Source organism: Apium graveolens, chromosome 8 (assembly GCF_009905375.1).
Source record: "Apium graveolens cultivar Ventura chromosome 8, ASM990537v1, whole genome shotgun sequence".
In the NCBI taxonomy this organism is placed as follows: Eukaryota; Viridiplantae; Streptophyta; class Magnoliopsida; order Apiales; family Apiaceae; genus Apium; species Apium graveolens.
Genome location: NC_133654.1, coordinates 182,578,996 through 182,651,084, shown reverse-complemented (window position 1 = coordinate 182,651,084; position 72,089 = coordinate 182,578,996). Strand labels below are relative to the sequence as shown.

At 37.1% G+C, this 72,089-nt stretch overlaps 1 long non-coding RNA gene across 2 annotated transcripts in view; it reads right to left on the bottom strand.

Moving 5' to 3' along the window:
* LOC141681018 (uncharacterized) overlaps positions 1 to 1,667 on the bottom strand; it is a 2,957-nt gene extending 1,290 nt beyond the window's left edge. Inside the window, exons 1-2 of one of the 2 annotated variants that reach the window (XR_012558481.1) lie at positions 1,489 to 1,667; positions 1,308 to 1,387 (exon numbers count right to left, since the gene is read on the bottom strand). This is a non-coding gene — a long non-coding RNA (uncharacterized LOC141681018). Of the gene's footprint in view, positions 1 to 1,307 lie in introns of both variants that reach the window. The other variant, XR_012558479.1, reaches the window with a different exon arrangement.
* Between the last annotated feature and the right edge of the window lie 70,422 nt (positions 1,668 to 72,089).

The window sequence follows — 72,089 nt, the reverse complement described above, 5'->3', positions numbered from 1 at the left end:
TGCAAAGTCTAAATTCACAATCTCATAGTTAACTACTTAATTGTTCTTACCCAGTCCTACCATTCTACTGAAACCTGAACCAGAACTATATATAAAGCTACTTGATTCTATAATTATTTCCGGAGTAATACATTCCAAATCTTTCCAGAAATAGTAGATGCCATTTGACCATTAGAATGAAGAAGGTTGATTGTACTAGCCATCTGTTGGTTCTTCTCCATATATTCTTTCTACTACCTTGTGCCTAGGATTTAGCCAACCTTTAGTCCTGGAGGCCATCTATCAAGGCATTAGTTGTCCGAGTCATTCTTGATCTAAACCAACAACCTTGAGGATGCAAGGACATAAACTAATAACTATGTTAAAGCTATTGTTATTGGCATTAGCGTTGGCTAAGGCTAGCATAGAGGATAATTAGACAAAAGAATTCCCCACTCAGACAACATTCATATGGGACAGAAACAATTATCACATTCGAATACCCCAATCACACTCGGACACATCTCATATTATAAAAGAACACAATTTAACGTGAAAGCAGTAATATATTGAAAAGAAAATGCCTTCAGGAAATAAAAGGTTAAGGTTCTTGCTATAAATTTACCTTTATTGAAAAATGAAAAGTACATGTTTCATATCTTTGACGTATTTTATAATGCAAATGCAGTGAGAGAGTTATTTTAGATCATTTAGAATTAAAGTATAAATTATGATCCTTAAACATTGTATCCTCCGCCTTCATGAATTAATTAAAGATTGCAATATAATTGTATAAACAAGAAACAAATTGGAAGAACTGCTTACTTCTTGATCTGAAAATGCCTGAGACAAGACGCGGAGGGGCAAGTCTTGGTTTACCATTCCCATCATGTTTCAAAAAAAAACTAATTGACTACTCAAAAGATGGGCAGAAATCACAAATGAATAATATCAAGGATTATTCAAAAGATGGGCAGCTCGAGAATGTCTTATGCTCTGTCTGGTGGGAAGGATTAACATATATCAAGGATCAAATAACATTTGTGCTACTTTAAAGGTACTCGTTCCTTTCAACCAACAACATTAGCAAATTCTCGTATAAACTTCAAAATGTAGCAACAACAACAACAAGCAACCTACTCGAAACATCAATAAAACCAATTTCACATAAACAATACCACTCCATCTGCCACACAAAATCAAGCACAAATAAACTCATATAAACCAATTAAGATCCACCAAGAACACCACTTAGGCCAAATAACATTCAATCTCAACAAACCCATCTAAATATACACATATATAGACACAAAAAGAGTTATTCAAACCTCAGTTTCAAGCTTCAACAATCTAGCATTCAAACCCATATTTTCCCCTGTATTTTCGACCCGTCCCATATTTTCCAAACCTGCTGAAAAAAGAAAAAAACAAAATTAAAAATCAAACCCAATAATAATTAGGAACTAAATTAAGATGTAGAATAAATAAAATCCAATTGAACAACTAAACCAAGCCAGTTTCTTCACAAATTAGGTTTCTCGAAGCTTGAGTTTGATTAATCGAAGATGTTCTTTAATTTTGGGTTCAATTAGAACCCTAATTAGAAATAATGTGAGATGGTGACAGATAATGTAAGATGGGTAAACAGTAATATATATGGGGAGAGAGAGGAAGATAGAGAGATGTGAGACAGGGGGAGTCTAGAAAGAGACGGGGAGAGAAAGAGGGAGGTGAGAAAAGGGGGGAAAGGAAGAAGTGATTTTGGAAGGGGGAAATAAACCGGGGAAATATATTTGTTGCTAAGGGGGGGAATTTTTGGGAATTGATGGAAAGTAAGCGCGTCTTTTTTAAAAAAAAAAAAATTAATCATATACAACGATTATGATTTTAAACTGATGTCTAAGAAAATTCGACAACAGTTATTTTATAAACTGATGTCTAATTCATATTTTTTATTTTTTAAAAATAATTATAGACAATGGTTATTTTCTCGACCGATGTTAAATATAAGCGGTAACATCGTTTTAAAAATAACCAATGTCTAAAAGAGCTTTTACATCGGTCGTCTGAGCAACCGATGTCTATTAACAGAATTCTAGTTGTAATACGATTCATAATATACCTGAAATATACTTTTATCATTACCCGTCCAAAGGTAACTTTTAATGTAATCAAAGTACATTAATTCTCGTATAAAAATATAATAATTTCAGGTCTAAGGATAATTACATTATTATCACAGTGTGAATTACTTATGACATAATAGACATATAGAGTCTCACATTGGGTTTATCCAGCACCATGTACATTTACATCTGCCTGTGTTTTTGACTTTAGTATCACTATACTTATGATCAATGAGATGTGATCATGGGTCAACAAACACACCAGTCTTGAGGCATTATTATTGTCCCTTAATAATAATACTCGACAAGGGACCTTTAGAAATATTGATATTATCTTTATAATCTCATTTTTAAGTCATGTACTTAGAGATATAGAATTCATATCATATTCCAAGGATATTTATTAATCTAACATTTATATCATAGTAAATTAAGATATAATAAATTATAAAGGGAATAATCGATAGAACATAAACACTAATAATTTAAATATCTTAAACTAAAATATTATAGTGTTGTGTGTAGGGCACAAATGCTAACAATAAGGTAACTATAATTTTTGATATTTATTAGCTCAAAAAATTGAGAATACATAGGTAAAAAATTGAAGAAAAATTTTAGGGAAATATAATACAGTACGTTGATTTTAGGAGAAAGAGGAGAAATTATATTTAAAAAGAAATTTTGGAGAATATCAATATGAAAAGTTGATTTAAAGAGAAAGAAAAAGTTTTAGGAGAATACTAAGATGATAAGTTTATTTCAAAAAAATTAATGGAAGATCTTGTAGAGATTTTAGGAGAATATTAAAAATAATGATAATATATCCATAAGAATATAAGGTAACTATAATTTTTGATATTTATTCACTCAAAAAATTGAGAAAATTAGAAAAATAAAAAGAAACGATTTGAGATGTGCCACACAAACGCCCCGTCTTATCCTTTATATAAGTATATTGATATTAATTGTGATTATCAGGTCATATTAACTCTTTTAAACTAATTACATACATGATATCAAATATTCTAGGATAGTAAATAACAAAGTTCCGAGTACAAATATATATAAAGAAAGTGAAAATATTCTTGTAAGAACAAAAAACTACAATTTTTTTATATCAAAATGAAATCAAAAACATAAGTTTCAAGTGCTCAATGTCGGGTCAATAAAAAAATATAGCATATTTTAGTACTTATATGTTATATAGAATAAATAATTCATTTTTGGTATTTAGTGTGTATGTGTGTATGTATATTATTTGTAAAATTTTAACTATTTATTTATTCCGTATAACTTGGTTTCATGTCGTGTACCTATATCAAAAACTTAAACTCAACACTAATAATATTCGTGTTTTTTCATGTTCGTGTACTTTCGTGTTCGTGTACCAAAATTTTGAATCTAAACATTAATTTCGCATACCAAAATGTCAGTTCTAGTTTAAACTTGTATCAAAAGCCTCCCTGTTGTGCAAGACATGCTTGTACAATAATAAGACTAAGTCACATTGACAGCCCTAAGATTAAGTTGTATGATAATCTAAATCTGTATTTTGTATAGTATTTCTTGAGTCTGTAAAATGGTTAGAAGATTAGACTGGGGGATTTTTCTGTGAACAGATTCAAGCTAAGGAATAAATCTGGAAGAAGATTAACCCATGATCATGCCTTAGATAAAAGATGTAGAAGCTTGGAGTTGAATAAAACTGTTCTATGAAAAAAAATTCTAATTCAAGATATCGACAAGTCACAGATCAAGTTATAATCATTCGAGAAGTCAAGAATGATTTGTAGAGAAGTCCAAAATGGCTTATAGAGAAGTCTCGGAGATATCGACAAGTCAAATGAAGATGTAGAGAACTGGAGACATCAACAAGTCGTTTCTACATGTAAAGAACTCATTGATATCGATAATTCAAATGAAGATGTGAAGGATTGGAGATATCAACAAGTCAATTTCTCATATAGAGATCTCAGAGATATCGATAAGTCAAATTGTATATATAGAGATCTCAGAGATATCGACAAGTTATTTCTACATGTAGAGATCTCAGACATATCAACAAGTCATTTCACATGCAAGGATCTAGAGACCTCGACAAGTCAAATATACCTATAAAGAACTTAGAAATCTCGATAAGTCATTATACTTATCGAGATGTCACTTCTTTATAGAACAAGCTGGAGATCTCGACATACTCCTCAAATTCAGAATACTGATAAGTTCAAGATTCAAGATTATCAGTCAACAAATAATCTATTCACTAGATAGAAAAGTCTAAAAAGTAGATGGAAAAATACAAGATCAAGGGCCAAGATTAACTGGAGAAAAGGTGGTCACAGACCTGCAAGATTCTGCACAAATTTGCTAAACTAGAAATGGAAATAGAAAAAGGTTTCTTTATAAAGTAGTTTAGTACAATTTAATGCAATTCTTGTAAACCTGTGCTGCTAGTCTATAAAGCATGCACGGGACCTTAGTTTACAAGTAACAAACATATCTAGATTTTCTTGTATTCTCTCGAGATAGAAGCTGAGTTCTTAATTTTGTTAAGAACACAGATTTGTAGCAAGGAAATCTTAGTTAATATAAATTAATTGAGTTTTGAAAATATTGTGCTTGTTGATTAATTTTGTAAACATAATATCTCTATAATATCTTAACTACATTGTTCACCTACAATACAAACAATTTTAAAAAGGCTAAAAATCCAAGAAATACATTCACCCCCTGTGTTGCATTCAATATTTAACAAGGGATATCAGAGAAAAATCTAAAAGTAAACATATAAAGATCTTGGAACAATGAGTGCACAAAAGATAAGCAGTATCAAGATACTGGCCTTTGAAAAAATCAACTATACACTATGGAAGAAAAAGATGATATTGTTCATAAGGATGGCCAACCCTATGTACATTCAGATTCTCAAGAATGGCCCTTTTACTCCTATGAAAAGGGCTGATAAGTATACTTATGGAGACATGGTCATACCAGCTCATTTTTCCCCTAAAGACCCCTCAAAATACATAGATACTGAAAAAGAAAAGATTTCTCTGGACAGTGGCCTGCAACTAATATTGATAGAGTCACTTGACAATGTTATGTACAACAATATTGTCAACTGTGACACAACCAAACAGATTTGGGAGAAAATTAAAATTCTGTGTGAGGGTATAGAGGAAGGAAGATCTAATCAAAGGAGAATTATGCTGTCTCAATATGAGGGTTTCATGGCTAGACCTAAGGAAGGGATTACTGAAGTTTTTGAGAGATTTTATATATTGATAAATGACTTGCAACTTCATGATAAATATTATGAAGCTGAGGAGGTAAACCTGAAGTTTTTTCTCACACTTGCCGACTATCTTGAACACAAAATATCAGTTATTAGAGAAGGAAGAGACTTGAGCAGAATGATACTGAAAGTCTTGTATGGGATTTTGAAAATATATGTGCTTGAGATGTTATAAAGGAAGTCATTGAAGGAAAACCAAGAACACGTGGTTGATGGATCCAGTGCCTTAATGGTCAATGACAGTGCATCAAGTGAAGATGAACAAGATGCTCAAATTCCAGTCATTCATGTTGTTGAGCAAAAGAACAAGAAACCTCATAAACAAGTTATTTTAGAGCTAGAGGAAGATGAACACTACACCCTTGATGAGCTAGATGAGATGTATCAATCAATAGCTTACCTGGCTAGAAAATTCTCTAATATCAGGGTTAAAAAGCCAAGGTTTTTTAAGAACCAGGGACAGTTCTCAAATAGCAACAACTGGAAATCAAAAACTCAGTTCAACTCAGCTAGCAAAGGTGGCTACAAAACTAGATCTGTTGATAGATCAAAAATAAGGCGCTTTAACTGTGATGAGTTGGGCCACTTTGCAACTGAGTGCAAGAAGCCAAATAAAGTGATGAAGGATAAAGCCTATCTGGAATAAGAAGTAAAGTATGAAGCTCTCTTGAAGAAACAACAGGGAAAGACTTATATTGATGAAGACAAGAGTTGGGATGACACTAATGAAGATGATAATAATGAAGAATTTGGGAATTATGCACTTATGGCTCTATAGAAAGGATAGTCATCCTCATCAAAATCAGAGATACCAACTCTAACTACCATTGATATAAATACAAGCCAATATAAAGAAACTGTTGAAAAGATGAGTGTAGAGTTATTTCATATCCACACAAGCATGGTGGCAGCTACTGAGGTAGTAGACTGTCAAAGATTAATGAAAAACTTGATATTGAAAAGCAAGAATTGGAGATGCGGATTGTTGAGCTTGAAACAGTCAAGCAAGAAAATGAATATATGAAAAACAAGCTCAAGTATGCAAGTGAAATTGAAGTTGTGTTGGGGGAAAATTAGAAAAGAATGAGGTGAAATTGAAGTCTTTCAGAAATACATCTCAGTTGGTTAGACAATACCATGAGAAGAACAAACCAAGAGTGCTAATATAGCTATTGGTTTGGACTACGATGCCTTGAACAGTAACAAGAAAAATGAAGGTGAAAAAGTTAAGGCAATTACAGATCAGGATGTCCCAATTATGCTGAGAAAGGTAGATGCACCTTTGTTTAAGGCATGTGAGGTTAATTTTAGTGAGGTTGAGTTGGTCATCAAGAAAGAACTTGTAGATGAAGACAATAAAAAGAAGGATAAAGATACCACTCCTACTGCTAAAACTAAGAAGAAGCACATAGTCAATTAAAATGCAAAGACACCAACCAAGGAAATCAAAACTGAGAATGCTAGTAAAAAGAAGTAGAACAAAAATGGGAAGATAGGTGTGAACAAAAACAACAAGTATGCCTATGTTGCAGATGCTCCAAGGAAAAAGTGTCAAAAATGTGGATCAATCAACCATTTAACTCACCTTTGCAAAAACACAGTTAATGACCCAAAAACTGGAGCATGCAAGTATGATAAGGCTGTTGCTGAAGTTCCATATTCCTTCTGTGAAAAGTTTGATTGCATTCCATACAATATGGAGGTATGACAAGTTGTCATAAGTTGATAAAAGATCTCAAGGAAGCCAACTTTGGTTGTGAGATTTTAAAGAAAAATGATGATCAAACTTTGAATTCTGTTTTTTTTTGAGAAATCAAATTCTACTCGTGCAACTTCTATAAATAAGAAGAAATTACCCAACACTACTTGGGTAGCTAAACACACTTAATCCTCATTGTGTATAGGGTAAGAAGAATAAAGTCATATAAATCATAAACGGTGGATGCTCCAGGCATATGACAGGTAATAAAGCCATGCTAACACAATTTGAGGAGATGGCTGGCCCATTGGTGACTTTTGGAGACAACAACAAAGTATTCACAATGGGATATGGTAAGATAATTTCTGGGAATATTGTCATTAAAGATGTAGCACTGGTATGTGGTCTTGAGTTGAATCTCCTAAGTGTCATTCAATTCACAGATAAAAGATTCAATATTTTATTTGACAAAGGAGACTGCTTAATTATCAATAAAAAGACTATTGAAGTTGAAAGGAGAAAGGAAAGGAAGCTTGTTTGTTGCAGATCTATACTCAGCAAATAAGGATGATATATGTTGCTTCTACACCAAGCTATCCATTAAGCAAGGCAAATTGTAGCACAAGAAACTCTCTCACCTAAATTTTAAGGCAATCAATACCTAGGTGAAAAAGAAATTAGTAAGAGATATGCCAACTCTGGAATTTGCTCAAGATGAAGTCTGTGAAGCTTGTCAAAAAGGAAAAATGAAAAGGTCCAGTCACAAGAGCAAGGCTGCAAATTCAATAAGTGCGCCATTGCAGCTTATTCACATGGATCTGTTTGGACCAGTCAATGTCTTGTCTATTTCAAGGAAGAAATATGATTTGGTAATGGTGGATGAAACTCCACACATTATCATTAAACACGTCAAGAAAATTGAAAAGTAGACTAAAGATCAAAATTATGTGAAAAAATTGAGGAGTGAAAATGGCACAGAATTCAGGAATGCAATTTTTAATGAATTCTGCAAAGACAAGGGTATTGTTCAAGAGTTCTCAGCTGCAAGGACACCTCAGCAAAATGGGGTAGTTGAAAGGAAGAACAAAACTCTAGTTGAGGCTTCTAGAACAATGCTGCAAGATGCCAATTTTCTAACAAGTTTTTGTGAAGAAGTTGTCAACATTGCATGCTACACTCAAAACAGATTTCTCATCAACAAAAATCTTGGCAAGTCACCTTACTCAGTTTTTTCAAAAAAAAAACCTACTAACCAGCATCTACGTGTGTTTGGACGCAAATGCTTTGTGCTCAAAGACAACTCTGAATATGTTGGAAAATTTGACTCTAAAGTTTTTGAAGTAATTTGTTTGGGATAGTCATTGGAAAGGACTTCCTACAGAGTTTATGTGCTTGAGAAAAAAAAATAATGAAAAGCACATATGTGACCTTTGATGATGACAAGTGTCCAGGTCTGGAATGCCTTGATGATAATGAAGCTGAAGCCCTTATGTTTGAATCTAAACATTGATAGTGATTCTGAAGATGATGCTAAGATCAACACAAGCAACAGAATAAATGAAGAGTCAACTGAGCAAGTGAATCATGAGGATGAAAACTCATCTCATACACCTAAATTAGATAGCACAAACTCAGGGGGAGAAAGAGGATAAATTTATGCAAGTCATGCCAATGGTGAAGAAAATACAAAAAATTCAAGTCAACAAAATCACACCAGGAAATGGGATAGGAGTCACACAATAGATGCAATTATTGTGATCCAAATGTTGGAGTGAGGACTAGAAGTGCAACTGCAAATGAATGTTTATATGCATGCTTTCCTTCACAATTGAGCCTAAGAAAACTGAGGAAGCTTTACTTGATCCTGACTGGATATATGCCATGCAAGAAGAGCTCGATCAATTTGAGAGAAACAAAGTTTGGAAGTTGGTTCCTGCCCCAAAGAACAGAAGCATATTGGAACAAAGTGGGTGTATAGGAACAAAATGGATGAAAATGGAACTGTAACAAGGAACAAAGCAAGGTTGGTTGTAAAAGTCTACTCACAAGAAGAAGGGATTGATTATGATGAAACTTTTGCTCCAGTTGCAAGACTTGAAGTAATAAGGATCTTTCTTGCATTTACTGCACACTCAAATTTTAAAGTGTATCAAATGGATGTAAAGAGTGCATTCTTTAATGGTGAGTTGGAAGAAGAGGTTTATGTGCAACAACCACCTGGCTTTGATGATCCAGAATTTTCAGATTTTGTTCATCAACTTTTAAAGGCTCTTTATGGATTGAAACAAGCACCTAGAGCTTGGTATGATACACTGTCAGAATTTCTACTCAAACATGGATTCACTAGAGGAATAATTGACAAGACTTTATTCTACAAGCAGCATGGTGGTGATATGATCCTAGTTCAAATTATGTGGATAATATCATTTTTTGGTTCTACAAATTAAAAGTTATGTCAAATATTTTCAAGACCCATGCATAGTGAATATAAGATGAGCATGATGGGAGAACTAAGTTACTTTCTTGGACTTCAAGTCAGCTAAAGAAGTGACGGAATCTTCATCACCCAAACCAAGTATGATAAAGATTTACTGAAGAAATTTGGAATGGTTGATTGTTCACCTGTATCAACACCAATTTCTACAGCTACAAACTTGGATGAAGATAAGAAAGAAAAAAGTGTAGACATTTCAGATTATAGAGGAATGATTGGATCTTTAAAGTGCTTAAATGCTAGTAGACCAGACATCATGTTTGCAACATGTCTGTGTGCTAGATTTCAAACAAATCCTAAGGAATCACATTTGATGGTTGTCAAGAGGATTTTCAGATACTTAAAGGGAACACCAAACTTGGGATTATGGTATCCCAAGGGAACTTGATTTGAAGCTGTTGGATACACAGATGCGAATTTTGCAGGATGCAGGGTAGACAGGAAAAGCACAAGTGGAAGATGACAATTCCTTGATCAAAGACTTGTATCATGGTATAGTAAGAAACAACAATTTATGTCAACTTCCACAGCTAAGGTTGAATACATAGCTACTGGCAGTTGTTGTGCTCAAGTGCTTTGGATTAGAAATCAACTAATGGACTATGGTCTAATGTTACACAAAATTCCTATCATGTGTAACAATATTTGTGCCAAATCTATTGTTGCTAATCCATTTAATCATTCTAGAACTAAGCACATTGATGTAAGGTACCATTTTATTAGAAAATTTGTTGCAAATAGTACTATTGAGCTTATTTTTTTCCAACAGAAAAACAATTAGCTGACATTTTTACTAAATCTTTGGATGAAGCTACTTTCACTAGACTTGTACGTGAAATTGGTATGTTAAATTCTTCATCCTAAAGGCAAGAACTCAGCTAATGTGTTGCAGCAGATTAATTTCTGATAAATCAAAATTAATTTGATTTAATTAAAAATTCACTGAAATATGATTTATAAATATTTCAAAAATTTCTGTATATCTTTTTTAAAAATTTTAAAATTCAACTTGGAATATTTTCAAATTCTAAGAAAAACTGTCTAACTATTAATTTACATTTTTAATATGTGATATTCACATAAGATAGAACTGAGAAAAACAAAAATATATAGAGAACTGATTTCTCGATAAGTCTAAATGACTTCTTGACAAGTCATTTTGAGACTTCTCGATAAGTCTTTTTCCTGACTTCTCGAAGGACTTCTCAACAAACCTTATTATGACTACTCGATAAGTCTTGTAGAGATCTCGACATATGTTTATACATAGAGTTCTCTACAAGTATATATTTTAGACTTCTCGATAACTTAGAACTGAAATAATTTAATTTAATAAATTATTTTAGTAAAATACTTTTGACATAAAATCATTCTAATTTTATTTTGATTTATTCAAATAAAAATTGGAAAAAATCAGTCCATTCAGGACAAACTGGGTATTTATTCAACATCTCGATAAGTCACTATCTAGTTCTCGACAAGAGTCAGGACAGTGACATCTTGATATGTATCTATTCATTCACGTGACTTCGAGTGCTTTCTCTCTAAAATTTCTTACCCACTCAAATTCATACACTCATAATGGTTGCAAACAAGCTTTCATCCAAAAGGAGGGCACCAACTACTTGGCTTTCACAGATTCTAACCAGGCTCCTGTTAGCTTCAAATATTTTGTGAAGTTTCTTTCTGAGTCATATCTTGCATGTGCTCTTACTTCCAATCCAATATTGTATCTGGATGTACTCAATAATTTCCGGAACTCTGTTGTGGTCAATACTGTAGTGCATGAGGACCAAATTGTGTCCCTATTGGTGAATTTCTCAATTCAAGGCAGACAAGTGGAGTTTGATGATATGGATGTCAATAATGCACTGGGCATTCCTACATCTAGCATAGTGGAAGTACCAACTCAACACGAGTTAGTTGAGTTTATGGATCTCATAAACTACAGTGAGAAGATCAATATGACCAGCCTGAACAAGAAGAATCTCAGGAGGGAATGGTATTTTCTCTTTGAGGCAATTGTGAGAGCCTTCACCTACAGGAAGACTGGATATGACAATATATCCAGTGTGGTCCAGCAACTGATGTTCTCCATGGCTCATAACAGGCACATAAATATAGGGCTATTGATCCTGGAAGAATTCAGTACCAGGCTCACCATGCCCATGGAGACTAGAGGTAAGGAAATATTCTTTCATAGATTTATTATGTCTACTTTTAAGTCATAAAGTTACATACATACATATGTTTGAAGGTATTTATAGAAACAAAATAGGAAACTGTAAGTAAGTGTCCAAGATTTTATTTGGATCACTTACTACAAAGAATAAGGTGGAGGTAGCACTAAATCTCACTAACTTCATGTTAGAAAGTGTTAGGATTATGTTGTGAACTTGATGATAAGTTAAACAAAATACCTTAGTAGATTTAACTTAGTGTAATTTGTAACTCTCGACGGATGATCTAATATAGTCCCGACGGATGAACTTTATAGTCCCGATGGATGACAATTTGATATCCATCGAGAGTGTAGCTTATGTAACAAATAAGTACTGTAGCACTTTTCTGTAAACAACATGTTTTAGTCTGATAGGTTGTGTAGGGTTCTCTAAGTCATACTAAATACTAGATTGATATGCAGAATAGGTTGACTAATTGTAAATATGAGATGTCTTGTAATTATGTATAAGTAAAATAGAGTCAAGTGACAGATAGACTCCCGACGGATGATCTGCAAGACTCCTGACGGATGATCAACAAAGTTCCCGACGGATGATCAACATAGTCCTGATGGATGATCAAATTGAAAATAGCTGTTGATAGTGACAACACAATCACATGCGTTGGGTGTTTGCAAAAGGAATGTGGCAGCCTGTTAAGCAGGATTTTGAGAACAAAGAAGCATTACCATTTCCATGCAAATGTGAAGATATTCAAAGATGCTGGAATAGAGTAGTGAAGCAGCATGGAGTTAGGATAGATATGTTTTATTTTATTATCTTGTCTTACTATCATATAACTTGGTGATATATAAACAAAGAGTAGCAAGTAGAACAGAAGAATAACTAAGTAAGTTTAGTCTCAGAGAAATATATCAAGCTGTTTTCTAAAAGAATTTCTCTGTAGTTTTGTTTGTTCAACTTGTAAAGCAATTGTGAGCTATTCAAAGGTTCACAGAGTTCTCATTCTGATATATATATATATATATGTATGTATATATCTGGTGGATACATTCAAATCCACCAGAAAGTTTTAAAGCCTTGTGTTTTATTTCTTCGTGTTTTAATTTCAATTATCTTTCTATTCCGCACTTGAGCAAATCAAACACTGTTATATGTATTAAGTTAGAACATTTTTCAAATCAAGAAAAGAAGCCAGAATTACATTCAAGCCCCCTTCTGTAATTCTTGTTGTATTGTTAGGGAATAACAATTGGTATCAGAGCAAGCTCTTGAAGTACAAAGAGTTTAAAGATCACAACAAACAACATGATGAACAAAAATGATGTTGGAGTTAAAATTCTATTTCTGGATAAAGACAACTATCACCACCGGAAGGTGAAGATGCACCTACATCTTTTTTCTCAAGATGAGGCCTATGTGGACTGCATTGAGAGAGGTCCTCATGTACCAATGAGAGCTGCAACTGGCAATGAACCATCTGTTCCAAAACCTAGGTATGAATGGTCAGATCCTGATATTGAGCAAGTCAGGAAGAATAAAAAAGCCATGAATATATTGTTCAATGGAGTTTATCGTGATATATTTGATAACATCATTAACTGTAAAACAGCCAAAGAGGTTTGGGACACAATCCAGATTATTTATGATGGTACTGAGCAAGTAAGGAAGAACAAGATGCAGCTCATAATTCAGCAATATAAGCATTTCCACAGTAAAGAAAGTGAGTCACTCACTGATATATTTAGTAGATTTTAAAAGCTACTAAATGATCTGAAGCTGCATGGAAGAGTCTATCAAACAAAAGTCTAACCTCAAGTTCCTTAGATCTTTCCCAAATGAGTGGAAGCCAATGACAATCTCATTGAGAAATTCACAAGATTACAAGGAGTTCACCTTGGAGAGACTGTATGGCATTCTGATAACTTATGAGCTTGCAAGAGAGCAAGATGAAAGGATGGAGAAGGGAAGGAAGAAAGGAGGATCCATAACACTGATTGTTGAGTTGGAAAAGGAGAAAAAGATGAAGGTGGAAGCTGTTGAGTCTATATCAAAAGTCTGTGAAAGCAAGGGTAAAGGGATGGTAGCTGAGAATGAAGATCAATTGAGCCAAGATGACATGATGATATTGATGAACATCTAGCATTTTTATCCAGGATATTTTCCAAGATCAAATTCAAGAAGAATTTTGGAGCAGCCAAGCCAAACAGAAACATGATTGATAAGTCAAAATTCAAGTGTTTCAAATGTGGCTTGGCGTGTCATTTTGCCAATGAATGTAGAAAGTCTGATTCCAGGAAAAAGAAGTTTGAGCCTGTTGATAATAAACAGAAATACTTTGAGTTGCTCAAGAAAAAGGAAAGGGTTTTCCTCACACAGGAGAATGACTGGGCTGCAGATGGAATGGATGAAGATGAAGATACAAGCTATGTCAACCTAGCCCTGATGGCAAAATCAGATGAAACAGAGACTAGTTCTTCAAGCAATCAGGTAATCACCACTAACCTAGCACATGTATCTAAAGCTGAGTGTAATAACAATAAATGACATGTCTACAGAATTGTATCACCTGCATGTTACACTTAAGTCCCTCACTAAGGAAAATACTAAAATTAAAGAAAACAATTTGTTTTTAAGTGAGAGGAATAATGTGCTAAAGTCTCAGTGTATTGAATTTTGAAAATTGAGAATTGAGTGTAAGATTGCTAAGGATGAATTAACCGAGTCCTTGAAGAAAGAAGAGATTTTAAAGAAGCAACTTGAACGAGAATAGGAAGTGATTAAGGCATGGAAATCATCTAGAGATGTTCATGCTCAAATCACTAAAGTTCAAGGTATTGAGTCCTTTTGTGATGTAGCCTAGAAGAAGAGTAAAGAGAAGCTTGAGTCCAATTTGGTTTAAGGATTGTTGACAAATGTGGACTCAACGGATGATAAAAATCATCCGTCGGATAATCAAAAGGATTATCCGTCGAGAGACAAGGAGCCACATACGTCAGGTTGTGAGTAAACCAGTTAGCAAAGTTAAGCTAGCTAAGTTAAATGAGAAATATGGATCAGTTTCTAAAAACTTTATTCCAGGAGAATCGAGTCAAGTTATAAAAGAAAAGAGAGTTAATGTTGGGCATTTGTCTATCAAGCAATTGAATGACATATTAGAAAAGATTGAGGTTAAAACAGAAGCTAAAAAGAAAAACAATAGAAATGGTAAAGTAGGAATTAACAAACATAACAACTACACACCTGATAAATATGCACCAAGAAAAATATGTATTAATGTGGTAGTGATAATCATTTGTCTGTTAATTGCAAGCTTGCCATGCCTACTCCCATGTCTGCATCCTCAAATGCCATTTAGCATGCCTTACTGGAATAACATGTTTGCAAATAGCATACCTTTTATTGTAAACCAAAATATGCATGATAATTCTGTTTTAATGTCTAGTTTCAAAGGTTCAACTCAAATGACTAAGGATGAATCTGAAATTCTCAAGTCAAATGAGATCAAACCTAAGAAACCAAAGAAAAAAGCTAACAAGGCAGGACCTAAGGAAACTTGGGTACCAAAATCAACTTGATTTGATTTTGATGTGTGCAGGGAAATAGAAAGAATCTCTAGTATCTGGATAGTGGTTGCTCAAGGCACATGACTTGAGATTCTACCCTGCTCACTGAGTTCAAGGAAAGAGCTGGCCCAAGTATTAGTTTTAGAGATGACAGCAAGGGTTATATTGTGGGATATGGCTTGATTTTAAAGGGCAATGTCATCATTGAAGAGGTTGCCCTAGTGGATGGTCTCAAGCGTAATTTGTTGAGTATCAGCCAGCTTTGTGATAAGGACAACTCAGTTACCTTCAATTCAGAAGCATGTGTTATGACAAACAAAAAGAGCAACAAAGTGGTTCTCACTAGAGTGAGAAAAGGAAATATGTACCTAGCTGACTTCAACTCATCAAATGCAGAATCAGTCACTTGTCTTATTAGTAAAGCAAGTCAAGATGAAAGTTGGCTATGGCACAAGAAGCTGTCCCATCTAAACTTCAAGACCATGAATGAGCTTGTCAAGAAAGAATTGGTTAGAGGTATTCCTTAAGTGGAGTTTACTAAGGATGGATTGTGTGATGACTCCCAGAAAGGAAAGTAGATCAAAACATCATTCAGAAAGAAGCTTGATTCAATAATTGAAGAACCTTTGCAACTGTTGCACATGGATTTGTTTAGACCAGTTAATGTATTGTCTATCTCAAGGAAAAGATTTTTTCTAGTAATTATAGATAATTTCTCAAAGTTCTCTTGGACATATTTTCTAAATTCCAAAGATGAAGCTAGTGAAATCATCATCAATCACATAAGACAAGTCAACAATCATCCTGACTTCAAAGTGAGAAGAATCAGGAGTGACAATGGAACTGAGTTCAAAAACTCTGTGATAAGGTTATTTTGTGAAAAGAATGGAATTATGCATGAGTTTTCTGCAGCTAGAACTCCTCAACAAAATGGAGTTATGGAAAGGAAAAATAGATCTCTAATTGAAGCTGCAAGGACAATGCTTGAAGAATCAAAGTTACCAACATTTTTTTGGGCTGAAGCTGTGAATACTGCATGCTACACTCAGAATATTTCTTTGATAAATTAAGCCAAATGCATGACTCCCTATCAATTATTCAAAAATAGGAAGCCAGCTCTAAATTTTCTTCATGTCTTTGGCTGCAAATGTTATATGTTAAGGAATCAAACTGATCAACATTGGAAGTTTGATGCCACAGCAGATGAAGGAATTTTTGTTGGATATGCTGTTCGAAAGGCATATAGAGTCTACAATCTAAGAACCAACATTGTTATGGAATCAGTACATGTTGTGTTTGATGATAAAAAGATTGAAGGATTGCAAGATTGAGATTTCCATGAAAGCCTCAAGTTTGATAATGTTGAGATGGTTAGTGATGATAGTGATCAAGAAATAGTGGCTAAGGATAATGCAGAAAAGTTTACAACTAATGAAGCAAATAATTCAACATCTGTCGAGTTATAATCTGCCTCATCCGTCAGGAGACAATCTGCTTCATCCGTCGAGATACAAAGTGCATCATCCGTCAGAATAATGAGAGGAGCTGAGAGTCAAAACAGATCACCTACAGATAGTACCCCTTCCTTAAATCAAAGATTCACAAACTCAGGGGGAGTTTCTCATCATCAAAACTCAGTCTCACATCAAGACAACAATCAGGCCACTTCATCTAGAGCTAATCTACCACAATAGAGGAAATGGACTAAAGATCACCATTTTGAGATCATTGTTGGTGATGCATCTTCTAGAGTTCAAACAAGGAAATCAACTAAAGAAGAGTGTCTGTATAGCAGCTTCCTTTCTAAGGAAGAACCAAAGAAGGTAGAAGAAGCTCTGTTGGATCCTGATTGGATTTTAGCTATGCAGGAGGAGCTAAACCAATTTAAAAGGAACAAGGTATGGAAACAGGTACCCAATCCTAATGGAAAGGATCCAATTGACACCAAGTGGGTATTCAGAAATAAGATGGATAAAAATGGCATAGTTGTCGGGAATAAAGCTAGATTGGTTGCTAAGGGCTATTGTCAATAAGAAGGGATATATTTTGATGAAACTTTTGCTCCTGTTGTAAGACTTGAAGCCATCAGAATTTTCTTAGCCTATGCAAACCCTTGTCAATTTCAAAGTCTATTAAATGGATGTCAAAAGTGCCTTTTTGAATGGAGATTTGGAGGAGGAAGTCATTGTCAGTCAGCCTCCTGGTTTTGAAAATCCAAATTTTTAGGATTATGTCTATTATCTTTTGAAAGCACTTTATGGATTGAAGCAAGCACCTAGAGCCTGGTATGACACCTTATCAAAGTTTCTTTTGGAAAATCACTTCACAAGAGGTACTGTTGATAAAACTTTATTCTTTAGAAATGTTAATGGCTCTAGTATACTTGTTCAAATTTATGTAGATAATATTATATTTAGCTCTACAGATGAAAAACTTTGCAAAAAGTTTGCCAAACTGATGCAACGTAAGTATGAAATGAGCATGATGGGAGAACTAACTTACTTTCTTGGTTTACAAGTTAATCAAGTTAGTGATGGAATATTCATTAGTCAAAGCAAATATATTAATGATCTTCTAAAGAAGTTTGATCTAATGGATTGTACATATGCAAAAACTCCAATGGCCACTGCAACTAAACTTGAATTAAACACTACTGAAAAGTCTGTGGATATTTCAAGCTATAGGGGCATGGTTGGCTCACTTATGTACTTAACAGCTAGTAGGCCAGATATAATGTTTGCTACCTGTCTTTGTGCTAGATTTCAGGCTGATCCTAGAGAATCTCATTTAGTAGCTATTAAGAGAATATTCAGATATCTCAAGGGAATAGCAAAAATTGGCATTTGGTACCCTAGAGATGCAGATTATGCAGGTTGTAAAATTGATAGAAAGAGTACAACAGGAACCTGTCAATTTTTAGGAAACAAGCTTGTGTCTTGGTTCAGTAAAAAGCAGAATTCAGTTTCTACTTCTACAGCTGAAGCTGAATATACTGTTGGTAGTTGTTGTGCACAAATTTTATGGATGAAAAACCAATTGTTGGACTATGGTCTATAAGTGGACAGAATTCCTATTTTCTGTGATAACACAAGTGCAATTGCCATCACTGAAAATCCAGTACAGCATTCAAGAACAAAGCACATAGACATCAAGTACTACTTCATTAGGGAACATGTGATGAATGGTACTATGGAACTTCATTTTGTTCCAAGTGAAAAGCATCTTGCAGATATCTTTACCAAGCCACTTGATGAATCCACCTTTTCTAGGTTGGTAAGTGAGTTAGGTATGCTTAATTATTCTCGAATCCTTTCTAAAATTTTTGTAAGTTGCAATGTAGCCAGAAACTTAATTGTTTTTCTGTTTTAGATGAAATTTTAGCTAAGTCAAAATTTACATCCCGACGGATGCTCATTATCCATCGAGTTTGATCATCCATCAGAATAGAATATCTTAATAAAAATCAATTGCCTTTATGGATTATTTCATACCCGACGGAAAATTATTTTATTCTCATCCGTCAAATTGTCTCAATCTTAGCCGTTAAAACTCTGAACATCATCCATCGGATATACTTACAGTCTGTAAGTATATCACGACGGATAATCGACAGAATTTTGACAATTTATTTTATTTTAAACGGTTATTTTGGGCTATTCTTTATTACTTTTGACAATTTATTTTTGAGATAGTATAAATGCAAAATTCATTTTTATTCTTGTCTTTTATCATTCTCAAATCAATTGTTCTAACTCTCTTCTTCTCCAAAGTAAATACTCTCTTTCTCTCTACAAATTCCCTTACTTTAAAAATGGCACCAGTAGTCAAAATCATGTATCGGTCTGGATTTATCTATAAGAAGAAAAACTTTGTAGCTCTTGTGAACCGCTATCTGAAGATTTTCATAAAATGATGGATTTTGTGAAAGGTTGCAAACTCAGTTATGCTATGCTGGAATCACCCACAATCTACTGTAAAGTTGTGGAGGAGATATGGACAACTGCTGCATACCAGTCTGCAGAAAAAATCATAACTTTCACACTCAAAGGTAAGCAATTTTGCATTAACAGTGACACAATTCAAGCATGCTTTAAGATTCCTGAAAATACCACTACTGTTCCACACACAGATGTTAATCTAGTTACCATGCTTAATTTTATTGGCTATGCACTTCCTACCTCTAAGTTAAGTGAGATTAGAAGGCTAGGTCTTAGAAAGGAATGGAGTTATTTGTGTGATGTAGTTACCAAAGTATTTTCTGGAAAAATAAGTAATTTTGATTTTGTCAATACTGCCATGCTTAACATGCTTTATGTGCTAGTTACTGATAGTTATCATAATTTCAGTGACATGGTTATGTTTGAGTTAGGCTATAAGTTAGAGGAAGTTAATAAGAGAGGTAAAAGTGTCTATTATACTAGATTCTTTATGATTCTTGCTAACCATCTTATTGAGAATATTGCTATTGTGAACCCAACTAACAAACTGGATTGTTGGGTTCAAAAAAGGAGAATAATTGCAGATATGAACAGAGCAAGTCACCACAAAGAGGTGCCCATCTTCTACTTTCCAATTATGGAGGGCCCTCGGGTAAGTGAGGTAAGCACCACTGTCTCTACTCTTCCAACCTCACAAATTTCTTTGCCTTTAAGTGTAGCTATGACATCTGTGTCAATGACCCAACAGATGCCTACCCAAGCTACCAAAACTAAAACTTCAAAATCCAAATCAAAGAAAGCCCCCTCTGGTTTCTCTCAAAAGAAACCTGTTGCAAAATCTACCAAACCTAAAGAGGGGAGTATGAAGGGTGGTGAGATAGGTGAGGGACAGGGTGAAAATCAAAGAAACCCTAAGGATAAGGTTGGTGAGGTAAGTATTCCCAAGCCTAGCCACACCACAGTTTCCCAACAAAATGTGGTAGTTAATAAGGAAATTAGCAAATCTCTAGTTTCATCCTCTCAAAAGGATGTTACTATTGAAACAAGCTCCTAACCAGGAGCACAGGCCAAAAGGGGAAGAGACACTAGTTCACCTCAAACCTATGCCAGAAAGAAGAGATCTAAAACCCATGGGGATGCACAGGGAACACACACAGTGCAAACTGAAGCTAAAGACTCAGTCACTGCACCATCTCAAAGTTAGTTTGATGTGGCTCCAATAATTGTGGAGTCACAGCCAAAATCTTTAGTAATAGAAGCACCACAAACACCAAACTCTCCCACAAATTCTCTGGATGTAGATATGAATAACACATCAATTCCTGATTCCCCTTCTTTAACTCTTTTGGGGAAGCCAAAATCTAGTGCAAGTGAGCATCATCTTTTGGATGATTTGTTGGCTCACTTGCCAATTCTTCCAGGAATTGTTGAAACATCTGTGCCCAAATTTTCATCAATCTGCATAGAGTCCACAATAGTTTCCACTCCAAACTCATTCATTTCTTCTATTCCGATGGATATTGTTCATCCGTATGCTTCGGATTGTATCCCGACGGATTTGCCTAACAGCAGTCATCCGTCGGCTATCGTAACTACTACCCCGATGGATGTTTCTCATCCGTCGGTACTCTCTACAAACACTGAAATTTTAACAATTGTTACAAGTGTAGATGATTTAGTAGTTGTACAATCACTCTTAGGACTGAGAGAAGGGAGTGAAATGAGTGAGAGGCTGGGTTGCTCCCAAGCAAAAGGAGAGGAAATGAGTGAACTCATGCGGGCTATTTATTTAAGCCTGGCAAAAGAGAGTGAGAGGAGTCCCACCTTAGAAGGTGAAGGTGAGGACTTGAGGGTGGTGAGCCAAGGGGAGCCCTTTATGCAACAAAAAAGAGAAAACGAGAGAAATTCAGGTACAGAAGTTATAAGGATGGAAACCATTGCTAGTGAGTCAATGAATGTTAGTGATGTAGAAAGGGAGAGACTATTTCAGCAAGAATATCAAGTTGTCATAGATTCTATCTCCCTTGATGCTGAGACATTTACTCATCCTGTTCTAGCTTATCAAACTCTAGCGGGACAGGGCAATGAGAATGTTGAGAAGATGCTGAACCTAGTGCATACAACTGCCTCTCTACAAAGGGCAAATGATGCAATCACTGTTATGCCATCTACAACTGGTAGTGATCCTGAATTGGCTGAAGACTCTTTTGGGAATGATGATGAAGATATGGAGGATGACAATATGAGCATAGGGGGAGATGCAGATATTCCTTCTTGGATGATGACTAAAGAGTGTTCATATTCACATCTCCAATCCACCCTATTCAAGCTGATTCATGACACCCAAACAGCAATTCAGGCATCCACAAGTGCCAGCACTAAAAGGTTACTCACAACACATCTTGAAGCTCTACAACTGCACAAGATTCAAGCTCTCCAACACAGTCAAAGTGTGGATGAAATGAAGCAAGAAATTTCTGAAGTCAAACAAGATTTAGTGGCAAGGTTGGATGTCAGACGTCCAGGAACCACCATGACTGAGATAGCTCAAAAGCTCATGAAAGAAGCTGATCTAAACTAGAAAAGTTGAGGCCATGGACTTTAGGCTGTCTAATGTGGAGAAGTCATAGGCCAACATACTTACAAATCAGGAAGCTCAGACTGTTTTGCTCCAACAGTTGGTGGCTACACAACTCCCTTCTTCTCAACAACTTGATGCTAACAAAAAGGGGGAGAAAGGTTCATCAAGTGAGGGGGAGAAACAGCACAACATTCAAGTTAGTAAAGAATTGTGCCAGCAATTGCTTTCATTAACCCACCAGCTATGGACAACATTGATCTCATCAATCTAGCAGCAACAAAACTGGAATCAAATGACAAACTGACAAAGATTGATGTATCAGCAGCTGAGAAGGAGCTAGATGATAAATGGAAAAAGATTGATGCACACATTCAAAAGAAATTTGGTCAGATATAGAAACCAGACAAAACTTTTTATCACCACTCACAAGTCACACAAATCCCAGTGAATGAAATGAGTCTTGGTAGCTTGGAAAAAGGCCAAACTTCATGCATCAAATCTCCAAAAGCCAATCTAATTCTGAAGCCTAAAAGGAAGTATTCAAGGTTCTCAGACAAAAACCCTGGATCTTATGTTTGAGACACCTAGGCCAGATGAGAAGAAACTGTTGGCTAGGTCAATTGCATTTTATAAAGATCCATCTTATTCAGTTCAAAAGAAGAGAATTGCCAAAATTTAAAGGAATGGAGAAGAGATATGTGTGGTGGTTGGACACCCTCTGTTTGTAGAAGCTAAAAAGGAAGAAAAAGAAAGGATCAAGCAAGAAAAGAAGTAGGCAGCTTTAGATGCTAAGAAGCTCAAACAAAAGAAAGAGCAAGCTACTATCTTGTCCAAACTTCAAGCTGTCAAATCTACAACTGAGATTTCTAAAAAATCACCTGTGATTACTAAGCTCAAGATCAACAAATGCAAAATGAACCTCCACAGAAAAGAAAATTCAGAAACAAGCTTCACTCCAAAAGAAAATTGGACTTTAGCGATGAGGAAATGGAGGACAACATTCCTAAAAAGTCTACAACATCAACTCAAACATCCATGCCCTCAGTGGTATATGAGGAATTCAAGGTAGATCCAATAAAGAACTTTCATGGTGAACCTATAATTCCCAAGGATGAGCCAATAGACTGGAAAAGCTTGCCAATTCTTGAATTTAATTTACCTATCTTCAACAAGCCAAAGAAGACAAAGATTAAAGCAACCAAGAAAGTGAAGCCTGTGACTTTCAGGTCCAAGATCCTAACCAAATCTCAACCTACAGTCAACAAGGGAGATCTCTTATACATCTCTGACGTCAAGGAGTTTTCTGAAATAAACCTCTACTTGGATGAATTGGAAGAAGTAAGAGGAATTGATGCTCATAGAGATCTTCCTGAAAGACTGGTGTTCAAGTACAAGGGAGGGAAAGAAATCACATGGCCACTTCACAGGATTCTTCAAGAAAGCCAATTTGTACTGATAAAGGTCTACTCATCCATCCAGAAGAACTTTGGATTCAATGTGACTGCAAGGAGATTAGTCCTAAAGAAAATAGAAGATCTAAGGAGCAATAGAGCCAAAGATACACTCCCAAAAACTCTATCAATTCCCTTCACATGAAAGAGAGTGCATTTGAGGCCTTATTGGCTAATGGAATTCATGGATGATAAGGGTGTTAGAAGATTCTTCAGTTTGGATGACCAACTGAGTATTTCTAGCAATGAGACTCTATTGGAAATGCAAGAAATGCTGAATCTATCTGAAGCTGATGAACTTGAATTCTACAGACAACTCCAGAATCAAATAGAAGAAAACAACAGGAAGCTTGGGAAGAAATCCAGACAATCAAGGAAATAGTATCATCTGCTCAGACTAGAGGAGCACCTTGATTATGATTGTGAGAACTCTTTGTACATTTTGCTTTGCTCAATTTTTAATAAATTTGTAGAACTTATCAGTTTTATCTACTACTTTTTAATCTGTATTTTTAGGGTGTTTTGTTATCATCAAATTTCTCTTAATTTATAGCTACAATTCCAGTAGACATAAATTGGGGGAGATTGTTAGGAATATGTTGTGAACTTGATAATAAGTTAAACAAAACACCTTAGTAGATTTAACTTAGTGTAATTAGTAGCTCTCGACGGATGATCTAATATAGTCCCGACGGATGAACTTTATAGTCCCGACAGATGACAATTTGACATCCATCGAGAGTGTAGCTTGTGTAACAAATGAGTACTGTAGCACTTTTCTACAAGTAACATGTTTTAGTCTGATAGGTTGTGTAGGGTTCTCTAAGTCATATTGACTACTAGATTGATATACAGAATAGGTTGACTAATTGTAAATATGAGATGTCTTATAATTCTTTATAAGTGAAATAGAGTCAAGTGACAGATAGACTCCCGACGGATGATCTACAAGACTCCCGACGGATGATCAACAAAGTTCCCGACGGATGATCAACATAATCCCGACGGATGATCAAATTTAAAATAGCTGTTGACAGTGACAACACAATCACATGTGTTGGGTGTTTGCAAAAGGAATGTGGCAGCCTGTTAAGCAGGATTTTGAGAACCAAGAAGCATTACCATTTCCATGCAAATGTGAAGATATTCTAAGATGCTGGAATAGAGTAGTGAAGCAGCATGGAGTTAGGCTAGATATATTTTATTTTATTATCTTGTCTTACTATCATGTAATTTGGTGATATATAAACCAAGAGTAGAAAGTAGAACAGAAGAACAACAAAGCAAGTTTAGTCTCAGAGAAATATATCAAGCTGTATTCTAAAAGAATTTCTCTGTAGTTTTGTTTGTTCAACTTGTAAAGCAGCTGTGAGCTATTTAAAACTTCACAGAGTTCTCATTCTGATATATATATATATATGGTGGATATATTCAAATCCACCAGAAAGTTTTAAGGCCTTGTGTTTTATTACTTAGTGTTTTGATTTCAATTATCTTTCTATTCCGCACTTCAGCAAATCAAACACTGTTATATGTATTAAGTTAGAACATTTTTAAAATCAAGAAAAGAAGCCAGAATTACATTCAACCCCCCTTCTGTAATTCTCGTTGTATTGTTAGGGAATAACAGAAAGATTTAGGTTCTACCCCTCCCCTATGCCTGACAAAAGGTCAAGTGCAGTTTCTAAATCAATTATGGATCTTTCACCTGTGGAAGTACAAACACAAGACAACCAACAGGGTCCTTCCACAACTGTGACCAATTCTTCTCTACCATTAGAAACTAGGGAACCAACTGTTTCATCCTCTCAAAAGGGTGAAGTTAGTAAAAAGAAGAGAAAGCGAGTACCTTTAAATGTCATAAATGAGTGTGGTGAGAATCAAATCCAACTAGAGTCTAATTTGGTCAAGAAGAAAAAGAATAAAATAAATTGAGCTGACCATTCATGAAGATACCTTTGTATCCTTAAACAAAGGATGCAGTTGTAAAAGTGGGAAATAAACAGACTCTAGGGGCACCTTCTCAACAAGGTGTCTTTATTGAACAAAACACTCTTCCTAGTATAATCTGTATCAAGTCTGCACCCCAACTTGAGCACTCTCAAGTTAGTGAAAGAAGAAATATGGTTGGCACTAACACTGAAAGCACATCACTTGAAGCTCCCTCATTTACTCATGGGGAGTTTCCAATACTCAATGAAACACTTGAATCCTCTTCTCAAGTATTTCCAAAATCAAGTGACATAGTTCAAGAAACTGTGATCACCACCCAGGAACCACATTTAGATGGCGAGAGGCTACAAGCTGGGGTAGACCTTGATGACACCATCAAAACCACAAGGGTTCCATCAGTTTTAACAGAAGACCATAAGGATGTTACTTTAGCACCTTCATGTGCCCAACAATCTTCACAGATTGACATGTTTGAGGGTAATACTCCTAAAGGGGAGCTATCTAAATTCACTCCAATTTAATTGGAGGTTCCTCAAGTAGGGATAACTCCACTCAAAACCCTAGCTGAAATTGCACTGTCAATTGAAGTTGGAAGTAAAAATGCCAATGATCCAGCTATTGGGGAGGCAAGTATAGCACATTCAAGTGCCAGTTTTTTGCAAGAAGAACAAGGGTCTGAGGCTATGGTACATGATAGTAACCTAGTCAACTCCCCTCCAATTAAAATGGAGGTTCCCATTAGTGATGAACAACAAACTATCACAACCACAATAACAGCTGTGAGTCCAACTGTGACTCATGTCACAGGGATACATACCACCTCCATACCCTTCACCTCAAATCAAACAGATATACCCTCTACCTCAAACACTACTCTACAACCTTTTCACCTCATCTCTCAATGGTTTCAAGATGCTCAAGCCCAACCTACCATAGTTGATGATCTTTTGGTTGAGCAACTTGCAGGCCTAGCCAATATCACTCAACGACTCTTTACAAGAGATATGTCAAACCAAGTATATCAATCCATATTACTTTCCTACAAGGAGGATGTGGAAGAGCAACATGAAAATATTGCAGATGAAAATGTGGACGCATGGTTTTCCAAGGATTTTACTACAACTATGGGGGGGCCTTTAGAAAAGTTTAGGGAAGAATATGTAAACATCTTGGGAAGCAATACTAAGATCCTCACTCCACAAGAATTATATGATGTTGTGACAGAGGTGTACAAAGCCCAATTGAAGGCTTTTCATCACATTTAAAGAGCTATGGAAAGCACTCTGGTCAAGCATCAAGTTGCTGTGAAGAAGTTGGTGAATGACAAAATTAATGAGCCGATGCCAATATTTCAAGACATTAAAACCAAGTTCAGCAAGTTTTCTGGCAAACTATAGGCACTTTCTCTTACACCAGTAGAGGAGAGTGTATCTCATTTGAGACAGTCCGTCATTGCTCTCCATGAAGTGATCCAGAAACAGATATTTCAAAATAATGACTCAAAGGTCAAACTGGATCACCTCTATAAAGCTAGGTTTGAACCCTCAGCATTGGTCATGGAGGAGTTCAAGAATGTTGTACATAATGTTTTTGGTACTTTGGAAGCATCAAGATCACAACAACCTATGTCCACATCAACCAACCTACAAATCCAAAACCTGCAAGCTCAAATCTCATCTCTATAGTCTTCAAATGAATCCCTGTCAACTCAAGTCTCCTAATTGACATCTTGGGTAAAAAGTAAACAGCTGGATATAAAGTCCTTAGTAGACTCTCACAAACACCTTCAAATACAAAATTATATCTATTTGGGAGCTATTATGGGAGCTTTAAACATTCCTCTTCCAACATTTCTAGAAGCAGTTAGACCTGAAATTCCTAATCCTCTTATCTTTCATGCTACCAAGCCTAAGGGGGAGATGAAAGTTAGACTGCTAAATCATCCAGCCAAGCCACAGTTCATACAAGTCAAGATGATATTGGGGCAGAAAGACTACAGAAAGCAGCCGAGGGACCCTGTTTGGACAAAGAGTTTGATGAATTGGTCAAGACTCTCAGAGTTTTTGTAACCAACAACTTCTTCACCTACAAAAAGACTTTGGACAGAAATATCAATTTTCTAAGGGTGATAATGGTGATAAGAGAGAGAACTTTCAAGAGAGGAGGATTTTTGCAAACATAAATGACTCAGGTGTGGATAGATGTATGCAGATGTCTCTTAATTATTTCATATCTAGAAGAGCATCTGAGCTGGACATCATAATTAACACGGTTAACAGAGTGATTCCAGATGACACTCTCTTGCTAAATAAACTCAAGAAGGCTCAAGTAGCTACTTTTCCAGAAGCATATCTCCAACCTAGAAAGGGAGTGACCTACATCTATTCATCAACCAAAAGGTGCAAACATTTAATGATTCCAAAGCACTGTGTCATGGGGAACTTGAGGCTGATAATGACACCAAAGACTTATTTGAAAATAAAGAAGATCAAGAATGTAGAAGATGAAAAAGTGATCAAGATATTAAGAAGATATTTGAGGAATGTTAAAGACCTGTTTCCTAGAGCTCAAATTAACACTAAAGATGACTTGGATGATGATGAGCAGAAGAATGATGAGCACAAATCTATCCAAGTCTGTCTTCTAAAGCAATTGGAAGCAAGGTGTATGAGAAGAGAAAATGAAAGGAAAAGAAAAATGATGATGGAAAGAAGAAGAAGAGGGACGGAGAACGGGAAACAAAGAAACAAAATGTCTAGGAAATAAAAGTTTCACAAATCCAACAAACTCAGACCTCCAAGCCAATCCAAACAAACTCTAAACCAATCCAACCTCAAAAGCCTAATTTCCTATTCAAGCAAACTGCAAACTCTTTGCTCAAGATATCAAAGCCAGCCAAGTCACACTAAAGAAAATATCAAAACCACCTTCATTTAAACCACCAACCAAAACTCATTTCAAAACTACAAGAAGAAAACCAAGAAAAATCACAGCAAAAAATGTAGTTATCTGGAACTGTTTTAATCAAGAAGATTTTCTACCAATCTCAAGGAGCATAACAGATGAAGAGTGTCTCCAATAACAAGGTGAAAAGATAGTCAGAGTTTGGGTTGTCTCTTTATGTGAATTCAGAATTTATTACAAGGATGGCTCATTTATCTTGCTGAACAGAGATGTTATTGAAAACACTTCTACTGTAGAATTTACGAGGGTGATTAGTTTAATGAATGCAAGGGATTCAAGTACTAAAATGTGGAAGGTTGTGCTAGTTGAGAGTCTGAGAGAAAGAAATGAGAGGCATGCAAGAATAAAGTCTGAGAGGGAGGAAAGGGAAAGGCAGTATGCTAAGGAGATAGAAATGTTTGAACAAAGATCAAATGAACTCAAAAAAAGGGGTTGAGTAGAATCTCAAAAGATGGACATTTTCTAAACATCCAAGTTGGCAGATTTTCAAGGTTCAGGGTTGGTTACCTCAATAATTACTCATTGCATGAATGGCTCAAACTGGTGAAAGTCTTAAGAGGGACATAAATAATTGAAGAACTTCAAGTTCTGATAAATCTCAAGGACCTCATTAGGAAAGAACTGGGTTATGAAAAATTCACCTAATGTTTGTAATGTTTGAACTGATGTAATTACTCAATGTATAAAAGTTTGAATTTGTCAATCTGTCAAGTTTTATTTATTTGATTTTAGCTTGGGGTTAGTCTTGTTATCAGGGATGAATTTGTGATAAGCAATCTTCTCACAAATTGGGGGAGATTGTTGTGCAAGACATGCTTGTACAATAACAAGACTAAGTCATATTGATAACCCTAAGATTAAGTTGTATGATCATCTAAATCTGTATTCTGTATTGTATTTATTGAGTCTGTAAAATGGGTAGAAGATTAGACTAGGGGATTTTTCTATGAACAAATTCAAGCTAAGGAATAAACTCTAGAAGAAGATCAAGTCATGATCATGCCTCGGAGAAAAGATGTAGAAACTTGGAGTTGAATAAAGCTATTCTATGAAAAATATTTTTTAAGTCAAGATATCGACAAGTCACAGATCAAGTTATATCGAGAAGTCATTCAAGAAGTCCAGAATGACTTGTAGAGAAGTCCAAAATGGCTTATAGAGAAGTCTCAGAGATATCGACAAGTCAAATGAAGATATAGAGAACTGGAGATATCGAAAAGTCATTTCTACATATAGAGAACTCAGAGATATCGACAAGTCAAATAAAGATGTGAAGAATTGGAGATATCGACAAGTCAATTTCTCATATAGAGATCTCAGAGATACCAATAAGTCAAATTGTATATATAGAGATCTTAGAGATATCGACAAGTCATTTCTACATGTAGAAATTTCATACATATCGACAAGTCATTTCACATGCAAGAATCTATAGATCTTGACAAGTTAAGTATACCTATAGAGAACTCAGAGATCTCGATAAGTCATTATACTTATCGAGATGTCACTTCTCTATAGAACGCACTAGAGATCTCGACATACCTCTCAAATTCAGAATGCAGACATGTTCAAGATTCAAGATTATCAGTCGAAAAATGATTTATTCACTAGATTGAAAAGCCTACAAAGTAGCTGGAAGAATACAAGATCAAGGGTCAAGATTAACTGGACAAAGGGTGGTCACAGTCCTGCAAGATTCTGCACAGATTGGCTAAGCTAGAAATGGAAATAGAAAAGGGTTGTTTTAGAAAGTAGTTTAGTACATTTTAGTGCAAGTCTTGTAAACCCGTGCTGCTGGTCTATAAAGCATACACGGGTCCTTAGTTTACAAGTAACAAATATATCTAGATTTTTTTGTATTCTCTCAAAATAGAAGTTGAGTTCTTAATTTTCTTAAGAACACATATTTGTAGCAATACAATTTTAATTAATACAAATTAAGTGAGTTTTGAAAATATTGTGCTTGTTGATTAATTCTGTAAACATAATATCTCTACAATATTTTAACTGCTTTATTCACCTACAATCCAAACAATTTTAAAAAGGCTACAAATCCAAGAAATACATTCACCCCCTCTGTGTTGCATTCAATATCTAACACTCCCTCTGGGACTTGGTAGCCGCCACATTTTTCTCATTTTTCTTTTTAAGTCTGGGGCTATCATCTGCAAAACTGATTGGCTCATGAGTTCGATCGGAAAATTCGATCATGACTAAATTCGACTGATTTGGGATGAATATAGGGTTAATATAATTATTTTTTAATTCAACCTTAAATTCGATCGATAATAGCTAAATTTAACAAAAATCGTGGTTGGTCGAATGTGTCCATTTTTCTTATAAAAATGGTCATTTTATTATATTTTCGTTTTCTTTTTGTTACCTTAATAAGACACATTTAATGGATTTATAATAAAGCAGTCGTTTATCCTTTGTAAAACTAGTTTTATTACCCACGCTAGGCACGAGATAGCTTTATACTGCAAAAAAATATTGCTCATTCTGAATGCACATTTACGATATTTGCGTGTTGTCAAAATAATATTTGGATGTACATGTTAGAAGGATTAATGTGACGATGAACATCCTTGAGTTTATACATGTCGCAAATATAAAGTTTAGAGTTGACTTCTCGCAATGAAAATAATATTTTTTCTATTAAGTCTTAATGATTTGTTTCATTGGGGATACCAAAAATACAATGTTCGAAATATGATATAATAAAATTATTAAATTATAATTTAATAGTAATATATAATCGAAAGGTTATTACTCTATTCAATTTATGAATGTCTAATCATAAACGTGATAATAAATTTTTTATATAATTTTTTTTTAAAATTATAATTTTGCTATTGTGCACGAGTATTAAATTAGTATATCGAAATAAGTGAATTAACCAAGTCACGATAATTAAAAAAATTATGATTTTATAGTAACATTTTATCAAAAAGTTATGTATTTAATGTATGAATGTCTAATTCTAAGTTTTTAAAGATTTTAAAAAAAAATTATAATCTCGATATTGTACATGATTATAAAGTTAATACGTCGAAATTAGTTAATTACCCTATTCTCAAGTTATTTTATTTTATATGAATAATATATTATATAAGTTGAGCCGCCCAATGCAAGGAAATAAGCATGTAGTACAATAGTTGATATTATTCAAATGTAAGAAAATTGATACCACAATTAGGTAAAGTCATAAATTTGCATATCTGTATCTCTATGACAACAATAATTTGTCATTTTTATGAAAATACGGTGGATAAAAAAAATAACTTCAAATTAAATATTTCCAAAAAAAAGTCAAGTTGTATAAATTAGATATTATAATTTTTTGTTCTTAACGATCATAAAGTTAGTACGTCGAAATAATTAATCACCGAAGTCATATAAATACAATTATAATTTTGGTGATCATATTTATCAGAATACGGGAGCAAAATTATAATTTCAAATTAAATATTTTCCCAAAAAGGTCATATAAATTAAAAATTAATTATAATTATGTTGTTGTTAGGGGTGTAAATTTGTCAAATTGTTCATTAGCTACTATAGTTCGGCCCATAAAATATTCAAATTCGGGTCGGTAATAATCCTTCGAGCTCGAGCTATTCAAATTTTTTTACGGGGCGAGTTCGAACTTCAAATTACTCGACTCACAAGGGTACGAGCCTTTAGTGTTTTTAAAATTTTCTAATTTAAATACAATTTTATATAAATATTTAATATTTTATTTATATTTAATAAAATCAAAGTAGGGTTGAACGTATCATATTTCAAGTTTTTGTCAATATTTGGTTAAATTAATTCGAGTTTTGAAGCCGAACTTGAGCATATCTAACTTTTTACGACCCGAGTTTCGAGTTTGAAATTTATGATTCGGTTGAACTCGAGTTTGTGCTAGAATATTTTTAACCGAGCTCGAGCCTAAAGTTTTCAACTCGGTTTGACTCGAGTATACCCTTAGCTGCTAAACACGAGCATAAAGTTGGTATACATAAGTGATTAATTATTCAAGTCTCGATAATTAATAAATTATTATTTTATGGTAATATATTATCAACAGGTTGTTAATTTAATGTTTGCAAATTCTTTATAAATTAAATATATAATCATGTTGTTGCTCATAAGTTTAAAGTTGGGAGTATATTTTATGAGTCATGATTTTAAAGTTTTTATATTGTAATGAGTTAATTACCGAATTCTTGAATGAGTTTATTTTATATAAATATTAAATTGTATAAGTTTAGTTGTAACGCCCCCAAATCCGGGGTCAGGGGATTTGGTCGTCACTATAAAACTTCAATCCAAATTAACCTGTTAAATCAATAAATAAATGCCAGCGGAAGATATTTATCATAAATGACCCCAAACTAATCCAAGATCTTTTAAGGTTACAGTTCTAGAAACAAGATATCCAAATTCCACAATAATTTTTTTTTCACTTTCTTTTAAAACTCTTTTAAATAAATTCCAACTCAAAACTAAACCCACTAGTATAACTTCGAAATGAAGTATACTAGACCCAAATAAAATACAAAACTATAATATAATATAATATAAACAACTTTACACAATAAAACTTACACTAGCCCGCAAACCCTGGACCAGCCACCTTCCAAAAGCTTCTTCTTTGCTTCCTCGAATCACGCAGCTAAACAGCGCAAGCTAATCCTCACTGGAGGTTAAATTTAAAAACAGGCAAGTATGAGCGGAAGAAATGCTCAGCAAGATCATTATAGTAAGTATAGGGTCGTTTTGATATAAAACCGACATCTGCATCAGCGCAGAACATTTAAAATCATAATTGCTGAATCATAAAACTTTAGTTGAGGAATCCCAGATTTAATTCCTTAATTATTTTCAAAACCATTTTGATATTTTTGAGCGAAATGCTTCAGCAATACTTTGAATCATAACGAGAATAAAACTCGTAAAAACAGTGTTTACGGAAATATCGTAAACAACAATAACATGAAGCAATGATTATGGAATGAATCATAAACTTTACTCAAAACCGAACTCTGGAAATTAATACTTATTTTGCTGTCATATCAAATTAGATATCAATACGAACTTTGATGCTCACGACATCCCATACTGAGGTCAACATCAATCATCTATACTAATACCACCTTTGATATTTAACAACAACCTAAGTATCCACAAAATCAGAAACTGAATCAAAGCCACAATTCACTTTTAATCCAAAACAGAATCAGTACTTTTAATCCAAAACAGAATCAGTTGATAAATCATTTATTCTATGAATATCAAAACAATATCATAATTTAGATTGGAATCCTCGAACGACGGTGTGTTGCCGCCGGTGATCAGCCGCGGAGCAACACCGGTATGCCGAAGCATATCCAACTAAACAAAGGGGCACCCAAGGCACATATCGGCCTAGCAAGGTGTTATATCCTGTATAACACATAGCTCACACTGGACCGCCGTCACGGCCTCTTACGCAACCATCCAATCTTAAAAACATTTTATTGAAAGGGGTCATAATACTCGACACCCTTAAAAACTTTTATTCCCCCATTTACTTGGGCAGAAAAACCAAAACAACGTCATCTTTCTCAAAATCCAAAACATTTGTAAATCCAATAAGTTGATAAGTAAAATCACTTAGCTATTCTGAACATAGAATAACGGAAGAATATTTGCATGATAATTCAGCGATATGTAAAACATTTATCGATTCTAAACTGAGAATAGGAAAAGCAACACTTGCATGATAATATTTAAAATAAATATCACTTGAACAATAAGTGATGATAGGGATACTTGCATAATATGAATCGAATTAAACGTCACTTGAATGATAAGTGAGGTTAGGGTACTTGCCTTTGGGTTTTAGCAGTTAGTCACACTCGCAATAACGCATCTATTCTGACATTCTGACTCAAAGCATCACCGTCTTGCTTTTCAACACCTTACTGATATGCTGCTCCTGTGATTGCTAGAAGCCAGATATCCACTTCTATTCCATCTCACTCTTTATCCAACACCTTGTCCTGATCAACTCGAATGATCCGCATCTATAATTAAAATATAGAACTTTAATTGTCTAAACGATAATCACTCGACGAACTACGCGTCAAAAGCCTATCGTCTACCCATACGATAGCCCGCACATAAATATAACAAACAAATACAAGACTCTTGATCCACATAGGCACATAATTCACATAGCACATAAGCACATAACTCATATATCACATAATTCATATCACATAAGACTCAGTTCATCAGAAGGTTCGACTTGGTATGTTTAAAACTGAAATCGGGTCAAAAATATGATTTATCGATCAAAAATCGACTCAAAATGATTCGTAAAATAAGTGACCTTTCGAAACAAAAGAATTCGGGTCTCAAAAGTATTTTTATTGAAAGTGGAATATTTTTCTGAGTCTGTACGCGTTCGTTTCGTATTAAACAGATGAACGATTTATTTATAAAAATATCTTGTCCCAACACGTAATTAGGTTTCGTAAAATTTTAATTATATAAACTCATTCAACGTCTCCGATAATCGTAGGTTACGTTCCCGTATTTTCGGAATTAATTTCCCGAAAATCGGGCAGCGTCTCTTTTGTTTATCGGCCTACCCGTCGAACATCCCGACGTCAAAACACAACAACACAATCATTCGCAATCCAACAATCCAATTCCTAACTTCAGTCAACAACTCCACTTCGCAATCTCACCAATACTAATTAAATACAATCATTAATCGCTATTATCTGTAATTTTATGTTTTAAACCTTATTTTACAACTTTTATTCGTATTTTGCGTTTTAAATCGTATTTTATAGTTTAAATCATATTTTATATTTTTAAATCGTAGGACTCAGAAATATTCATCATAGCCCACCGTCGGCTCGCCGAGGCTCATCGCTGACGGCGGTAAAATTCGTGGGTTCCCGTTTATAACGGCCGTCCAACACGAATCCCACCGATTAATTTAATTATTTTTGCACGATTAAATTCATTTCATAAAACCCTTAATCAAATAATCTGCAAAAGAATAAAAATAAAAAAAAAATCAGTCAATTAGTAAGATAATCAAAACAAACAGGGCACATGCCACGCGCCACGCGCCACAACCGAAACGGAAAACAACAGGCCGAAACCACATCACTGTATAAACACACGGAACACACACGCACCAAGATACACACATATATGTACGAATATATACATATATCAACTCAACAGAAAGGAAGCAAGCTGACGACAGTATACCGGAGAGGACAAGGCCGAAAACAGCAGAAGGATCACAGAACAAGTCACGAAAAAGAACCCCTCCCCCACGCGCCACCACCACCTCGCCGGAGAGGGGCGGCGGTGAGAGAAAAAGGAACCAGCGGCACCAGAACAGAGAAAAGAACAGCGAGAAGAAGAAAGAAAAAGAAGAGAGGAAAAGAAGAAAAAGGGAGAAGAAAGAGATGGGAGAAGGATCGATTGAAGAGAGAGACATGAGGGGTCGAAGAGATATGCGAGAGAGAAGAATAAGAGAGGCGGTGGAATGGATCGCACAGGAGAAAAGAAATAAAACTTATCTGATTAATTACTCTGAAAATCTAAATTCGCACCGCAATTTATTAATTTAACGAATAGCTTACGGGTAATAATAATCCGAAAAAATACCAGAACAGCTCGATAATTTTCGGAATAAGTAAGAGTTAATAAAATAAAATTTTCAAAATTTTTAATTCATTTTTGAAATGCGACATATACCCGTATTTAACGAATTAACGAATAAAGGTGCGGGTGAATAAAAGCCTGAAAATTTCCGGAATAGTTTTAAAAATTCCCGAAATATTTAAAAGTTAATAGAATAAAATTTTCATGATTTTTGAAACATTCTGAAATTAAATACTGATTTTACAGTTAAATGAAATCAGGAAAATCATTTAAAATTAAATAATCAATAAAATATTGATTTCTAAATTTTATAAAATCCCAAAAATAATTATTGTAATTATAAAGTCATAAAAATATTTTTGAAAGATAATTTAAATATTTATGAAATTAGATTTTCAATAAAATCACTTTTAAAGATAAAAACAAAACGATACGACTCAGTAATTAATAATACAAATAATCCTCAATCACAACTAAGTCACACACAATTAATATTACATACAATACATAGCAGACATAATATCCATCCAATCCCTAATATTACTAAACGAACTCAATTTACCGATATCAATAAAATCGGCTTTCAAATAACTTTTGAAAATAATACATTTAAGCAAATATTTTTAGAAATTAACAAGGATCGATATAACACTCAACAATTAGCACATTACCATTTAATAATACAAACTCGTCAAATAGGAATAAAATATCCACCATTTTATTCCTTCTAAATCAGAAAATCACCTAAACATATTTAAATATTAATAATAATAATTCTGAAAATACGGGATATCACAATCTACCCTCCTTATAAGGATTCCGTCCTCGGAATCAGCAGAAGACAGCACTTAGGGTTTTCTAACCAACTTTCCATTTCCAAATAACCTCAATTTTCCATAATCTTAAACAAATCTTGTATTCCTGGTATAATAAAACTTTTACAGGAGCTTCACTGTGTACCACTGTTCCGTCTACATCCTTTGACCAATTCCTCAATAGAATCGCTTTACTGATTGCAAGAAAGAAGAATAGAGAGAAAGATAGAGGGAAGAAAAGAAAGAGAAAGATAGAGAAATAAAGAAACAGATTGACTTCGCTATACACCTCTGATATTTTAATCGCATTGCAATCCACTGTTGCTCTTGATAATCCCATCACATAACCCTGCTTTGACTTGACCAGGATAACTCAGCTTAACTTGATTGACATACCTTCGAATATTTGGAATGATACAATCATGGAATTTCAAAAAGAAAAGTATTTGATACCATAACGGAACCAAAATCTGAATTTGAGAAAAAATATTGTTGAAATAAAAGAATAACTGAGAGATCAATATGATCAAACGAACTTGGTATTGCGTGTCCAAATTAAGACACTACTAAAGGTTGTTAACCTTCATGTATTCACAATACACACAAGTGATGGCGTCCCATCCAACTCCTATCACACAGACAGGTATACCTTGTGTCCCCTATAGATAGGGTTGTTCATCTCAGTCAGAATAAAAGAATATGAAAGAAATTGAAATTCAAATGAATAAAGCTGACAAGATTTCAAAGCTGACATTCCTGAAGGAAATGAAATCCAGAGAACAAAATTATGTCACCAAATAAGCAAATGGTGTCATATCGCCAAGAAACTATCCACCAAATAAGAAAAGTGGAATTAAATTATCATAACTTGGCAGAGCTATCAAAACCTGAAAAATAGGCTTCATGACAGACTCCGGCACATTTAAAACACAATTATGATTGAAAATGAGTGTTAGGGAATATCTCCTCTAACAATTACTTCTTTTGAGAGATGTCAAAATGAATTATAGAAAGAAAAGGTATTGCCAAAGTTTTAATATTTATCTTCAATTTGAACTCTCCAGTTGACTCGCCATCTGATTCTAGACGCTTCTTCATGTTCCAAAGATATCGATAATCTCCATCATCGTCGAATCGTAGTAGCCTCGAAAGATTCCACCATATAAGTTTTGCAACTGCCAGGAGTTCCATCTAGCTCAGCACAACCATCTCAAACGAATACGCCTATCTTAACTTATTCGTTGGTACTATATCCAATAGTCCAACAGGAACTCGATATGAGCTCAAACGTCCTCACATAGCTATACACATTCCTACACACTCTCGTTTCTAGTTTACTATAACCTCGGCTCTGATACCAACCTGTAACGCCCCCAAATCCGGGGTCAGGGGATTTGGTCGTCACTATAAAACTTCAATCCAAATTAACCTGTTAAATCAATAAATAAATGCCAGCGGAAGATATTTATCATAAATGACCCCAAACTAATCCAAGATCTTTTAAGGTTACAGTTCTAGAAACAAGATATCCAAATTCCACAATAATTTTTTTTTCACTTTCTTTTAAAACTCTTTTAAATAAATTCCAACTCAAAACTAAACCCACTAGTATAACTTCGAAATGAAGTATACTAGACCCAAATAAAATACAAAACTATAATATAATATAATATAAACAACTTTACACAATAAAACTTACACTAGCCCGCAAACCCTGGACCAGCCACCTTCCAAAAGCTTCTTCTTTGCTTCCTCGAATCACGCAGCTAAACAGCGCAAGCTAATCCTCACTGGAGGTTAAATTTAAAAACAGGCAAGTATGAGCGGAAGAAATGCTCAGCAAGATCATTATAGTAAGTATAGGGTCGTTTTGATATAAAACCGACATCTGCATCAGCGCAGAACATTTAAAATCATAATTGCTGAATCATAAAACTTTAGTTGAGGAATCCCAGATTTAATTCCTTAATTATTTTCAAAACCATTTTGATATTTTTGAGCGAAATGCTTCAGCAATACTTTGAATCATAACGAGAATAAAACTCGTAAAAACAGTGTTTACGGAAATATCGTAAACAACAATAACATGAAGCAATGATTATGGAATGAATCATAAACTTTACTCAAAACCGAACTCTGGAAATTAATACTTATTTTGCTGTCATATCAAATTAGATATCAATACGAACTTTGATGCTCACGACATCCCATACTGAGGTCAACATCAATCATCTATACTAATACCACCTTTGATATTTAACAACAACCTAAGTATCCACAAAATCAGAAACTGAATCAAAGCCACAATTCACTTTTAATCCAAAACAGAATCAGTACTTTTAATCCAAAACAGAATCAGTTGATAAATCATTTATTCTATGAATATCAAAACAATATCATAATTTAGATTGGAATCCTCGAACGACGGTGTGTTGCCGCCGGTGATCAGCCGCGGAGCAACACCGGTATGCCGAAGCATATCCAACTAAACAAAGGGGCACCCAAGGCACATATCGGCCTAGCAAGGTGTTATATCCTGTATAACACATAGCTCACACTGGACCGCCGTCACGGCCTCTTACGCAACCATCCAATCTTAAAAACATTTTATTGAAAGGGGTCATAATACTCGACACCCTTAAAAACTTTTATTCCCCCATTTACTTGGGCAGAAAAACCAAAACAACGTCATCTTTCTCAAAATCCAAAACATTTGTAAATCCAATAAGTTGATAAGTAAAATCACTTAGCTATTCTGAACATAGAATAACGGAAGAATATTTGCATGATAATTCAGCGATATGTAAAACATTTATCGATTCTAAACTGAGAATAGGAAAAGCAACACTTGCATGATAATATTTAAAATAAATATCACTTGAACAATAAGTGATGATAGGGATACTTGCATAATATGAATCGAATTAAACGTCACTTGAATGATAAGTGAGGTTAGGGTACTTGCCTTTGGGTTTTAGCAGTTAGTCACACTCGCAATAACGCATCTATTCTGACATTCTGACTCAAAGCATCACCGTCTTGCTTTTCAACACCTTACTGATATGCTGCTCCTGTGATTGCTAGAAGCCAGATATCCACTTCTATTCCATCTCACTCTTTATCCAACACCTTGTCCTGATCAACTCGAATGATCCGCATCTATAATTAAAATATAGAACTTTAATTGTCTAAACGATAATCACTCGACGAACTACACGTCAAAAGCCTATCGTCTACCCATACGATAGCCCGCACATAAATATAACAAACAAATACAAGACTCTTGATCCACATAGGCACATAATTCACATAGCACATAAGCACATAACTCATATATCACATAATTCATATCACATAAGACTCAGTTCATCAGAAGGTTCGACTTGGTATGTTTAAAACTGAAATCGGGTCAAAAATATGATTTATCGATCAAAAATCGACTCAAAATGATTCGTAAAATAAGTGACCTTTCGAAACAAAAGAATTCGGGTCTCAAAAGTATTTTTATTGAAAGTGGAATATTTTTCTGAGTCTGTACGCGTTCGTTTCGTATTAAACAGATGAACGATTTATTTATAAAAATATCTTGTCCCAACACGTAATTAGGTTTCGTAAAATTTTAATTATATAAACTCATTCAACGTCTCCGATAATCGTAGGTTACGTTCCCGTATTTTCGGAATTAATTTCCCGAAAATCGGGCAGCGTCTCTTTTGTTTATCGGCCTACCCGTCGAACATCCCGACGTCAAAACACAACAACACAATCATTCGCAATCCAACAATCCAATTCCTAACTTCAGTCAACAACTCCACTTCGCAATCTCACCAATACTAATTAAATACAATCATTAATCGCTATTATCTGTAATTTTATGTTTTAAACCTTATTTTACAACTTTTATTCGTATTTTGCGTTTTAAATCGTATTTTATAGTTTAAATCATATTTTATATTTTTAAATCGTAGGACTCAGAAATATTCATCATAGCCCACCGTCGGCTCGCCGAGGCTCATCGCTGACGGCGGTAAAATTCGTGGGTTCCCGTTTATAACGGCCGTCCAACACGAATCCCACCGATTAATTTAATTATTTTTGCACGATTAAATTCATTTCATAAAACCCTTAATCAAATAATCTGCAAAAGAATAAAAATAAAAAAAAAATCAGTCAATTAGTAAGATAATCAAAACAAACAGGGCACATGCCACGCGCCACGCGCCACAACCGAAACGGAAAACAACAGGCCGAAACCACATCACTGTATAAACACACGGAACACACACGCACCAAGATACACACATATATGTACGAATATATACATATATCAACTCAACAGAAAGGAAGCAAGCTGACGACAGTATACCGGAGAGGACAAGGCCGAAAACAGCAGAAGGATCACAGAACAAGTCACGAAAAAGAACCCCTCCCCCACGCGCCACCACCACCTCGCCGGAGAGGGGCGGCGGTGAGAGAAAAAGGAACCAGCGGCACCAGAACAGAGAAAAGAACAGCGAGAAGAAGAAAGAAAAAGAAGAGAGGAAAAGAAGAAAAAGGGAGAAGAAAGAGATGGGAGAAGGATCGATTGAAGAGAGAGACATGAGGGGTCGAAGAGATATGCGAGAGAGAAGAATAAGAGAGGCGGTGGAATGGATCGCACAGGAGAAAAGAAATAAAACTTATCTGATTAATTACTCTGAAAATCTAAATTCGCACCGCAATTTATTAATTTAACGAATAGCTTACGGGTAATAATAATCCGAAAAAATACCAGAACAGCTCGATAATTTTCGGAATAAGTAAGAGTTAATAAAATAAAATTTTCAAAATTTTTAATTCATTTTTGAAATGCGACATATACCCGTATTTAACGAATTAACGAATAAAGGTGCGGGTGAATAAAAGCCTGAAAATTTCCGGAATAGTTTTAAAAATTCCCGAAATATTTAAAAGTTAATAGAATAAAATTTTCATGATTTTTGAAACATTCTGAAATTAAATACTGATTTTACAGTTAAATGAAATCAGGAAAATCATTTAAAATTAAATAATCAATAAAATATTGATTTCTAAATTTTATAAAATCCCAAAAATAATTATTGTAATTATAAAGTCATAAAAATATTTTTGAAAGATAATTTAAATATTTATGAAATTAAATTTTCAATAAAATCACTTTTAAAGATAAAAACAAAACGATACGACTCAGTAATTAATAATACAAATAATCCTCAATCACAACTAAGTCACACACAATTAATATTACATACAATACATAGCAGACATAATATCCATCCAATCCCTAATATTACTAAACGAACTCAATTTACCGATATCAATAAAATCGGCTTTCAAATAACTTTTGAAAATAATACATTTAAGCAAATATTTTTAGAAATTAACAAGGATCGATATAACACTCAACAATTAGCACATTACCATTTAATAATACAAACTCGTCAAATAGGAATAAAATATCCACCATTTTATTCCTTCTAAATCAGAAAATCACCTAAACATATTTAAATATTAATAATAATAATTCTGAAAATACGGGATATCACATTAGTCACTCTATATAAAAAGATAAATATGTATGATGTTATTAAAATATAAGCAAATGAACATTGATCGAAGTCTTATATTAGCATAAATGGGGTCATGCGTTCGTCACTTCTCCATTCCAACAATAATTTTTTATATTTACCAAAATACGGAGACAAAATAGTAATTTTTGAATAAATGTTTGTCCGAAAAAACTATGTTACATTATTATATATATACTATATTATAATAACCGGAATGAGGTATAATTTGATTTAACGGTTATCCCATAATTTTGATTATTAAGATAATAAATAAATAGTGTTATATATTCGTCAAATTACTAAATTATTAAATTACTAGACATAGTGTACTTATCATATTAAACTACGACCATAATTTATTCTATTATTAAAAAATAAATAAATAGTGTTATATATCCGCTAAACTACTAAATTATCAAACTACTAGACATAGTCTACTTATCATACTAAACTACGACCAAAATTATCATATATTTTAATTATAAATTTATAATTATTAAATATTTATATAATTATTTTAAAATTATAATATGACGGGATAAATAAAAAAAATTTAAATATTAACGGAACTGTGCATCGCACGGGATTTAAGCTAGTATATACTCCCTCCGTCCGTCCCAAATATTTACATTTGGGTTGGGCACGGAGTTTAAGAAAAATGATAAAGTGGTGGAGGAAAATTGAAAAAGTGAGTAAAGTGGTGGGACCAATTAATATAATATATGTATAAAGTGGGTATAGTGGAGAGAAATAATGGATGTTGTTATTTTAAAAATTATAAAAACTTTATTATTTTTGAAAAATTTTGAAATGTAAACAATTGGAGGGGACATCCCAAAAAGCAAAGTGTAAACAAATGGGAGGGACGGGGAGTGATAGATAGATAGATACTGCATATGTCACATTGAATTCTATACATTACTTTTTGGCACGCTTTTCAATGCTCCTTTAAAGCATAACTCCATAATATTTTTTTGAATTTTTTTTCTGATTAAAAATTTTATGTTTAAACTTTTATTCAAAAAAAATTAAAAAATATATTATGAATTTATACCTTATGGAAACCTCAAAATATGTGCAAATAGTGAACGTATAAAACCTGTTGGGACGGAGGTAGTAATAGATAAAAAAATAATAAATGCTACTATAAACGAGCTAGTAAATCTATATTATACTATACTATAATAGCCGGAATAGACATAATTTGGTTCAACGGTTTGGTTAAACGATAATTTCCTAATTTTGATTATTACAAAAATAGATAAATAGTGTTATATATCTAATAAACTACTAAATTATTAAACTACTACTAAATATAAAATATAGTATACTTATCCTACTAAACTACGAATACAACTTATCCTATTATTAAAAGATATAAATAATAGTGTTATATATCTGTTAAACTACTAAATTGTTAAACTACTAAAAATAGTCTATTTATTCTACTAAATTACGACCACATGTTATTATATTATTTTTATTATAAATTTATAATCATTATATATTTATATAAATATTTTAAAAATATAATATAACTGAATAAATAAAAATTTAAAATATTAATGGGAACCCGTGCATCGTACGAGATTTATGCTAGTTATTATAAGAGGCACCAAGATAAGCAAACAAAAGGAGGCTAATAAGTGGAGGAAGAAGATAAGAGCTGTACACAAAATGTGAAGATGCATGGGAGACTAAAGATACCGAGTACTTACCTCCTATGCGGGCTGTACGGAATTCAAGTCAACGAAATATTTTCTTTTTTCTCCTTTTTTTACCCATAATTTATTATTTTATGCGCAAGGTACGACTTTTGGAAATATATACGTGAACTGTGTTTAACTGATCACATGGGTGACTCTGTCATTTTAAAATAAAACATATTCTTCTGTGCAAGTTGTGCTTAATCAAGAGTGTTAATCATCTTAATTTATTTAATTTTATAGGGCTATTTTTTGTCTTTTAGATCACCAATTATGCTAATCTCTAAATTAATTAGAGTTGCGTGATGTTGTATCCACCCAGATTAAAATTTCGAAGATTTATATATATGCAGATTAAACAAAATCAATTTTGTCACCCTATTTTTTTAATAATGATGTTTTGCTTTGCACATATGACTTCAATTTTGATATATCACACGTGAATATGACATAAAAGAACACGAATAAGTAAAGTTTGATGCAAAAATTTGACACAAGAACATGAAAAATCCGAATATAATATAATTAGGCTTGATTTTTCGATATTAGTACATGATATGAAATGAAAATACTCGGAATAAAAAAAATAAAAATACATAAAATTTATAATATAATTCATATATTGATAATTCCGGTGAGTGGGCGGCTCCGTCCGACACCGTTCCTGGACCTTCTGGGTTAAATGAGGTGTAGCTGTTGGTTGGGTATCTGCAAAACAACACCGGAAGGGGGGTTTGGCTCCCACGGCGCCTCCGGTGTAAAAATAAAAATAAGGTTTTGGAGAATATGAAGATGTATGTAAGTATGTAATAGAAAAGTTGTTGTGTGTGTGTATGGATGTGAGAGTGTAAGTGTGCAAAAGTGTGAATGTTTTTCTAACCCCTAAACCCTTCATCCTTGGGGGTATATATAGCCCAAAGGTAGGGTTTAGGGGTTGTTACCTCTAAATCATGGTCGTTCGATCTTGGGGGCAGAGGACGTCTGGCTTGGGTGGATTGCTTACACGTGTCTAGGGGAGGACCACCTTCAGGGTGTCCTAACGGCCTTCTGACACGCGTTGTGTTTGTCTGGTATGTCGGTTGTTGATAGCTGTCATCGTCACGTGCCCACGTACCCTTCCTTGGCGGGTTGTGGAATGTGCATGTGCTAGTTGGGACCCCCCCTCATGGTGATCTTGGTCCTGATCCGGATCCAGGTAGGCAAGTGATCCAGATCATGGGCTGGATCCTGGTGGGCATGTGATCCAGGTCCCAGGATGGATTTAAGTTGGGACATGACCCGGGTCATGGGTCAGCCCCGGGCCTGGTCTCTGCACTTGATTATTCTGGGAGAGGGGGGTCTTGGTACATCAGTTGAACCTGTCTTACCCTAGATCCGGGTAGGCCCTAGCCAGGTTGCTCATACCCTATCATTTTCCCCCCACTCCCTTATGCAGATCTTCTGGATGAGGGAGTAGAGTAGTATTAGATAGTTGTTGCTTTAGGAGAAAAAAATATGTTCTCTGTTGCTCCCCAATCCGGGTCTTGTGTTGAAGGGATAGATCCGGATTAAGGTGGGGGTATTTTGTTGCTTTAGTATAAATTTCTGCAAATCCGGATTAAGGTAGAAGAATTCTGCTGTTTTGGAAAAAAATTCTGCATCTGGTTGCCCCCCAATCCGGATCTGGCATAGTAGAATCCAATCTGGATTAAGGTAGAGGACATTTGCTGCTTTGGTAAAATTTTCTGCTCCTGGTTGCCCCCAACCCAGATCTGGATACCAATCCGGATTATAGAATAAATTGGTTGGAGAAATTTCTGCTCACTGAAGACCATCGGTCCGGGTCCGTTAGGATCAGGATAGGTCTTACTGATCCGGGTCGGAGGGTTTTAATTCTGAAAAATTTGGGAATTTCAAACGGTTTTGCTCATTCCCCCTCCCCCCACGATTTTGAATTTCAGGAAGTTACCTCCTAAAAAATCGTCCCATGATCATTATGGGTTTTAATGTGCTTTCAATATGCATATATATAAATATATACATATAAATTTGTTCAGTTTCTATTTTTGCTTTTCTTGTAACCCCCTTTTCTTCCAATCCCAGGTTGCCACGTGGCAACCTCTCTCTTGCCCTCTCTCTTGCCTATAGAAACCCCACCTTGTCTTTCTTTTTTATTCACTACTGAAGGGATACCAACAGTTTTTTGCTTTCCATTTTCTCTTGTTTTTCCGTGAAGTGCTGTGCTTTTGGTGGGTTATTGCCGCTTTGTCTCGTTGTTGTTGCCTTTTATCTTCAATCGTCCTTTAAGATCTTCTTTCCCTCGTTTTTTCTGTTTGTTCTTCGATCTTTCTCTCTCGAATTTTTACATGTTTAAATTCGAGTTTTGCATGATTCGAATTAATGGCAGATCTGTTTGGTTTTTGGGTTACTTTTGTTGTTGTTTGCTGTTTTATTGGGTTTTCATGCTTAGATCTGTGTGAATTTGGCTTTTTTGGGTTCGATTTTGGTTGTTTTTATGGGTTTTTGGTTCGATTTTCTGGGTTTACGAAGTTTGTTCTTCGTGTTCTTCATGAGAATAATTGTGTTTATATGTGGAAGTTGTATAATTTGCTTTTTGATTTTCAAAGTTGCTGTTTTTGGGTTTGGGTTTTTGATTTTGATCCGGATAGGGGGTATATGACCCGGGTCCGTGGTAGCTATTTAGGTAGGATTATATGACTTGAGGTTTTCAAGCTGTTTTTGGTTGCTTTGGATCCGGATCTGTGTGTTTGGCATAAGGATCTGAGTCCATGGCTTTTTGATTTTTTGGCTTGTAGTTAATATGATCCAGATCATTGATGTTTTTCCGGGTTGGACTTGCATTGGTGGTCCGGATCATTAGATTATGCTAAAACTAACATAACGTACTTGATCCGGACCGCTTAGCAAACAAATAAAATCTGTAGGGCCCAGTCTAACTGACCTTCATTTTAATAGGTATATGGTCCAGACCAAGGAGCGTGCTAGGAGAGTCTTTAACTGCTACCCATCTTTTTCTGAAGACGATAGTGAACCGGATTCTTCCAGGAGAGAACAGATCCGGGGCGAGATGGTGAAGAAGGGGTCCGGATCTGTGGGAACAATCTCTAGTTTCCGGTTTAAGCGGCTTCCGGAAAACTCGGTTATCTTTAAACCTGAAGGCCGTTGGTCCGATATTAAATACCACTTTGTCAGGAAACCTACCGGGTTCGAAAATAGCATTTACTATGCCCGGGTTAGATATGAGAGGCATGAAGAAGGCCATCCGGGAGTGTACAATCAGGGTGCTCTAGAGGATGCTTTTGTTGCGTTCGCAATTAGTCGAGATCACTACCAATTGAAGGACTTCTATGCGGAGGCCGACCCGGTCGACATGGGAAAAGCAATTCAGGCCGCATTTCAGTTAACTCTTGATATTGAGTAGAGGTGGCCGGAACCTCACGAAAGGATTTTCCACCACCCCTCGGATGGCTTCGTCCCGGTATGGCTGGAGCACTTAAGATCCGGGTGGAGCCCTCATTGCCACATGTTTATTAAACATTTGTGTAAGTACGTCTTCAAGATTTCCCCGATGCAAATCACCCCAAACGGCATTAAGTCTATGACCTGGTTCATAGCCTGCTGTAACAAGGTCGGGCTCCTGCCCACTTTCAAATTGTTTCATTAGATTTTCTATCTCTCTAGATCAAGCCAGAAACCCTTTTATGAGCTTAGGTTCCGGGCAGCCGAGTGTGGCTTCGGTCCGGGTAGGTCTAAACCGGTCATGCACCAGACGTCGTTGAAACACTGGAACGGGGAGATCATAATGTTGAAAGGCTTCGACCTGGAATTCCTCCCCTATTTCACCACTAGGGAAGTTCAAACAAAGTTCAATCCGGAAATCTTGGAGGGGGAGGCTGTTGATCAAATAAGGAAATTTTGTGGTAGTCTCGGGTTCCAGCCAACCCGGGATACTTTTATGAATCACAAATTGTTGTTCCAACTCGGATGTAAGTTCTTCGCCGATCCAGGTTTTTCCTTTCCTGTCGACCCGGATTTTGGTATTATTTGATTTGATTTAATTCGTTTATATAAAATGATTGCCTTTGATCCAGATCTCTTGCCTTGCTTGTTGATCCGGATCACGGCCTTATTTGTTGTCCTTTTACCCGGGTGTACTGCTTTACGTGTTGATCCGGATCTTGTCCTTATATGCCTTATAATCTATTTAGAAAAAGCGTTTGCTTTCGATACGGATCTCTTGCTTTGCTTGTTGATCCGGATCACGACCTTATTTGCTGTCCCTTGATCCGGGTTTACTGCTTTGTGTGTCGGTCCGGATCTTGGCATGTTTCCCCTTCTAGATTATGCTGAAAAATACTGTTAATTGGTCCGGGTCCTTGTAGTATTTGCTTCCCGGTTTTGGTTGCTTAGTCCAATGGATTTATTGTCTCCATCCTGACAGTTCTCTTTTTTCTCCTGCAGGTTTGCCGCATTACAATCCTTCTTTCAGGTCCATAATGTCTTCTTCAGCTTATGCAGCAGCTTTCAACTCTTTGGGCCTGGCTTATAAGACAACAAAGGGGGCTCCTGGGACCGGATCCGGATCCGCAGATGCTGAGGGGGGAGCCGAGTCTTCCGCCCCCCGGAACGTGGTAAGCCCCCCCAGGGCAAAGCTGTTATCTCCGATCGGGTCATCTGCGACTCGGAAGGAAAAGGACCAGACGGGGGCGCTGTGAAGATAGGGACCAAGACTTTGGTCGATCTAGTCGGGTTCATGTCTAGCATCCCCTCTGAGGAAGACTGGGAGGAAGTTGAAGGATACAACATGGTTGCTTCTTTGAAGAGGGTAACTGGACAGTGGGGGCAGGTAATTAAATTTCCATGGTTTTAGTTCCGGGTTGCGCCCCCCAATATATTTGGTACTTAGTTTCTTTTTTGTCTTTTTTCAGCTCGGGAGTGCCATTTCCATCTGTTCGGATGTTGCCTTCACAGAGATCTGGGAGGCCAACAATCGGACTAGGGCTGAGAAGTTGCGGGCTGACAACTTGAAGAATGAGCTGGACGAGGCCCGGGAGAGCTTCCGGACGGTGGAATCTGGGTTGAATGAGAAGCTGAAGGAGGCAGAGGACCGGGCTGAGGGTCTTGCCAAGGAGGTGGAGAGGCTGAAGGCCGAGCTTTCTTCTAAGGAGGATTTGAACAAGGAAGCCATAATTGCTGAGTTCAAGGCCAGTGATGTTTATGACTTTGAGGTTGCCCAAGCCGGGGCGCCCGAGGTCCGCTGATCTTGGGTTGTTGCTGAACGTTACATCAAAACCGATCCCCTTGCTTCTTGGGACAGCTTTATCTAAGAATTTCTGGCGGCCAAGGCAGCTGTTGAACAGGGTAAGGGGGAACCGGAACCTTATGACGGCCCCGGCCCCAGCTTCCTGTAGATCCGGTGCAGCTTTGTTAAGCTTTTCGGGCCTTGCCCATGTAATTCTCTTCTCTTAAGATTTCTAATTTTCATATTTGAATTTGGACTATTTGTAATGTTTGGATTTGTTCCGGATTGACGGCAATCCGGATTCTGCTTTTAATTTTACTTCTGTTGCCTTTTTCTTTCAATTGAAAAAACTATTTGCTTGTCTTCCGGTCCGGGTTGGACACCTCATCCGGTTGTTTTTGCTTTTATGAGCAATCCGGACCCTGGCTTTTAATCCGGACTGTGGATATGTCCCCCAACCCGGATCGGGTTTATAGCCGGGTTATTCCGGGTATGAAGTCTATCCGGGTTGACTTTGCTTTTCGTATGGTATATCAATCCGGATTCGAATGCTTATCATTTTTTATTTTTTCTCTTGAATTTGCTTTCAATCCGGGTATGATACCTACCCAGATTGATGTTTGCTTGTTTTATGTACTTAGAAAATAATCTTAGTACGTAATGGTTGTTTTGAACCCGGATTCGAATGCTTTCCGGGTTGATTTTTTGCTTTTGAATTTGCTTTCAATCCGGGTATGATACCATATCCAAAATGATGATTGCTCTATTTACTTAGAAATTTGGTTGTTTTGAACCCAGATTCGAATGCTTTCCGGGTTGATTTTTTGCTTTTGAATTTGCTTTCAATCCGGGTATGATACCATATCCGGATTGATGATTGCTCTATTTACTTAAAAAAATTTTAAGCAAATAGTGGTTGCTTTTGTTTTTTTTGCTTTCAACCCGGTTATAAGACTATGCCCGGATTGTTTTGTGCTTTCTTTATCAGTAATTTGAAAGTAATAACTTTCTTAGAAAGGGAAATTATTTTTATTGATTTGAAATTTTCTTCATACAAAATATAGGATTATAGATTGGTTGCTTGCCATAGGCTACAAATTTTTGTTGCTTTTGGTTGCTTCTTCTATTGGTAAAATTTTCTGAGCCTGAGTCCATGCCAAGTATTTGAGATCTCAGATTCATCCATGTTCATGAGCTTGTATGTTCCTGGCATTAGAACTTCCTTGACTTTATATGGGCCTTCCCACCTTGGCATTAGCTTCCCAGTGTTGGTGGGATCTGAAGCTTCCGTGTCTCGAAGGATCAAGTCTCCAACTTGAAAGTTTTTGACCCGGGACTTCTTGCTGAAGTGCTCTTTGGTTTTCTCCTTATACTTTTCCATTCTTGCCACCGCCTGGTCTCAGACTTCATCAATTAGCTCAATATTTGTTTTGAGCCCTTCCTTATTCGCTATCTCATCAAAATTGATTGCTCGATGGGAGGGGGATCCCACTTCAATTGGTAGCATAGCTTCAGTTCCATAAGCCAGTTTGAAGGGGGTTTCTCATGTGCTTGTTCGGGGGCTTGTTCTGTATGCCCAGAGAGCATTAGGCAACTTTTTTGGCCATTTGGTTTTGCTTTCCCTGAGCCTCTTCTCGATCCCCCGGAGAAGTATTCGATTGGTTACTTCAACTTGGCCATTCCCTTGAGGGTAGGCTACAGATGACTTCTTGTACCGGATACCCCGTGCTTGAAGGTAGGATTCAAATTCTGACCCAACGAACTGTGGGCCATTATCTGAGACCAGTACTCTCGGGATCCCGAACCTCATCAAAATGTTGTCCATGAATTTGATGCAATCTTGCTGGTTTATTGTTCTCATGACCTTTGCTTCTACCCATTTCGTCATATAATCAATTGAGACTAGCAAGTATCTAGGGTCTTCTTTGGCCCTGGGGAAGGGTCCCATGATATCAATGCCCCATACAGCAAAGGGGATTGGTGACAAGACTGGGGAGGGTAGGACTGGGCTCATCTGGGTGACATTGCTGAATAGTTGACATTTCTTGCATTTTTTCACAAAGTCTAGTGCATCTTGGTGAATAGTTTGCCAGTAGTACCCTTGTCTTATGATCTTGTGAGCTAGGGCCTTTACGGACATATGATCCACGCATATCCCTTCATGAACTTCCATCAGACAGTAATGTGCCTCCCCTGGGCCGATACACTTTAGGATTGGGGATGAGAAGGTCCGGAGGTAGAGTATGCGCTCTTCAATGAAGAATTTTATTGCTTTGGCTTTTAAACTTTGAGCCTTCCCTTTGTCTTCCGGGTGCTCTCCCTTCTCCAAGTAGTTGATGAATGGAGTCATCCAATTCGGACTGTTTTTATTTCCAGGACCTCTTCAGACTCTATGCTTGGTCTCTATAATTCTTCAAAGTAGATGGAGCAATCCAGGTCTGATGAGTTTTGAACAAGTTTAGGTAGTGTGTCAGCTTCTGAATTATGCTCTTTGCAGATTTGAATGACTTGTGTTTTTGGTATCGAGGCAAGGTAGCTTTGGGCCAGAGCCTGGTACTTGCTAGAACTGGATCCTTGGCTATGTACTCGACGTTTATTTGCTTTACCATGATCTGCGAGTCGCTGTAGATTTTGAGATCCTGGATCTTGAGGGTTTTTGCTGGTTTCAATCCTGCTATCAGGGCCTCGTACTTTGCCTGGTTGTTTGTTGCTGAAAATCCAAAGGAGACTGATGTTTGTATTGGGAATCCTTCTGGGCTCTTTAGGATGAGCCCGGCTCCTGATCTTTTATTTGTTGAAGAACCATCAACTTTGAGGGCCCAGGCTCCTATGTCTTGATCAATATTTCTCTCAGGGTCAACGCTCATGGGCATATGCTCTTCTTCCGGGAAATTGCATTCTATGATGAAATCGGCTAGACCTTGGGCTTTGATTGCTGTTCTTGGAATGAAACTAAAATTGAATTGACTCAGCTCAACTTCCCAATTTACCAATCTTCCTGAGATATATGGCTTGTGTATTATCTTCCTTAAGGGTTGGTTAGTTACCACCCGTATCTCCCTTCCCTGGAAGTAGTGCCTGAGCTTCCTGGATGCTGTAACCAAGGCAAACACAAACTTTTCTAGCCTTGGGTATCGGGTCTCCGCATCTTTTAGCACTTGGCTCACATAATAAACTGGTTGTTGTTTGCCGTTCTCTTCCCTGATCAGGGCTGCTCCAACTGCTGGGGACCCTGCTGATAGGTAAAGGGATAGGGGCTCCCCGGGTTGGGCTTTGGTTAACACAGGGGGTTGAGAAAGGTACCTTTTGATTTCTTCAAATGTGCTTTGGCATTCTGGGCTCCAATTAACTTCTCTCTTGTTGGTTGCTCCTTTTAATAGGTCAAAGAAGGGTAGGCATCTCTCATCTAACTTTGAGATGAATAATCTGAGTGCATCTAGTGACCCTGCTAGCTTCGGCACATCTTTTTATGTTCTGGGAGGCCTCATCTCTTGGATTGCCTTTATCTTTTCTGGGTTGGCTTCAATTCCCCGGCTGCTTATCATGAATCCAAGAAATTTTTCCGCCCCTACTCCGAATGTGCACTTTTCTGAATTGAGCCTGAGTGAGTATTTTCTCAAGTTGTCGAAGCATTCTCTCAGATCTCCTATGTGCCCGGGGATGCTTGTAGACTTTGCAATCATGTCGTCGACATAGGATTCCGGGTTCCTTCCAATCTGGTCTTTGAAGATTTTATTCATTGCTCTCTAGTAGGTTGTTCCCGCATTAGTCAATCCGAAAGGCAGCATCACATAGGCATAGACCGCCCTGTGGGTGATGAAGGCTGTCTTTAGGATATCCTTGGGATTCATCTTAATCTGGTTGTACCCCGAGTAGGCGTCCATGAAACTCAGCATTACGTGCCCGGATGTTGCGTCGACCAATTGATCAATATTTAGAAAGGGGTAGGGGTCTTTGGGGCATGCACTGTTCAATTCTGTGTAGTCGATACACATTCTCCATTTCCCGTTTGCTTTTTTCACCATCACAACATTTGCCAACCACTCCGGGTACTTGACTTCGCATATTATCCCATCTTTAAGTAGTTTCTCAATTTCTTCATCTATTGCTTTCTGCCTCTCTGGGGCAAAATTTCTTCTCTTTTGCTTGACTGATTTCCTCTCTGGGTTGACGTCCAAGCTGTGCATTGCTATGGATTCATCCAACCCGGGCATGTCTCTTGGGGTTCAAGCGAATATATCAGAGTACCCTTGGAGTAGTGATACCAGGTCTTTTCTGAAATTAGCCTCGAGCCCGGATCCCATCTTTACCTTCTTAGAAGGATCGCTTGCATTGATCAGAATTGTTTCCGTTTCTACAACAGCTTCTATCTTGGATTGATCCATATTTGATACCAATTGCTGGATCCGGGCCTCTGTATTCTTCTTTATATAGATCTGACCCTGGGCTGTCATCTCTTTGTGGTTGCTTCCCCCTACTTCACTTGTTTCGGGGTTGGTTGCTTGCACAGTAGGGTTGGTCTGGCCAAGGCCTAGGCTCAATTCAATCTCTTCTGTGACTTGGTTGCTTTTTTGCTCTTCTGAGCTTGGTTTGGTTGCTTCTGGATCTGGGAGGGATTCTATGATCTAGAGTTCTTTTCTCGCATCATCCCTTGAGTGGGGGCGATGTTTCTTAATACTCTGTTGTTTTCAAAGTACCACGGCCTTTCTTTTGTTGTCTTGATGAGTTTCTGCCATTACCAGAGCTTGGCTATAACATCTTTCTGCGATCTCATAGTCTCCCTTAATTTCTCCTTGGTGTTGGGAATTTTATTTTTAAGTGTGATATGGAGGTGATTTCTTGGATCCTGGTCAGGGCTGAGCGCCTGATTATGCCGTTATAGGATGAGGGAGTGTTGATCACGTAGAATTTTATCACATGGGTTACTTGGTTCGGGGCTGATCCAAATATCACTGGCAAGTATAAGGCTCCCTGGATCGGGACCAAGTTGTTTCTGAACCCATACAGAGGATCCTCTCGGAATTCATTGGAGTGTACGCTCCCAAGCTTCATCCGGTCCACCGTATGCTTGAAAAGTATATTTACTGAAGATCCATTATCTATCAGCATCCTTCTTACTTCATTATCAAAGATGTCAAGTGTCACTACCAAAGCTTCATTATGGTTAGGGTTGACCCCTTCATAATCTTTGCTGCTGAATGATATCAGCATCTCCGGGTAGGATTGGATGGACAGTACTTCATCTCCTGAGCCTGGGCTCCTAGGGGGAGAGTGTGATCCTCCTAGGACCACATTCACTACGTTCTTTCCTCTTCTTTGCCTTTCTTCTTTCTGATTTGTCTTCCGGGAGATGTACTGATTTAGGTTTCCCTTCTTAATTTGATCTTCAATGAAGTATTTGAGAGAAAGACAATTTTCAGTTTTGTGCCCATGGGTTTCATGATAGTCGCACTGCCTGTTGTAAGGCCTGCTCTCCGGGGGAGTCTGCATGGGCTTCGGAGGATAATAAAATGGCTTTTCCTTTATCTCCTTCAGTATTTCTTCCCGGGTCCTGTTTAATGGTGTCCAGTCTGGTTCTTGCCTAGGCTCTCTGGCTTGCCTAGGTGGACCGGGATCGCTTTTAGATTCCGTATTAGGACCCAGTCTTTGAAATATTGGAGTGTTTTGCACCACATTGGTCTGCTGGGTTTGGTTGCTTTGTTTGAACTTCTTCTCTTGATGGTAACCCCCTTTCGGTCGGTCATCAGAAGTTTTGTTCCTGGTCCCTCCATTCTGAGTCATTCTCATTGCCTGAAGGACATCTGTTTCCTTTATGAACCGGGCTGCCATAGAGTAGGCAGCATCTAGGCTTTGTGGCTCTTTGTTTATCAACTCTACAATGTACCTCTCATTATGTTCTGGATCCAGGTTCCTCCGAAATATGCTTATAGCCTCCCTATCATCAAGATTCGAGACTTTGTTGATGGCTTCCTGGAATCTCCGCATATAAGTTAAAAGTGCTTCGTTATCATATTGGCGGATTGTTTCCAGGTGACACATGTGCATTTCATGTGTCTTATTGGCTCTGAATCTTCTAAGGAAGGCCCCCCTGAACTCTTTCCAGGAGTGAATGCTTCGTGATGGGATCCTGCTGAACCATCTTTGAGCCCCCCCTTTGAGGGTCGAGGCGAAGAATCTGGACTTAGTTAGGTCGTTGAAGTAATATATCTGAGCTATCTGTTCAAAGTAATTGAGGTGCTCTTCCGGATCCCCCAATCCATCGAAAGAGTCAAAGTTGTAATGCTTGAGATTTTTCTGTCGAGGGATGGCTTCTAGGGAGTGACTAAAGGGTGTGAGGGTCTCCCCAACTTCTAATCCGGAATCTTTTTCCATTTTTCTCTGGAGCTCATAAATCATGTCTTTAAGGTCCTTATGCCCCTCCTCTTCGTCGTCAGAAATGAGCTCGGGGGTAGGGTCCCTCCGAGTTCTTTTGCCTTTTGTTTTAGCCAAGAGCCTCTCCTCTTCCAACTGCATTCTTTTCTGAATTTTTTGCTCAAACTTTGCCTCTTCTTCCCTTCTTATCTGTTCCCTCATTTCTTCCAACTTTTTCTTTCTGGTTGCTTCTGTCTCCTTCTTACTAGGCTCTTTTTTATTCTTTTTTGCCTTAGTTCCGATTCGGTCGAAGACAGATCTCCTAAATTGCTGAGAATCCCCAGACTCTTCTTGCCCATCATCTTGTTCATATTCTATCTGAGTCCGGGCTTGTTCATCTCTGTAGAGCCTGATTGCTTCAGCAAGTTCATGGCTTGTTAAGTTGGTCATATGCTCCTCTACGACTGGAACATTGGTGTACTTATACTGATTGAGCTCTATGACATTTCTAGCATCCCGGGATGTTACTAGCCTTTCCAAGACCGGGGTGTGTTGCGTCAATGGTTGCTCCTGGAGGGTCTCTCGATCTCCCCCAGGTTCGTGAGCCTGAGAGTGGTCCTGATCTTGTACCTGGGTACTGACAGAAGGCCTACCGGCCGTACTTTTTCCAGCTCTTGCCATTACCACAATTGTACAAACAACTGACCAAGATTTGAGGCTAAAAATGTGGATCTGAGGTTGCTTTTTTGAAGATTACAAAAAAAATCCAGAATAACACCAAACAAACTTTCTGGTTTTTGCTAATAATACTACTGAACAAGAACAGCAGACTCTAGAACACAAAGAAAATATGCAAACTAAAGCAGATCTGGGTTTTAAAACTATCAAAACTATCAAACCCCAGGCTTCAAGATTATCAAGATTATCAAACTCCAAACAATCAAGATTAACAAACGAGAGCGGGCTCACACAAACGTGGCCTAAAGTAATGAGCTCACACAAATGTAGCTAAAATGAACATTCATATTCAAGACAGGGTATGGTTGTTTATGTTCTTACAGGCTTAAGATGTGGACTCTCTTAAGAGTTTGCTGATGAAGGTGAATCCAGGGGCACCGAGACCCAAGGATGAAACCCCCTCCTTCTAGCGCCAAATGATAACTCTGGTGAGCGAGCGGCTCCGTCCGACACCGTTCCTAGACCTTCTGGGTATAAATGAGGTGTAGCTGTTGGTTGGGTATCTGCAAAACAACACCGGAAGGGGGGTTTGGCTCTCACGGCGCCTTCGGTGTAAGAATAAGAATAGGGTTTTGGAGAAGATGAAGATATATGTATGTATATAATAGAAAGGTTGATGTGTGTGTATGGATGTGAGAGTGTGAGTGTGCAAAAGTGTGAATGTTTTTCTAACCCCTAAACCCTTCATCATTGGGGGTATATAGCCCAAAGGTAGGGTTTAGGGGTTGTTACATCTAAATCAGGGCCGTTGGATCTTGGGGGCAGATGACGCCTGGCTTGGGTGGATTGCTTACACGTGTCCAGGGGAGGACCACCTTCAGGGTGTCCTAACGGCCTTCTGACACACGATGTGTTTGTCTGGTATGTCGGTTGTTGATAGTTGTCATCGTCACGTGCCCACATACCCTTCCTTGGCGGGTTGTGGAATGTGCATGTGCTAGCTGGGACCCCCCTTATGGTGATCTTGGTCTTGATCCGGATCTAGGTAGGCAAGTGATCCAGATCATGGGCTGGATCCTGGTGGGCATGTGATCCAGGTCCCAGGATGGATTTAAGTTGGGACATGACCCGGGTCATGGGTCGGCCCCGGGCCTGGTCTCTCCACTTGATTATTCTGGGAGAGGGGGTCTTGGTACATCTGTTAGGCCCTAGTCAGGTTACTCATATCCTATCCTATCATATCATATCATATATCTCTTTCATACTTGATACAAACTATGAATAGCTTTTTCATATAATTTACATAAATACTTAATATATTATATTTGACTAAGTCATTCACATATCAAAATTTATATTTTTAATTTCATTTTGATATTGAGCATTTTGTATTTTATTGTACTTCTAAGAACATTTTCACTTGTTTTATTTTTTTTTCTTTTTTATTTGGCTGTTTACTATCCTAAACTACTTAATATATAGTGTAATATTTTTAACAATTGATATCAATACTACAAAAATTTGCCCATTTACGATGGAATTTTTACACTATTGTGATGGAAAATATTCGATATTTTTGCTCAAGTTTTAAGTTCAAATTTTCGTCACAAATGACCTTTTCGTCATAAATATCAATTCTGTCACGAACTTGCCAGGATTAATTTAATACAAAAAAATGAATAAATCATGAAGAATAATCATCCAAAGTAACCCAGAATTCCGTCGTAAGTACCCAGCATAATTACAGAATTTCGTCATAAGTTACCCAGAATTCCATCATTAAATTTTCTCTCCAGATGATCGTTGTAAATAGGCATATTTCTTGTAGTGTAATTACATTTCATAAATAACTTATATATTTTCATGTACTAAATGTACTTGGTTGCTGTTACGACGCCGTGCATAGTAGCCGAGAAGAGGTTGCCTTGTTTTCGGTTGTCCTGTTTTTATATTTTCTGCCATTTTGTAACAAATCATTGTATATCCATGTCTATGAGACTACGACGTGGATAAATAAAAATTATGAATAGTAAACGCTGCTATATATTTTTAAACTTTTATGCTTCATTTGCCTCGAATGAAAATAATGAGGAATAAATACATAGGTTGAATTAGAGTATACATGTTATGGGTCCCGTTTGACAATTCTGTTAATTGGGCTTATTCGCTTATAAGTCCGTAGCAGCTTATTGACGAGTGTTTGTCGACCCAATTTATAAGTTGAATTTACAACTTATAAGCTGATAAGTTGAATGTTGGTAACGACGTATTTTTTCACAACTTATTTTTGATTTTTCGTTTTTTTATCAATTTTAATTTTAGAATATATTTTTTAAATATTAATATAACTTAAAATATAAGAATTAAGATAATTATATATAAAAATTATTTATTTTAATTCATTTAAATAAAAAAAATTCTGACTTATAAGTTAAATTATCCAAACACTTATATAACTTATAAGTATTTATTAACTTATCTCTTATTACTTACTTATTCACTTTAAGTCATATGTTACTTACTTATTCACTTTAAGTCATATGTTAGTTATTTTAAGATTTCCCAAACGGACACTATGTATTGTACATGCCTCTAGACGTGATAAGTGAGAAAAAGCATATCTACTTTCCAAGGAATTTAAATGATTATTAAATATTAAATTGAAAAAAGAAAAGAAAAGAAGTAATCAGTTGCCTAAAGTTGTAGTCGGTAGAGTAAAATTTGTCAGCCTGTTTTATGGTAAAAACATGTTATAAATGGATTGATCAGTTACGGCGGGGTCTGTTGCTTCAGCCGAAAGGCAACAAAACGGAGTTGTAGTCGTCCATGAAGAATGGAAAACAAGATTTTTATATGTAAAGCTACTCTAAATCACCTTTTTCTACTGATTTTATGATCTGCATTTGATTTTGAGTAGGCTGGAAGTAAGTATCGGGATAGGTAACATAGCCGTGATATTTGAAAACTTTATTTGACGCCCTCTCTTCGTGTATATATATACAAGCTTTATACCCGTGCAATGCAGTTATTATAAATATTTTAATTCTAATTTTATTTATTTTTAAATATTTTAATATTATTCTAATTAAATTTAATTTCAATTAATTTTATAAATTAAAATTAATAATGTATCTTATAATATACGTATTATATTTTACTTTATGTTTTGATTTCAAAATAATATTTTTTATTTATATTTTTAAATAATTTTGTCAATAGTTGTATCTCATACATTTATTTTTCTTTTTAATTATTTCATTTTTTCTAAAATATGATTCTAATAAAAAATTTGCATTTAATACTCAATGTGTGTCTTGTGAATTCAAGTTTTTTTTAATGGAATGTTTGTTTGTTTTAATATATGATGTATTTATTAATTGATGTAATTTATGTGTACATTATTTATGCTTTTTTTATGTATTTGTTCTTATTATTTGTTCTTTTGTTTCTATAACTTTTTAATATTTGTTTTGGATTTTTATTTAAAGTAATTACATATAATAAATGATTAGAATGAATTTTATTAAACAAATTACATTTTTATTTCTTGAATTTATTAGGCAAACTATTGTTTTTTTTAAAAAAATAATTTTTTATTGTACTTTGAACTCTGTACTTTCTGATGTATTAATTAATTGATATAAATTATTTGTACATTTTTTTATATTTTTTGTTTATAAATTTGTTCTTTATATTTGTTTGTTTATATAGCTTTTTGATAATTGTTTAGGATTTTTGTATAAAATATTTACATATTATAAATGATTAGATTTGGTATAATTGAACAAACAACATTTTTATTTTATGAGATTAGTTTTTTTCATTGTACTTTGAACTTAAGTACTTTAACTTAAACTCGAGTAATTTGTTTCATTTTTCTTGAAATATTATTTTATTTTGTTGTACTTTGAACTTCATGTATTAATTAATTGATGTAACTTAATTGTGCATTTTTGTTATTTTTTATTTATGTAATTATTCTTTATATATGTTTGTTTGTTTCTATCATTTTTTTATATTTGTTTAGGGATTCTTTATATGTGTTTGTTTATGTAGTTTTTGATATTAGTTTAGGGCTTTATTTAAAATAATTACATATTATAAATGATTAGGATGAATTTTATTGAATAAACCACATTTTTATTTTATGAGTTTATTAATCTACTTTTTTTATATAAAAAAAATGAATTAATTTTTTGTACTTTGAACTCCGGTACTTCAATTTAAAGTGTGTGCGAGGAAGATAAATTGTTTTATTTATGAAATGATTTTGTGGTTTCAAAATGATAATTTTTATTTATATATTTAAATTATTTTGTCTATAGTTTTTTCATATACTTTTAGTTATTTTATTCTTTCTAAAATATTATTCTGTTTTGTTGTACTTTGAACTTCTCTGCTTTCTGATTTAATAATTATTTGATGTAACTTTTTTGTACATTTTTTGTACATTTTTTTATTTTTGTATTTGTTCTTTATATATGTTTGTTTGATTTTATAGTTTTTTTAATATTTGTTTAGGGTGTTTTTTAAATAATTACACATTATAAATGATTAGAATAAATTTTATTGAACAACCTACATCTGTTATTTTAAAAAAAGAGATAATTGATTTTTCTGTTGTGCTTTGAACTTAGCGTGTGTGAGGATGCTAGCTGTTTTAGTTCTGAAATGACCTTATAGACCCTAACCATCAAACCATCTAACAATACCATTTTAAGTAGTTTATACTAATTATATATATTATATAATTATTAATTTTATTAATATTTTGATATATTATAATATTTTAACTTAAATTAATTGCTCTTTATTGTCAATATTTACGTATTATAAATGTATTAGAAATAATTAGAGTTTATTATGAAAATTAAGTTTTCCAGCATATATACGTGTAGGGTTGAGAAAGTTTTATATGACACTTGTGAAATGACATTGTTATGTGTAGCATTGAGGGAGTTTTATATGACACTTGTTAAATGACATTGTTAGCCATGACGCCAAACCACACAAACATACCATATTAACTGTATTACACCAATTATATATAGGATATAATATAATATAATATGTACTACTTTAATATAAATTAATTTTACAATAAAAATTAAAAATTAAATAATATTTTTTTAAATTATTTCGAAATATATCATATATAATATGTAAATTGATGATCGCTGGCAGATAAAGAAAAATACAGTAAATTCGGATTTAAAAGATTTTAACGTGAAAAATCAAATTAAAAACAGAGGGGAAAAACTGATATTATATATAGGAGAGTTCAGATTAATTGAGTGTGGTATTTTTAGGGAGGGCATTAAATTATATTGATACAATAATTTAAATTAGTTTATAGTTTTTATTTAAATTTAGTTTATATATAATCATTTATATATATTGTTATATCCAAAATTTGGCATTAAATTGACTCGGGTCAAACACGGGCTAGTTACAGTCACACTCGGCATTGCGTTGTGGGAGTTAGGACGCGTCCAAGCCTACAGGGCGCGCCTACTTGAGAAGGGATATGTTACGAGGCGGGGAGAGTGCATGGTCAAGGAAGGACGCGCCAAGGCGTTATGGACGCGTCAATGTTTATGAAAGTGCTTGGCAGATGAAATCTTATGGTGATGGACGCTCTAGGACGCGCCTACCTTAGCAAGGATGTGTCGTTGAAGGTGAAATGTTGTGCATGATGGTTTAGAGGAGACGGTGCAAGTCTAATAAGGTTAAGGATGCGCCCTATATTTTAGGACGTGTCCTGTGACTTTACATGTTATAAGGAACGATTAAAGCAGGGTTGGATTTGTGGAGGTTAGGACGCGCCCAATTGGTTAGGACGCGTCCTGTGTTTGATCTGTATACTTTTGACGTTGAATTCAGGACAAAGCTTGCATGGAGAGGAGTAATGGAGGATTATTTTTACTAATGTATTTGTTGCAGGTACTCTCTGAAGAATTCCCTCCTTGAGACGGTCAAGGAGGGGGATGTCCGTGAAAAACTTGAAGGCCTCCAGGGGTATGCCTGATGATTGAAGGCCTCCTCCTGTATTCAACGGGTGTCCTCATTGGGGATGTGGGGTTTACTTTGGTGTGTGCTTTGGGAGCTCTGTTCTTGTATTCAACGGGTGTCCTCGTTGGAGAACTTTGGAGTCATCCTGCACTTTGCACCCAAGAGCTTGGGATCACCTGTCCTGCTATCTGGTGGGTTATCCTCATTCGGGGGACAGGGACGCGTCTGGCATTTGGGGTGAACCGTGGATATACCTGCGTTCGTAAATCAAGGGAGATAGCTGTAGCGGAGTGTTATCCTTGCGCAGGGAGATGCACTATCCGTAAAGTCCTACGATTACGGACGAGCCTTGGGCCTTTGCGGTTGGGCCTCATAGTTGGACATTCCTAAAGCTAGCGGAAGATGGATATCGGATGGGCTTCTACTGGGCTTAGGTGTAAGAAGTCTAAATTCATTAGACTTCCTGTTCTACGAGAACTACGTCAGACTTAATCCCTATATAAAGGGTACGTAGGCACATTGAGAGGGTAAGAAGTTGAGAGCTGAAAAGGGAGACACCACTTACTCTGATCAATCTCAGCCTAAAACAACCACAATCAACCACACACCACTTAAGTTTCCGGCAAAGAACCACCGTCACAAATCTTAGTTCCGGCAAGAAACCTCAATCTTTGTTGTTACCAGATTCCTCCGTCAACAAATTGGCGCTAGAAGGATGGGTGCTAATTAAGGTCGCAATCTTAGGAGGAAAAGATGTCTTACAATCGTGATGGAAGTTCTTATGATCGAAGTGACAGCAGGTTTGAAGGAGAAGGCGGGGGGCGCTATACTCGCCACGAACCTTACGTTCCCAGAAATATGGCGGATCCACCGAGGGCTCCGGATGTGGGGGGGACACCTCCAGTTCTCATTAGCAACGCTGATATATTGGAGCAATTGTATCGCATGGGGGATACTCTTAACAGTTTTAACTCAAGACTGAACACGGTGGAGCGCCGAAAGACGAGGAGAGGTCGTCGTTTCCCCCGTCATGGTCATGCCTTGGGGAAAGCCCCTGTAGTTGAGGGAGATACCCAGGGGAGCGGGGATAACCCGCGAATCACTGCGCGGAGTTTGCAGTATTCTGATGATGTAGAACCCATTGTGGAGCTTGCGGATGAGGACACTGAAGGCAGAAAAAGGCCTCGCTTGGGCAACTAGGTAGTGCCGCACCCGCATAGGTCTGGGCGTACGATAGACGAGCGTCGTCGTGCGGAGAACGCTCAAAACCAAGATGAGGGAGGAAGGGATCTTTCAGCCTTGAAAAGGAGGCTTGGCATAAGGTTGGAGGACGACGATTTGAGGATGTTGCTGGTAGAATGTCAAAAGGAAGGAAACGCCGGAGAAGCGAGGCTCCGTGATACGACGCGTGTGCCCCCCGCATTCCAAAGGGATGACGGGGTGCGGCACCGCGAGCACGAGCGTGCCCCTCCGCGAGGAAGGCCCGGGAATTACTACCGGGGATATCAAAGGAATGGACGAGGAAGAATGGGATATCAATACGGAAGAGCCCCTTACAATGGTAGAAGAGGTGGAGCACATTCCACTGGAGAAGCCCCCGCCGTTATTCCCGTAGCTTCCCACAGCGTTACTGGTAATGGGTCTGGGGCGCGTCCTCATGACCAGGACGGCGGGCGGATTCAAGTAAGAATGCAGAACAATGATGAAATTCCACAACACGGTCAAGATGAACCTCGCGTACAGGAAAATATACAGGACCAAAATGGTAACATGCCACCGCTGCAGCCTCAGGGCGAGGGGCGGCGAGATCCTCCGCCACACCCGGGGGGTAATCAAGGGGAATTTCAGCAAGTCGCAGAGCAACCCCAACAGCCTAATGTTCAAACCATTCCTGGGGTAGGGACGTTTAATGTGAACGACCTCAAGAGGTTGCTCAACCATCTTGAAGGAGGAAGAGTAACGGCGACTGCGCAAGCTCCTTCTCCTTTTGTTGCTGTTGTGAGGGAGGCGCAATTGCCCGCGGGATACAGGAACACAACCAATGACTTACGTTTCCACGGGAACTCTGATCCTGTGGAGTTCTTGGGGCGTTTTAACATTGAAATGGATGTATATCAAGTACCTGATTTGGCTCGATGCCGTCTCCTGGCAGCTACTTTTAAAGAGGGCGCTCAGCAGTGGTTCCAAAAACTTGGTCCGGGTGTGATTTCATCCTGGGAACAGATGAAAACTTTGTTTTTGACACAATTCCAAGCCGCGGTGAAGTATACACCACCTGTTTCCACGCTGGCTAATGTGAAACAAAAGGAAGGAGAAAGTTTGACTTCGTATTTCAAGAGGTTTAATGCAGAATCTACTTTGGTGAGGGGTGCCACTGATGAAACATTGAAAATATTGCTTATAGCTGGGTTGCGTGTGGGGACAGATTTCTGGAAGCACCTGCAAGGGAAGGACCCAGTGTCGCTAGCTGATGTGCTTGCGCAGGCGGAGTCGTTCAAAGCGATCGAGCAGTCGCTTGCAGAAACAAAAAAGAATGACAATACCCATAACTCCAAGGGGCGATCCAAGAGAAGGGACAGATCCTTGAGCCCAGATTATCGGCAAAACGCCAGAAGCCCTAACAGGGTAAATACTGTGAGCTCGCGAAGAGAATGGAGCCCACCATCGAATTACGATAGAAGAGTTAGCAATTATACACCGCTGGCGACGTCCATTGATCATATCTTCGAGGTAAATAAGGATAGAGGAATCTTCAAGAAGCCCGACCGTTTAACTTCATGGCAGAGCAGAGACAAGAAGAAGTATTGTGACTACCATGAGTCTACTGGCCATGACACCCATGAGTGTCGCCACTTACGGGATGAGATTGAGGAATTGAACAAGGCAGGATACCTAGGAGAATGGATTGACAAGGTGAAACGACGCAGGGGACTTGACGACAAAGGTAAGGATGAAAAACTGACCCCGCGGGCGGAGGATGTCGAAAAAACGGCAGAGGTCAAATTTCAGAGGGCTGGCAGTATCAGGGCAATTTTTGGAGGACACCCTTTTGTTGGTGATAGTAATCGAGCACTGGAGAAAAACGCGAGAGAAGCGCGACATCCACCGCTCACCAACATCCATAGCTTGGAAGATAGACCCCCGAAGGTCTTTAAGGGGGAGTCCGCTGATATTACGTTCAAGGAAAAAGAATCTAGGTGGGTGCATCATCCCCACAATGATGCGCTGGTAATTACCATGCTCATTGGGGCGATGAACGTACATCGAGTCTTCTTGGATAATGGGAGTTCTACAAACATCTTGTACTACAGCACCTACAAAAAGCTGGGTTTTCCAGATAGTGACATGTATTTCGAAGATGCGCACGTCTAAGGCTTTACTGGGGAAGCAGTGAGAGTCATGGGTTCTATCAGGCTTTCCGTCACACTCGGGGAAGGGGCCTTGTCGGTTACCCAAATGATAGATTTCAAGGTGCTAGATCAGGATTCCGCGCACAATGTGCTAGTTGGCAGACCTTGGTTGCGAGCATTCAGGGTGATAACCTCGATACACCACCTGATGATAAAGTTCCCAACGCCAAACGGGGTTGGCAGTCTGAGAGGGTCACAGTATGAGTCACGCGACTGCTATCATAAGGCTGTCAAGGAATTTCGTAGAAGAAGGTATGAAGGGAAAGGTCTCCCGTTTGAGGATGCAGAAGATATTCATGTCAAACCAAGTGGAGAGGTTCATGCCCACTATTTCGTTGAAAGCCCCGGGAAGGAAGAAACCAATGTCTCTGGTAATTCTTTTTTGACGCGGGGGCGTATTTTGAGGATCCGTAGCGTAGAGGAAGTGGTGGTGAACCATATCGAGGCAATCATACAGAAAGAGGTTAACGGGGAAAAGTTGGAAGGAAGAAGTGAGATTTTGCAAGGTCTCGGGAATAACCTCAAGGTGGATGCTCCTCAAAATAAGGATGCGCCCTTGAATGAAATTGAGGTTGATGCTCCTCCAAACAAGGACGCGCCCTCAGATGAAAAAGTGGAAGTCGAAGACCCCCGAGACTTTGATTTCGATTTGGATCCCAGGATCCCTATGCCCACCGAAAAAATGGGACCGGCCGAAGACACAATATCTATTCCAGTTGATAAAAATGACCCGAGCAAGGTTTTGAAAGTGGGATCTCAGTTGGATGATGAGATGAGAGGAAGTCTTGCCCGCTTTCTAGTTTTAAATCTTGATGTTTTCGCATGGAGTCATTCAGATATGATAGGAATCGACCCGGGAGTAATGTGTCACCGTTTGAATATCCTCCCGAATTGCAAGGGCATACGTCAGAAACGCCGCCCAGTAAGTGGAGAAAGGGCGATAGCATTAAAAGAAGAAGTAGACCGGTTGTTGGAGGTGGGGTTGATCAAAGAATCGTTCTACCCCGAATGGCTCGCAAATCCAGTACTGGTGAAGAAACCGAATGGGAAGTGGAGGACATGTGTGGATTTCACGGATCTCAATAAGGCCTGTCCAAAGGATAGCTTCCCGCTGCCAAGAATCGATCAGTTGGTTGACGCGACGGCGGGGCATGCGTTGTTGAGTTTTATGGATGCATACTCCGGTTACAATCAAATTCCGATGTATGGCCCCGATCAAGAACATACATCCTTTATTACGGACAGGGGGTTATACTGTTACATAGGAATGCCGTTTGGTTTGATTAATGCTGGCGCAACCTACCAGCGGTTGGTAAACATGATGTTCAAAGATCAAATCGGGATAACTATGGAAGTGTATGTGGACGATATGCTGGTGAAATCTGAGGTGACGAGTGACCACATCAAGCACCTGATGGAGATGTTTAATATTCTGAGGAGGTTTCGTATGAAATTAAATTCGCAAAAATGCGTGTTCGGCGTGGAGTCGGGCAAGTTTCTCGGGTTCATTGTCAACCACAGGGGAATTGAGGCCAACCCCACAAAGATCAAGGCATTATTGGATATGAAGTCACCCACCAATGTGAAACAGGTGCAGAGTTTGACTGGGAGAATCGCCGCGTTAAATCGATTTGTTTCCAAGTCGTCTGATAGATGCAAGGAGTTTTTCAAGGCGATTAAATTAGCTGGGAAAGACTTTGTATGGACGTCAGAATGTGAAGAGGCTTTCAAAAGAATCAAGGAGCAACTGGGACATCCTCCCATGTTGTCAAAGCCGCTGGATGGGGAAAATCTAATACTGTACCTCGCAGTGTCTGAATATTCGATCAGTGCAGTTCTGGTAAGAGAGGAAGATGGGCAGCAATCACCAGTGTACTACGTGAGCAAGCGGTTACACGACGCTGAAACTCGCTACACAAATATGGAGAAACTGGTTTACGCCCTGATTCTTGCGTCAAGAAAATTGCGGCCGTATTTTCAAGCCCATAGAGTTGAAGTTCGTACAGCGTACCCGCTGCGACAGGTCCTGCACAAACCAGAGTCATCAGGCAGAATGCTGAAATGGGCTGTGGAGTTGGGACAGTTTGATTTGGAATATGTGCCTCGAACAGCGATAAAAGGGCAAGCCTTAGCCGATTTCTTGTTGGAATTTGATTCTGAAATTGATGATAAAGCTTTGGTAATGCTACATCCACCTCATGCCGAGGAGTCTTTGGAGGAGTTTCCGCATCCTTGGTGGATCTTGCATGTGGATGGGGCGGTTAACAATGAAGGAGCAGGTGCGGGTATAGTACTTGTGTCTCCGGAAGGCCACCACCTGATGAGCGCAATTCATTTCAAGTTTTATGCAACTAATAATGATGCGAAGTATGAGGCGCTGATTAATGGCCTGAAAATCGCTTTGGAAATAGGGGTGCGAAACTTAATTGCAAGAAGTGACTCAGAGTTGGTAGTGAATCAGGTGAATGGGGGATTTCAAGCGCGAGTCCCGCGAACAGAATTATACTTGAGATGTACACAGCGCCTGATTGGAATGTTCAAAGAAGTTAGATTGGAATGCATTCCGCGGGAGAAAAACAGTAATGCGGATGCTCTGGCAAAAATGAGGTCGCAACAAGAGGCTGTATTGTTAGGATCCATCCCTCTTGAAATTCAGGAGGTTCCTAGTATCCCAGAGATAGAAACTATGCAAGTGGATGAGGCTCCCAAGGAAACATGGATGACGCCCATTCTAGCTTACATTCGCAAGGGAACACTCCCCGAGGATATGTTTATGGCTTGTCGACTCCGTTATCAAGCCGCAAGATATGTGATATACGATGAAGTCCTATACAAGAGAGGGTTCAACCAACCTCTGCTCAGGTGTGTTGAAGAAGAAGAAGGAAATTACATCCTAAGAGAGGTGCATGAAGGAATCTATGGCAATCACTCGGGGGGTAGCTCGTTGGCAATGAAAGTCTTGCGCCAAGGGTATTATTGGCCCACAATGAGAGAAGATGCTACAAATTTCGTCAAGGCATGTGATCGCTGCCAGCACTTTGCAAACTACACGTCTATGTCGGCTACACTCTTGACGCCTATGGCAAGCCCATGGCCATTCGCCATGTGGGGAATTGATCTTATCGGAGAATTGCCGAAAGCTAAAGGAGACGTCAAGTATGCAGTGGTTGCGGTCGATTACTTTACTAAATGGGCGGAAGCTATGACACTGGCTACTATCACCGCAAAGAAAATCAGGGATTTCGTTTTCAACTCAATCGTATGCAGGTTTGGAATCCCTTACAAGATTGTTTTCGACAATGGAAAGCAGTTTGATAGCAAGGAGTTGCGACAATTATGTGAGGAATTGAAAATCAAGAAGGAGTTTGCAGCGGTTTATCATCCTCAAAGTAATGGACAAACAGAAGCTGTTAACAAGATAATAAAGCATACCCTCAAAACCAAGCTGGAGGAACGTAAAGGGAATTGGCCTGAAGAACTCCCGAAGGTGATGTGGTCATACAACACTACGCCACGATCTACTACGGGAGAAACGCCGTTTATGCTGACTTACGGCTATGAAGCTATGGTCCCCGTGGAAGTTGGATCGGGATCACTTCGCAGAGATTGTTACAGGAAAGAAGATGCTGAGGTTAATCAAAGGCTTCATTTAGATCTCTTAGAGGAGACGAGGGAAAATTCTCAGCTAAGGCTAGTGGCGTATCAGCAACGCGCCGCAAGGTATTATAACAAGAAGGTAAAGGGACAATTGCTGAAGGTGGGAGATTTGGTACTTAGGAAAGTGATGCCGAACATAAAGAACCCCCAACATGGAGTGTTTGGAGCTAATTGGGAAGGACCGTACAGAATAAAGTCCATTCTGTGGAAGGGGACTTATCACCTTGAAGATATGGAAGGAAAACTGGTTCCGCGAGCTTGGAATGCGGAACATCTCCGAAAGTATTACCAGTAAGGCGCGGTTTTGGCCCCTTACGTATTTCTTTTATTATTTTAGGTTATGCCCGGATTATAGGCCAGAATTAAATAAATTCCTCCTAGCCTATGGAGGTAGTGCATGTACTACTTACCTTGGAACTAGTTGAAGGATCATTTTTAGAAATAATTTCCCCATAGAGCATAGTAGCCGTGGGACTGCTGCACTTTTGACACCAGAGGGCATTATGAATAAAATTTTGAAAATTTCCAAAAGGATATTTGCTCAGTTTGTTTGGTTTCATAACGCGTCCTAAACGTAGGGCGCGCCCTAAGCTAGGGTTTTATATGAACGATAACTGTAGTGGTTGTCAAAAAGGAACAATGAAACTCAAGTAAAATGTACTATTTTCAAGGATGCGCCCAAGTTATCTTGGTTGATGCTCCTTTAGACTGAATGTTACTGTAATATTGATAACATAATTGAAAAAAGAAAAAGTCCTTATTAAGGACACGTCCTGCTTGAAGAATGATGTAAGGCGCGTCAAAACCATAGGACGCGCCCACTTGTGCCTTGTGCCTTGGTTAAACACACAAGATGCGTCTAGCTGGAGAGGACGCGCCCACAGTGAAATTTGCTTAATGGAGTGAAAAATAATAACGATGAGTCAAAGGTGACGCGCCCTTAACACAAGGCGCGCCCATATAAATGACCAATTGAGTAAAAAAAAAGTGCAAGTGAATGTTCAAAAATAGTCTTTACAACTCGCAAGGCTTCAAGGGGCCCGCACCCTTAAATAGTTCAAGTACATAAAAGATAAAGGACGCGTCCTAAGTAGGAGGCGCGTCCTGTGGCTTGTCTTGGCCTTCTGCAGGGGGAGGCTGAGTCTGAAGTGGAGCAGGATCAGGGGACGCGTCCTCTGCCTCTAAGCCCAGAAAAATCCTCTTGTTCTTGATGGATTCTGCGGCCCTGACCCTGAAATCATTTACCCATATCTGGGTATCTGCATCAAACTTAGAGAATGTATACTCTGGGTCGTTGGCAATGAACCCAGAGCACCATTCTTCAAATCCAGCCTGGAAGCCGTGCTGATAAACCAGTTTTTTCTCCTCTGTCCATCCATGCAGCCTATCATCATTCAGGGTGTCAAGCTCCAGCTGCATGGTGGAATTCAGGGTGATGACGCTGTCTATTTGCTTCTCTATTGCGGAGACATTGCCTTCCAACACAGCTTTTTCCGTTTCTAGACGCGTCCTCTCCCCCTCTAGGCGTCTGATTTCAACATCTTTTTCTTGAGTAAGCAGGGCAATGTGTTTTTCCAGAGATTTGACCTTGTCTTCGGCCTGGCTCTTTGCAGTGTCAGTAACGGCAAGACGCGCCCTAAGCCTTGCAGCCATATTGGCACTCTGCCTGACATGAAGGTGAAGCTCGGCTGCAGCCCTGACCATAGCCTCCTCTGTTTGTTGCTCAGTCTTGAAGGTCCAACCTCTCACTTCGTCCTCAGAAAAGTCACCCACTGAGGACGCGCCCAGATATCTGAGGACAAATGACTGGTCATCAGGGACAGTTTTTTGACGATTTGAGGGCGCGTCCTCTACCTCCTCAGGAATGTCAAACACGGTAGTGTCTATTATCTTTGGTGGAGGAGAAGGAGTTGCAACAGGAGGTGGGGTTTTTGCCTTTGGATAAACTTTTGTAGGAGCCTGTTTCCTTACCCTTAGTTTTTTGGAAGCCCCAATTGCGAATCCTTTGGGGAGTGAGGCCATATCTGCGATATAAACATAAAAAGGGATTAGTTATGTACAAAAAGACGCGTCCTAAAAGTAGGACGCACCCATAACATAATATAAAGGTCTACGTGCATGACAGATATAGATGAATGCAAAGATGTATAAATGGGTGTGAGAATGACGCGTTTTAAAGATGTGATACGTCTTACCTAAGAGACACGCCAGGGGGGTAGGACGCGTCCAAGGTGATAATGCATATATAAGGTAACGCTTATAGGTCAGGCTAAACTAAAGGGAAAAATTGAGCATAAATATGACGCTTCCTAAAGCCATGACGCGTCTTATGTATAATAATTTCTTACCTTGCTCTAAATCCACCTTCTTGTTGACGTCTGGCTGAATAATTTCTGTGGCTTGGAGCCCTTTGGATTTTTCGGAAGCGGTGAGGATGGGTTTCCCATTGTGGAAATCACGAAATTGGCAGAGAGAACCCACTCGTGGGGACAAAGCTCCTATTTTCTTCAAATTCTCCTCGGTAATCATGTCTTTGAGGTTGAAATGTTTTTCAGCATACTGCAGAACCTTCTCTGCTCTCTTCTTTTTCTTTCCTGTAAGCTCTTTCTGGGTCCTTTTGTCTAAGAGAAGGGAGGATAGGTTACAACAAGGAAAATAAAAAAAAGGATTATAAAAGAGAAGGCGCGTCCTGAAAAAGAGGACGCGTCCAGAGCATTGAACTCACTTGGTTCC